This window comes from Dendrobium catenatum, unplaced genomic scaffold (genome assembly GCF_001605985.2).
Source record: "Dendrobium catenatum unplaced genomic scaffold, ASM160598v2 fragScaff_scaffold_933, whole genome shotgun sequence".
Taxonomy (NCBI): Eukaryota; Viridiplantae; Streptophyta; class Magnoliopsida; order Asparagales; family Orchidaceae; genus Dendrobium; species Dendrobium catenatum.
In genome coordinates, this window is record NW_021319395.1 from 218,222 (window position 1) to 290,310 (window position 72,089).

Here is a 72,089-nt window from a genome sequence, read left to right on the forward strand (position 1 = left end):
AAATTTTGAAATTTTCTTTTTTAGCAATAGGAAGTTGTTTTTTTTTATTTGAAAATAGTTTAAAATCTTCTTCTTTATTAACAACTTTGATTTGTCCATAGAAATTTATCACTTCAAAAGATACTTCCCTTTTTGTTGTTGTCAAAAGTGGGAGCCATTAGTTATTGTATGATGTTATTATTTGGTGTCTGTGACTATTTGTAATTTTTTTGTTGTATATATATGTTTTGTTGTGTTAGTGTGTGTATGTTTTTTGTTATTGTGTGTGTATTTTTGTTCTTGGTTTCATTGTTTTAATAGTTTTTATTTGATTTATGGTTTTGATTTTCAAGGGTACCCCTTATTTTAACTTGGTCATTCATTTAGGGGGAGCTTAGGCGAAAAATTTTCTTTAAATGTTAACTAAAATAATAATTTTTTTCCATCATCAAAAAGGGGAAGAATGTTGTGACCTAGTTTTTAAATATATACTTTTATATCATGTGAGTTTTTGATGAAACTATAAAATTATTGTGTTCATTATTGTTTTCTTCTAGCACATATTGGAAAAGTGTTGTTTGTACTATTTGAGGGTACTAATGTTTCAGGAAAATCATACTCTAGACTATTGAAGACTTCAAGATAAATTAGATTAGGGTTTATTGTAATTGAAGTTTGTACTTTTTTTATTTTTCTTGATTCTGAGACCGTGTGATAGTAATTGGGTAACCGTGCACACACACATTAGGGGAGTGATAAAAGACTTGTTATTTTTAAAACTAATGATATTGTATAATTTTATAATCATACTGGACGATTTGAACAATGTGTTCTTCCATAAAACAGTTAGTTGAATCGTGCCTTAAAATTTTTTTATTGAACTGTTTGTACTAAACAAAGTTACATTTGAACAGATGATGTACAGAGTATGAAATAGCTATGTACTAATTCATCCCAAATGAACTCACTATTTTCTAAACTGATCACACTTAATAAAATGTGTTTCGTATATAAGACATCCAGAGTATAAAATGGATGTGTACCAGTTTGTCCACATTAATAGGTAATTTTTTGAACTATTCATAATGTATGAAATTGGGTTCATACATATGACATCCAGAGTACAAAATGGACTCATCCATTTCCTACCAAATGAAGCATTATTTGGTTAAATTGATTGTACTATAAAAAATTATTGTCGTACAGTATGCCAACCAGAGTACAAAATGCATTCGTATATAATCGTACATGACAAACTTGTTCATTTTTTAAAATGTTTAAATAGTATGATGTCAATTCGTATAGAATAATGTCAATTCGTACAGAGGAATAATAAAGTATGAAAATAGGTTCATATAGGTTCGTACCATGCTTTTTGGACTATTCATATGTATAAAGTATGATTATACTGTGTGATTAAGGATGGTCAAATTGAAATTTTTAGTTTTTGGGATGATTTTTCTAATCTTTTCAAAATTTGGTTCTAAAAATTGACTCCCAAAAACTCCTACTGTGAAATTCTTTTGAGAGTGCTATTGGAGAGTGTTTGGGAGAGTTTCTTGTGATTGGAGAGTGAGAGATTTCTTAAGAGTGAATTGTGAGGGAATTCACAAGGTTGCCCAATGGTGAGTATCTCTTACTTGTTCTTCAAAGTTCTCCGTACTTTCTTGAAGACTCTTAAAAGAAGATTTTCAAAGGAGCATTAATACTGTACCGACACTAGGAGGGTTTGAAAGAATGACGATACTCTACTGACACCAGGAGGGTGTGAAAGAATGGAGATACTCTACCAACACCAGGAGGGTGTGAAAGGATGACAATACTCTTCCTACACCAGGAGGGAGTGAAAGGACTAAAATACTCTTCTGACACCAAGAGGGTGTGAAAGGATGATGGTACTATGTTGACACCAGGAGGGTGTGAAAGGATGCCAGTACTTTACCATCACTATGAGGGTGAGAAAGGACAATAGATCTCTACTGAACTTGGGTTTGGTGGAAGAGAGGTTCTTGTGAGGGATTCAATACCTTACTGGGGGAGAAAAAGGAGAGTCACTTTGGTATAGTGCGATATTTGAAGAGGAAGTCTTAAGGGAGTGGACGTAGGTCTTATTGGATCGAACCAGTATAATTTTTTGTGTTTTTTATATATTTACTTTTTATTATTTTTATTTTATGCAATTTAATTTTATGGTTGAAAATTTTATTTTGATAAACTTTTATTGTGCTAAAAAATTATAAAATCTATTTTCTAAAATTTCTAAGATATTTTTAAGTTACCAGTTCACCCCTGACCCTTTCCCCCCCTCTTGGTTAGCCTCGGGACAATTGCTTTAGGTCTAATAACTTATTCAGACTTTAAGTTGTTAAGAGGAGGAGAAGGAAATCCATTACTCATATTATGGGTATCAAAAAAGTTAAAGAGTTTAGATATCTTGGAGTTAAGATAGCTGGCAAGTTTTTTCTTATAAAATCAATTATGCTATCTTATCCTACTTTTCATTGTACACATTCTCTTATTCCTAAAAGAATTCTTGATGAGCTTGACAAGATGTGTATATGTTTTATTTGGAATAAGAAGGGTGGAAGGCTTGGCCTTCATTATGTTAGTTGAAATGTGTTGTTCAAACATATTAAGTGGGGAGGTCGTGTTCTTCACTCTTGTGCAAGTAAGGTTGGACCATTGAGAGCTAAGTTGTCTTGGAAATTTATATAAGAAAAACATTCTTTGTTACATACAACTCTTGTACTGAAATAAGGTTCTCGGTTGGGTGATGTTAAAATAAATGAGGATCGACTGCTTGGAAAGTTATTTTAAGGTATAAAGTTCTTGAATTTTATTGTTATATGGAAAATTACTGCTAGTAGATCAGTAGATGTGTAGAACGATGTTTAAATTTGGGGTAAATATTACAATAAATGGCAAATGTTTAGGGAATCTATAGACATTGAGGGATTGATTATAGATAAGTTTATTAAATATGGTTTTTGCAATGTCAAGGAGTTATGCAATATCTTTAGGCTTGAGCTGGTGAAACGTATCTATCAAATTCAAATTATGCCAGACTTGGGTGATGATAGAATGAAAATTATACATCAATATTCTAGAAATCAATTTTTGCAATTGCTTTTGAGGATTCAATGAAAGATCAAGCTGGCATTCTTTATTAGAATTGCATAAAGAAGGCAAAAAATTTACCATGAATAGAGATGTTTTGGTGGCGTGTGTTTAACAATGTTATCCCAACATTTAAGTTCCTATCGTATAGGAGAATGTAGAATGGTTTTTTCTTTTCCTAGAAGGTGTAATGCAATTAAATATTTAGATCATGTGACTACAAAATGTGTGAAGCTGATTAAGATTGTTAAATATTTAAATAAATTGGCTTTTGTATCCCTTCTTTTAACTCTTTTTACAGGTGTTTTCATAGGTTGATCTGACTAAGTTCAAGTAATGTATTATTACTTAACTGGTATTGTAATGTGGTTTATCTTTCTTGGAAGTCTAGGAATAAGTATATTCATGAAGGTTTTAAAGAGAGTTCTTCTTTGATTGCTGCTCAATCTGTGGGCTTTGCTATGATTTCTTCATCGGGATATGGTTTCAATTTAGGTAACTAGGATGTTAATCAGTCAAATAGACTATTTTTGAATTATTGGCACTCTCCTCCACCCAGTTGGATTATGGTAAATGTTGATGCTTCTTTACTTCCTTCATATAAAGCCAGTATTGGTGGTGTTTTTTTGTGACAACAAAGGTAGATTTTTACTAGCTTTTGTGATGATTTGTGTTCATTAGGATATTGTTATGTTGGAACTTTTAGCTATTCAATCTCCAAGGGATTTTATTAAAGATTGGATGTCCAACTATAAGGGAATTATCATCAAAGGTGATAATTACAACATCATCAATTTTCATTTAAATTCAGCAAAGAAGGATGCTTAGTGGATGGAGGATTTTTCTTTTTTAAATGATTTCAATCATTTTATTTTCAATTCTGTTGATAGGAGCTGAAATACGTTAGTAGATCTTTGTGCTAACTATTCTATTTTTTGTAATTTTCTATGGAATGAATTAAGGTGTAATTAGGTTCCTCCTTTTCTTACTTTGTTAAAGGAGGAACTTTAAGCTATAGCTTTGTCGGTTCTAGTAGTTTTTTTAGTTAATGCAATTGTTTTTCTTCTTCAAAAAAAAAAAAAGATAATTATGGTCTAATTTTTGTATGGCCTGCATGTTGTTGTGCAAGAGTTAGACACTTACGATTGCAAGCCTTGTTGAACACTAAACAGTGTTTGGTTAATTAACTTAGACATAAGGTTTCTAAACATAAAAAATACAATGAATTTCATTTCAAGTCCAATTGGAATAAAACTCAAAACAACACAATTTAGTAACATCCTAAAACCTAGTAATTTGGTGGCAATGAGGCCTCATTAACCTATAAAATCCACAAACCCTAAATTTAGCCCAATTTAGCTGAATAACTTGTATATTACATAACTAAATTAGTATAAAGATTAAAAATATAAATTAACTTTTATTAAATCACAAATTCAGGGTATAATTGTGAAAAAAAGAGCAATTCGAATTTTTTTATAAAAAACTTTAATTGCAACTTAGGGCTCAATCAAATTTTAATTAAATTAAATCATAAAAACTCAATCATTAGTCCAAATGACCTTTAATTTTTAGTGTTTATACCTTGAGCTATACCTAGCTGACAATAAAAATCTCCTATTAATTTTAATTCATTTGATCAATAAATTTTAAAGGCCCAAGTTCCTTCTATGTGAAGGATTTAAATAATTTAGTTGAACTTGTAAATTAAATAACTATATGATTAAAAAACATAAAAATCTTTTTAAAATTTCATCTGATTCTAAATGAACATTAGAAATAATGAAAATAAAATTAATTTTAAATCACATTAAATGCTAAAATCAAACTTTCGTCAAACCCACCATTAAAGGTTCATAATTTATATACTTCAATAAATTCAATAAGCAATTTAAACTATAAAAAATCCAAATAAGCACATTTTCAAAAAGTAAAATAAAATAAATTATAATTAAATATTAATTAAATATAAATAAAATATATTAATTTAATTTAAATAATTAAAATAAATCATTTAAAAATCTGAACAAAAACTAAAATGATTTAAATTATGTATTATGTATTACATTTTAGTTTCAGTTAAGATACATTCTTTTAATTATTTTTACGTAAGAAATACTCTACGCCGGATGAAACAACGCCTCTGCACTGGTTAAAATAATGTCGCTGCGTTGTAATCAACTCCGCCGAGGCGCCATTTCTGGACACTACAATGCTATCCTCTTTGTTTGCGAGCATTTCAGTGTCATCACAAGCAACGTCGCTATGCTGAACATTTAGCTTGGCAGTGCTTGGTTATCGAAGAAATGAATGCCATAGTGCTACAATTCAAACGCCTCGCTACAATTCAAATGCCTAAGTGTTGAAAACTGCACATTGGTGCTGCAGCGCTCAGCTTTCCGGAGCACCACAGTATAGTAGTTACAACTTCTTAGAGCTATGATCGACGAAGCGAAAGGATACGTCTGTTCAATTAGTAACCATTCATATCATCAAGCACGACAGTGGAGCAAACATGTCAATATTGAAGCACTAGTTTAACTTTAAGTGCCGCAGTGCCACCTTGTTAAGCATCATGGAGGTTGAGGTAAAAAAATTAATTTTTACTTAAATAATTAATTAAACAAATCTTAGGACTTGTTAATTAAAGATTGCAAAGATTTGAAATATTTAATTACCATGGTTCCTTAAAATTATAATTAAAAAAAAACATAAATTAAAATTAAAGTTTTTATGCATTTGCTTTATCCCTTGAGTAAAATTTAATATATTTTTAGTGTAATTCTCTAGTACTCTCTTAGAGTAAAATCTAAGAGAGGCTAGGGAAATGCAAGATACAATATCTAATAGAGTTTAGCCTGTATTTTTGTAATCAACTCTATAACAGGAGGAAGGAGTATAGTTCTTGATGATAAATTTCATTACTCCTCTTATACTTAATTCTTCTATAAATATAATGAAAATGAGTTTGCATTTTATTTCATCTATGTTTGGTAAGATCTCTTAGTTTAGAATGATTATGTAAATAGCATATTAATTAATAACGACTACTCTTATACTTTAATGAATTTAAGGTTGTTCTAAACATATCCCATTCTTCATTTAATATAAATAATGGTCATGTGTAGTTAAAACTTAGTGTGACGTATAGCCTCGAATGAGGAATGAAAGAATAATCAAGAGTATATACATAGAATGTTGACATTCCTAGACTTAGGATGTTTGAATATTTTAGGTTTATGTAGATATTAAAATTGTAGGAGGTTAATAGATATCCATTTCACCTGCACAATCATGATAAAGATCTTGGGGTGCATCTGCTTAGATCCACATCTAAAATTAAGAATATTATAAGGAAAAATATGATATTTACATGCATTAATCCAAAATATTTTATTGAAATTATATCAATTTTTTACTTATTTTTATTCAGTGGGAGGAACTCAAAAACATCATTTTTATTTTAGTTGCATAACTTGTACAATTAGAGTAAACATTAAAAATTTTATTGCAAGTAAGCATAACTCTTTCTTGTGGGTTTGATATAGTCTACTTCATCACTTTATTACTTGATTTGGAATGTATCCTTATGTGTATTTAAGTGGTATTTAATTATTGATATATTAGATAAAACCTAATCTTATTTAACTCTTGTATGTCATATCTAGCAACGTACCAAAGCCAAAGAATTCTACTAAGTTCAATGCCATCAAGTTCTTAGTGATGTTGCAAGGGAAGTAATTTGTATATTATAATTTTAACTATATTGTTAAAATAAGTGCATATTTTGACCTACTTATATTTTGTATCTTATGTTTCTCTTTTTTATGTATTATAGTTGTCTATTCATTATTGTATACTTTATAGGTTTAGAAAGTAGCCTTTGTTATTTAAATTTCAGATAGAAAGGACCCTTTCAAAAAGTTAAAAAACTAAAAAAGAATTTAGAGATGTTTAACCAGTGTAAAATCAAGATTATTTTAGATCTCTTAAGGAGTATGATAACCATGTAGCAGATGGAATCTATCAGAGTAGTAATAGACCTACTATCCAGACTAATAATTTTAAATTAAACCCTATCATAATTTAAATGGTTCAAATTTCTCAGATTGTGGGAACTCATGTTGAAGATCCAAATTTACACTTAGCTAGTTTCTTAAAACATTATACAACATTTAAGTATAATGGTGTTTATGATGATGTTAAGTTGTTGTTAAATTCCTTATCCCCATACTTTATAACCACTTGGAATGAGTTGACCAATAAATTGCAGCTATGTATTTCCCTCTTCAAAAACTATCAAACCTAGAAATGATATCACATATTTTTCCTAGTTTGAAGAAGACTCAATTTATGAAAGATGGGAGATATTTAAGGAAATGCTTAGGAAATGCTCTCCCCATAGAAAATAGTCTATGAATCTAATGCTTTATCAATTCTGACTGCACAAGTTATTGCAATTTCTAAGAAATTGAACACGATAGGATTAGGTTTTAGATCATATATATAATTAGAAGATCAATATTTGAAATACAATAAATATAATAAAGTGTAAGGGATTGAAAATGTGAATTTAAACAAAATAAAAACTAATCTCTACTCCAATACCTATATTCTAGGTTAGAGAAACCATCCTTATTTTAATTGGTCCAATAATAATATTGGTGGTAATAATCAACAGAATTTTGGTAAAAGTAATCAATGTGGAAATTGGAAGAATCCTTCGCAACTTATTATTAATCCTAGACCATCTTGTCCTTTTGGATTTATTCAAAATAAATAGTTTGGAAATAGAAAGTCAACTTTGGAAGAGGAAGTGATATATTTAGGAACTCAATTGCAAGTCAAGCAGCTTTTATTAAATATTTAAAAACTTAATTAGAATAGCTTGCAATCTTATTTAGTAGTAGACCTGTTGTATCATTGCATAGTAATACTAAAGTTATTCCTAAGTAGAAAGAAAAAGATATTGGTGTAACTCACTTGAGGAGTGGTAGCAATGTACCCAAGCCAAAGTGATAAATCTGGGCTATTTGGGAGGCAATCCATCTTTGTGATCATGTATACTTTGTAGATAGATATAGTTTTCAAATTTATGAATTGAATCATTAGTTTTCTAGTTAAAAAAAATGTAACCATCATCATTAGTTTATGGTGCTCGTACATTTTAAAACATCATTATAGGTTAGTGTTGTTATAGTTCTCATCCTTCTTGAGCTTCCAAGATAATGGCTGAAATGAAGATAAATCATTCTTCCTTAATAAGAAAAGAATTTATCTTTTAGGATGAAGATTCATTTTTTGTTCTAAACTTTTTGATCTCTCCAATTGCTAACAAACTAAAAGAACTAAAAAATGAAGTTTATAAAAATACAAAGACTTACAATGTAAAATTTTTTTAAAAAAAAAATTCATGGGTGTGAGGTTCTAAAATATGAATTTTCTCCTAGTCAAGATGTTTGGCTTTTTTATTTTAGAAAAAAAAAATTATCATGAAAAACTTAAGTCTGAATGGACCGACCCATTTATTATTATTAAAATGTATTCATATGATGTAGTAAAATTTTGGGATGAAAAGTCTTTTCACATTTTTAATGTTAATTGTCATAGATTGAAACCTTATAGATCATTATAATTAGGAAGATGAAGATCTTGATTCTTCTAGTCTAGAGACTTTGTAATTCATGCATAGAGAGAGAGAGTGATGAGAGTGCTTTGATAGTTTTTATTACTTTTTTTTTTAATTTCTTTTTCATTTTTTTATCTAATGATTGTAGTTTCTTATGATAGATTTGATGACTGTGAGAGTAATCTTGAATGTGAGGGTAGAGTGGTGCCTTAAGCAATAGTTTCCTTATTGTTACTATCTTACATATTATGTGACTTTTTATTATTTATTTAAGAAGCATTTGTTTTTAACTATAGTTACATTGTACTTGTATTTACATTTGATTTTATTCTCCTTTTGCTTAAAATTTTTTACATTATCTTGTTTTTTTTTTTAAAGCAATAAAAAAGTTTTATTGCAATAACTAAGAAAGAAAACACAAAAGCAACCTAGGTAATACACCCACTTAGTTCCTCCTTTAACAAATTAAAAAAAGGATGAGGAACCTTATTAGAGCTAATATCATCCCAAATGAAATAACTAAAGATAGCATAGTTAGCACAAAGATCCGCTAACTTATTGCTATTTCTATCTACAAAATTGAAAATAACATTATCTTCTATTCATATCTATACTTTTTGATTACTTATTTAGCCAAAATAAAAATGATAATTAAAAATTATATAAAATTAGGAGAGTAATAAAATCATAAATTATAACTTTAATGAACATGTATCATAATTCAGTTTCAAAATTTTAATAATTAATTAACTTAGATCATTTAATCTATTATCTTATCTTGAATTTATAATTTATTTATTATTACATTGATCTTTTAATTAAAAGATGAATAATTAAGGCTAAAGAATAGATATGTGTAGCTTAAAATTGGAAATCATTGTAACTTGAAATTGGAACTAGTTATCTTATCAAATCTTTACATTAAAATAATTAAATTGTAAGAGGATATAAGTAAAACTAATATTCAAATCATTAATTATGTACTCCATTTAAATGAGAAGAAAAAAAAGGAAAAGAGTTCTATAAAAAATATTTGAAGAAAGAAATAAAAGAAGAAGAGCACATTCAAAAATTGGTATCGAATAGAAGCTTACGGTCTAACATCATACTTAAAGTTACAAAGGATATTAAAAGAACTAGTACATGTGATGATGAACTAATAAAATTTTAATTTTAACTACAAGTATATATAAACTTTAAGCTACCTTATTCATTTTAGAACTCAATATTTAATTTTATATTAATAGCATACAAAAATTAAAATAAGCAATGGTGAGGGTGTTTGATTAGGATAATTGTTAAGGACTTTTTAAACTAAAATTATAACTTCATTTATTCAAAATTACTTCTAAAATAAAATGTGTTATAGTACCTTTTATTAATTTTAAATTATTAAGTTTTACTATGGTTATTAAATTAATCAAAAGTGTATATTTTTATTTTTATTGCTAGAGAAAAAGCAAGAGTTTAAGCTTGGAAGAATTTGTTATTTGTAAATTATGAACAGAGTACTATATTACTATATTTTAGTAATATTAAATTATTAATTTTAATATGGTTATTAAATTAATCAAAAGTGAAGATTTTTATTTTTGTTGCTTGAGGACAAGCAAGAGTTTAAGCTATGGAGAATTTGTTAAGTGTAAATTATGTACTATGTATTATATTTGAATTTCAAAGAAAATTTTTTATTTTAGTTATTTTGGTATAAACATACTCAAAAATAGTGAAAATACAAAGTATTAACTAGAATCGTAGTGCTAGATGAAATAACACCACTGTAAAGAAATCAACTTCGTTGAAGTGCCATTTTAGGACATTACAGTGCCATCTTCTCTCTTTGCAAGCGCTGTAGTGGCATCAAAAGAAATGATATTCTGTTTAGAGTATCGTTTTGTTAAAAAATTGAGCTTGGCAATACCTGGTTCTCAAGAATTAGAATGGCGTAGCCCTACACTTCAAAGAACCCCAATGTTGGAAACTCCATACAGGCGCCTTAATGCTTAGATTTTTTTAGCACAGTGGCATAAGGGCTACAACTTCCTAGAGCTATAACTCACATAAAGAAAAGAAGCATTTGTTCAATTAGAAACTAGGCAATGTCATCAAGCACTCCAGCAAAGCAAACATGTTAGCACCGAGGTGTAAATTCAACTATAAGTGCATTAGCACCACCTTGTCAAGTGCCACAGTACTTAAGGCTAATTTAGTGTTTTCCTAAAAATAGATGTTTAGTTTTTTTTTTTTTGTAAAAGAGTTCAATCACTTGAGTAAAATTTAATTTCTTTTCAACGTACTTCTCTAGTTTTCTCTTAGAGTAAAATCAAAGAGTGGTTAGAAAAGTGTATGATACAATCTCTAAAAGAGTTTAGCTTGAGTTTGTGTAAGTAACTTTGTGATTGAAAGAAAATTGAATAAAGAGAAGATATTTTGATTCATCATGGTGAAAAAATTTCATTTCTTCTATTTTCCTTAATTCTTCTATGAATATAATAAAAATGAGTTTGCTGGTTATTTCTTCTATGTCCGGTGAGATATCTTATTTTGGATTGATTATGTAAAGAGCATATTAATACTAATGTATGCTATTATACTCAAAAGAATATATGGACATTTTAAATATATCTCATTCTTCATTTAATGCATATAGTGGTCATGTGTATAGTTGAAATATAGTGTGATGTGTAGCCTCAATGGAGAAATGCAAGAATAATTAGGAGTATTAAGATAGAATGTTGGCATACCAAGGCATAAGATGCTTGAATATTCTAGGTTCTATGGATATATTAAAATTGTAGGAGCTCTGCAAATATCCTTTTCACCCCTACAAGCTCAATAAATATTTAGGGATGCATCAATCCAAAACATTTTATTAAAATTATATCAACAATTTTACTTATTTTTATTTAGTGGTATGAATGTAAAAATATCCTTTTTATTTTAATAGAAAAACTTATGAAATTAGATTAAATAGTAGTTTTTTTATTACGTGTAGGCATAACTTTTCCTCATGGGTTGACACACTAATTACTGATTTTATTATTTAATTAAGCATGTATACTTGTATATATTTAAGTGGGCTTTAATTATTAACATACCATAGAAAACCTAATCATATTTAACTCTTGCATGTCACATCTAGCTAAGCTCAGATAAAATCAATCTCAATAATCTACACAAGTCCCACCCCATCATGCATTCTTTATATTGAGTTTGATTTTGAAAAAAAAAATTATTTTTACTATTAAATTTATAGTCAAGCATCAATTATTCTTTCATGATAGTTTATTATTGACTTTATAGATTTTATTAGAGAAAATAATGTACAATTTTTTTGGTATAATTTATTTTTTCACCAGATTCTATCATCTAATCCAACCTTCATTATCCTATATGTTATATCCTCTGCTGCTTCATTAACTCCTTTAGCTTCTAGAACACTATTAGATTCAACAAATGTAACATGGGTGGACTCCTTAATAACTAGGGTTCTCTTATCGAATATACTATATGCATTGCCTACTAAAGAATATCCTACAAATACAACTTCATATTCCTTTGCATCAAACTTTCCTAGATGTGAGTTTCCATTATTTAGTACAAAGCATTTACACCATAACACAAACATATGATGAAGATTTTGTATTTTTCCCAACAAAGAGGAACATTTTGTGTTCTACACCTAAGTAACTCATACATTATTTTATTTACCTTAGACCATATATTTACTCTATTCAGAAAATAAGTAGTATTCACCACTTCTGCCTGTAAGTATTCATGAAAGATTGGATAGATGTTTGTTGATTTCCAAGGCATTTGAATTAATTTCCCAAGCTTCAATCAAGCACTTGGCAAGAATTGCTTCTGACCACTGTCCTATTATTTTGAAGGTTCTTATTCCAACTGAATGCAGAAGGAGTTTTCAAAAGTTTAAAGATGTTTGGTTATCCTACCCGGCTGCAGTTGCAGTTGTTAGAAGATCATGGACTCAACGGGCAGGAGGTGATCCAATGGAGATTTTAAATAAGAAGTTTTAAAGGGCTTTGAAATCTTTATATTTTTGGAGAAAATCAAAACATAAAAATTTAGAGGAGTTAAAGGTTAAACTGAAAAAGGAAATAGATGATCTTAAATTGGAGGAATCAAAAGACCTGAATTTTTCTCAGTATAAAATTTTTCTTCTCAGATCAAAGATAAATGAATTTAATTGTACTCTTGCTTGGTTGAGTACGTGGTGGAGGCAGAGGCAAAAACCAAGTGGATAGGAGAAGGTGATACAAAATCCAAACTTCTTTCATACATTTGCTAATTGTCATAGGAATGGGAATCATATCAAGCAAATAAGGGATGGCACGGTCAATCTGGTGGAGGACCTAAAAAAATTTAGAAATTTATTTTGGGAATTTATTAGTAACAAATGTAGGCTTAGAGGTTGTTGTTTATATGGTTAGCCTCCTAATCTGAATACATTAAGGCAAAGGGATTGTGATTTACTTGGTGATGATTTCTATTTAAAAAATTGGAGGTGGTAATTAGAGATCTTGGTAATAATGTCTCACCAAATGTGGATGACATTCCTTACTCATTCATTAAAGCTTATTGGAATACAATTGGTTTGGATGTTTGGAAGGCTATTTGTCTCTTCTTTTCTTTGGGTAAGATGTGTTCTGAATGGAAGGAGATAATGGTGGTTCTTATTCCTAAAATCAGTACTTCTTTAATTCCTTCTAATTTCTGACCTTTTAGTCTTTGCCATTCTATCTATAAGATTGTTTCCAAAATGCTTTTAAATAGATTATCAAAGGTTATTCATTATTTGGTTTCTAATGTCCAAGTGGCCTTTATTAAGGGAAGAACTTTATCTAATCATGTTCTTCTTGCTCAAGAAATTTTTCATAAATTCAGAATTTCTAAATCTAAGAAAGGATTGGTAGCAAATAAGGTGGATACATAACAAGCTTATGATAGCATAGCTTGGGATTCACTTAAACAATTTTTGGATTACTTTGGTTGTCCAAGAAGATTCTCTAATCTTTTATTGGATTTTGTGATTGATCCTTTGTTCTCTATTCAAATAAATGGGGTTGGATCGAAGTGGATTGAATCTAAAAGCGGGTTTAGGCAAGGGTGTCCACTATCACCCTATTTGTTCATAATGTGCTCTCAGCTTCTTACTATTGGTTTTTTGTCCAAAGGCAGTAAGTTGGGATTAAAAGTGACTCCTTTGGCTCCTAGAATTTCTCATCTTCTTTTTGCAGATGATATTCTTATGTTTTTAGATGCTAGAATTTAACAATTAAGGAAAATCAAAAAACTTATTTCAGACTATTGTAGTTGGACAGGTCAACATGTGAATGATCATAAATCTTTGATTCGTTTTGGCAAGTCAGTGGAGAGGAGAAGGAGAAGAGGTCTTTCTAGATTCATGGGATTCAAAGAAGTTAAAGAAATGCATTACTTGGGTGTCAAAATTTCCTTAAGAAGATTAATTGCCTCAGATTTTCTTAGTCTTCTAGAGAAGTAAGCTTCTAAATTAAAAGTGCGGGGTAATAAGTTTAGCTCACTTTCTAGAAAGATAGTTCTTGTTAAATCAATAATTTTATCCATTCCATTATTTTATGCTTCCATTTTGCTGGTTCTTTTAAGCATTTTGAGAAGTTTTGAGAAGATGTGTAGGGAGTTTTTGTGGAACAAGAAGGATGGGAGTCATGGTATGCATTTTATAGCTTGGGAGGAGATGTGTAAAACTATTGAAGATGGAGGCAGAGGTATTCACTCGGTTGTTTCTATGGTTAGTCCTTTATTAAGAATCTTGAATCTATTCTTAATAAATCACTGACTGCAAAATATGGCAATGATATTTGGTCCAATGTGCATAGGTCTATTACTTCTCCTTCTTGGAAGGCATTGTGTAGTGGTGCAAATTCATTGAAACATTGCATGAGATGAAAGATTCAATCTAGCTCTTTAGTGCATATTCCTAAGGATATCTGGATTTTAGATAGGAGTTTGGAGAAGTGGCCTACCTTCATAGCTATAAAGGATGCTGAATTTCCTCCATTGGAGAAATTTATTTCAAATGGGAGTTGGAATATGGGAGAGTTAGAAAAGTGCTTTGGGATTTCATTGATTGAAAGTATTACTTGTACAAAGATTTATTCAGATCTCTTGAAGGATGAGTTGGAATTGTTCAAGAAGTTTATTGGATCTTCAATTGCTGCAGTAACCTTTCGTGCGGCTGCAGAGTGCTCTATTTTTGTACATGAATGGAAGTGGTTGAAGAAGCTAAAATTGAATCCACACATTGATTGCTTTTGGTGGAGTCTTTTAAAACATGCAATTCCAACTATGAATTTTATAATGAAGAGGAGATTGCTAAATGTCATCCTTTATCTAAGAGGTTATGGGATGGTTGAGGATACAAAACATGTGGCTATTAGGTGTTGTAAACTAACACCAGCGTTGGCCTTACTTAATCAATGGGGATTTTGTATTCAAGGTTTTTTATCTATGCATGAGTGTGTGTAGAATCTAAAAAGGTTTGTTAGAACAAATCCTTTCATAGCCACTCTTTATTGTTCTTTGATGTTTTTTTCATGGAAAAGTAGAAATAAGTTGGTTCATGATGGACATGAATTTGGCTTGGTGGAAACTGTTTCTAATGCAGTTTGTTTTTAATCAATATCATCTAAATGCAATCTTTATTTGGATCACTAGGGTGCTAACCAGCTTTCTAAGCTGAATTCCTCTTTTTGGCATCCCCCTCCACCCAAATAAAGATTAATGTTAACATTGATGCAGCTTTACTTCATTCTAATGATGCTGGGGTCGATGGTATTGTTAATGACTCTAGAGGAGGATTTCTAATAGCTTTTGGGTTTAAGTGTTTGCATAGGGATAGTGGCTACTTGGAATTATTGGCTTTTCATCCTTTTAAGATCATAATAAAGGAGTGGATGCGGGATGCTAAAGGTATTATTATAGAAGGAGATAATTTGAACATTCTCAAGTATCTAAAGAATTCGGTTGCAAATCTTGCTTTGACACATACAGAAGATAAACTTGAAGACTTTTCTTTTCTTAAAGAATTTGGGAATTTTTTATTTCACTTTGCAAATAGAGATTGTAATAAGTTAGCTGATCTTTCTGCTAACTTGGGTTTAAAAGGTGATTTTTTTTCAAAGATTTAAATTGTAATAATGTTCCTCCTATTTTTTTTTCTCTTTGTTAAAGGAGGAAAGTGATAGGATTTCTATCACTTAGTAGTTTGTAAAAGGTTCTTTTATCTAATTGCATTTGCAGCTTCTAAAAAAAAAGTATTAGGGTAAACTATACTCACTAAGCAACGCCCTAGCAACCTGTATTAATTATTTATTTTTCCTTTCTTTTTTTTAAATAATATAAATAGTAATTTTATTAATAAATAAGAAAATACAAACTAAATGATATCTATTCTATCAAAATCTTCCTTTATCAAAGAGATAAAAGAGGAAGGAAGGTCATTATGAAAAAACTCCCAAAAGAAACTATCTCTCAAAGCATAGGTTGCACAAAAGTCCCAAAAGAAATACTATGAAAGATAATTCTCTTAAAATCATATTAAAAAGGAAAAATCTAAAGAGGTAGAAATTAAATTAAGTAATAAATGAGCATTCAACAGTTTATGCAAGAGCTTGTTAACATTAATGTTATCTCCTTCAATTCAAATTCCTCAAGAGTCTTTAATTTAGTCTTCTAAATTATCTTTTAGAGAAGGAATAGCTACAAATTCTAGTTGAGTAACTGTTGAAACTTGTTCACTATGAATTAGGTTGTTAAACCTAAGCTTATGTCCCAGCGGCTAACCAAGAGGGGGGGGGGGGGGTGAATTGGCATTTAAAAATTTTTACCCTCTTTTAAAATTTAAAATCGAGAATTTAACTTTAGTGAATTTTATAGAAAAAGTTTTTAAACCACAAGTTAGAAACAGTAAAAGAGAAATAAAAGCAGTAGAAAAATAAAAGACACGAGATTTATAGTTGTTCGGTCAAACATGACCTACATCCACTTCCGGAGACACCCTCTGAGTATTGCACTAATACCACTAGTGACACTCCTTTTTCACCCACAGTAAGGCGGAGAAGCCTTTACAAAACTCTCTTACACCACTACCCGGTGCGGTAGAGAACCGTCATCCTTTTACACTCTTCCTAGTGCTAGCAGAGAACCGATCGTCCTTTCACACTCTACCAGTGTAGGCAGAGAACCCTTCATCCTTTCACACTCTCCTAGTGTGGGCATAGAACCCTTCGGCTGTTCACACTCTCCTAGTGTGGGCAGAGAACCCTTTAGTTATTCACACTCTCCAAGTGTCTGCAGAGAACCAGATCTCCTTAACATATCTTCTTCACAAGAAATCTAGAAGGAAGAGAGAAAATAGTGAAGTAATCAAAAACCAAAAGTAGAGACTCTTACCTTTGCGTACCAAGTGAAACCTTCACGCTCTAGTAGTAAGAATTCTCCTTCAAACACTCTCTCACACTCTCTCCTTGACTCTCCTTTCAATTGGCACAAAGATCAGTAGGCAAAAAGATTAAGTGGAATTTTATATTGGACTTTATATAGGAAAGACACAAAAATTCATCCAAAAAACTGCTAAAATTCAAGTCTGTCAGTAGTGGATCGTTCCGTACGATCGTGGATTGTCCCGGATGATGTTACTTAATTCCATTGGAAACGAACCCAATGTATATTGGTACGAACTGACTTCGTACACATTAGTCATCTCGTACAAACCAGGTTCATCCGGTACGAACGGTTATACTATAGGTCAGTTTCGAAAACTACAGGAAGTTGCTAATTTTTTTAAGAGTCGGTTCGCTACGTCCTGGGACGAATATGTGTTCATTCGGTCAAAATTTTTACAGAGGACATTTTGTCCTGGCACGAATATGGATTTCGTCTGAACAATAATTTTCTAGAGGACATTTCGTCCTGAAATGAATTGGAGTTCATCTGGACGAAATTTTTCTAGAGAGCATTTTGTCCTGGCACAAATATAAATTTTGTATGAATGAAAATTTTCCATAGGAGATTTCATCCTTGGACGAATAAAAATGTGACCTGGACGATCAGGACTTAGAAAATTTTTTGTCGCATCCTGTTCGTTCCATTGCTCTTCCGAGGAGATAACTGACTTGATCGTCCCATACGAACTATGTTCGTCCCATAGGATCCGTATAAATCTTTAAAGATCTCCTCAAGTGCGTGTGTGTGTGTGTGTGTGTGTTTATTAACTCAATTCCAATCACTCCCTCTCAAACTTAATTCAAAGAAAAGTACAAGCTTCAATTTATAAAATATCTCATGCAGAATTTGATTTGAAGTCTTCAATAGTCTGGAGTTTGATTTTCCAGAAAGTGTTAGTTCACACAAGAGCAAAAATAAATCTTCCAAAAAGTGTTAGGAGATATCAACACATAAAACAATAATATTTGAAATCATCAAAAGTATACAAGATGTAAGAATGTAAAACTGCAAATAGCAACTCTCTTAACAATCTCCTTCTTTTTGATGATGGCAAAACAATTATAATTTGTATAATTTCAAATTCTAATAATCTCCTAAACTCCCTCGGAATTGATGATCATATAAAAAATAAGGTGGCTTTGCAAACAATTTTAACTTTTTCCCTTATTTTATTTAAAAAAAAAAATATGAAACAAATATAAAGCAACAAATATATAAACATACGAAAAGATTCGAACAATATTTTCTCTCCCTTTTTTATAACAGCAAAATGAGAAGAAGAAAAAGACCAGAAATGTAAGTAATCATATGATAATCCTTTAATAATTAATCCTTGAAAGTGATTGAAATAAATCTTACAAATAAAATCAAAACATTAGACAAATCTTAGTAATTCATAGAATTTAAGAAGAGATATAACATTGATAATAAAAAGTATATATCAAACATGAGTCAATGTAGACATTAAGATAGAGAAAATCATTGCAAAGAGGATGAATAAAAAAAATTGTATATTTCAAATTTCAATATGGAATATAAATATATATAAGATCAATTTGAATTAAGAGATTAAAAGATTATAAAGAATTAACTACCACATGTGGCGCTTTGCACATCTTTTTCAAATTTGTGGGACATTTTTGTGCATCTTTTCATTTGTGGGCTTATTTTGTGCTTCTTTTTTAAATTGTGAACCTTCGCGCATTCGTTTTGATTTTTGTACATTTGCACTTTTTTAAGAGTAATTTTAATCTTTCCAAAATCATTAATAAAAAATTTCAAATTTTTCTAAGTGCATAAATATTTATTGATAAGTGAAATACAAAATAACAAAACATCATAATTGCAATAATAATATTAGACATTAATGTAGTCTAAATAAGAGACATGAAATTGACAATCTTAATTACATCAAGTTATAAGAAAAACTTAAATTTAGAAAATTTTGATTTTCTAATGAATTTAATTTTAACTTGAATTTCAAAGTATAGCACTCTTAAGATCAAAAATTATAACGATTGTCATATGAGCCAACACACATTTCTAAAAACAAGATTAAATCCAAAATAGGATAACTTATATTAATATCAAAATAAATAATATTATAATCTCAGTAAATGATATCAATACGACATAAGATTCAAAAACAAAAAAAATCTAATGAAAATAAATTGAATCACTTCCTAAATCACAAAACTAACATATCAACTAAAGAAAATAACAAAAACAAGTACATGTGTCACTCAGATGGACCCTGATCTGGAGGAAGAGGAGGAGGTGCAGCACCGAAGAATTTGAAATAGCTATTAATTATAAGAATATTGGAATTTATATTGTTTATCTCTTCTTGCATAAATCCCATATCTTGAGTGTACTGTATATCCTGCTGCTGCATATGAGCTTCAATTTGATCAAACCTTTGATCAAAGTGAGTCTCTAAACGGTCAAATCTTTGAACCAAATCCTAATAATTTGGTTCAATAGTAGGTGCAGGTGCAGCTTCATGTTCTTCCTCAGTATCACTAATGACATGTCTTTTACTTAGTTCTTCTTTATTGAAGATTGCTCTAAATGATCCATGATTGTAGTAGAGCGGTTCTTCAAAATCTTGATCAGGATGAAATAAATTGTATTTTTTATCCAGAATGTAGGCAACAAGATGTCCTAAGGCAATGTTCTTCTTTATTTTATGTTCGACATAAGCAATTTCAGAGATTCCATAAAGATAGTCAATAATTAGTTAGGCTTTATCTATAGGTTATTTAGTCATGATCAAGAAGGTTACTATAGAAAAAAGATGAGTAATGTTTATTCTATCACCAGATTTAAGAATTATAGAAGTTCTAAGAACATGCTGGATGATACGAGCATTACGAATGAGACTGGAAACTATAGGCATATGCTCGTTAAAAATGATTCCTCTAATCACTGTATTAATTTCAGACCATGCATATTCAAAAGTGGTGGTCAAGGTATGTGCTCTAGCTCCCTCAGTCCTTAAGTTTAAAAAGATTCCTAGGTCAGCTTTGGTGATTTCAACTTTTTTCTTAAAGACATAGGAACGGATAATAGAATGGTCAGAGTTAAAAGACATGTTTGCCATGAAATAGTAAAAGGTTTCTTTGTTGTAGAGATAAACTAGTGTGAGGATGAAACCAAACTAAGTTGAAGCAAACAAGTTCATTACCTCAAAGGTCAGTTGATCCTGGATAAGAATTCTAGAGGGTGTGATCTTAGCGAACACGAATCTGGGGAATGACTCTTCATTGGCTTTGGAAAGAAAGTTATCAAAAGAGTTTTTAGGTGATCCCTTGGCTAGAATCTTTTGACACTTGCTTGAACTTTCCATTGGAAAGGTTCTAAATGATGAAAGTTTTTTAAAGTGATGTGTGAGTGTGACTATTGAGTTCAAAAGCCCGCCAATTTATTAAAAAATGATTATTCGTACAGATGAAATTACATTCGTCCCGTATGAAATTCGATTCGCCTCGTACGAAAAAAAAAATCGTATGGACGAATGAATGAGTCCAAAATAAAATGGCTTTTCGTAATCACACAACTTACGAAGAGTCCTTTCGTACGGACTTTTGACCAAAATGATCGTACAGATGAACAAGTGTTCGTCCTGGATGATCAGAACTTATGATCGTTTTAATGGCAGTTGAAATCGTCCCCTGCAATGAACTGACATGTGTTCATCCAGACGAACCAAAGGTTCATACGTACAAAATATAGCATTAAGAACTACCTTATCCGTTTAACTAACATTCAATCGTCCCGTCATTTGAACAAGTTCGTCCTGGACGATCGTGACGATCGTACAGACAAAGTGAAAATTAAAAACTGAAAAACCTTCATGCAAACGGTTCAAAATCTGATAGTTTGACACTTGACATAATTTGTACCGTACGAAAACATTTCATCCCGGATGATTGTCACACAAATTTTTCAAAACAAGCACTCAATCAAAACTAAAACACAAGCACACTAAAAATACAATGAAAACAAAAACAAAAACTCAAGATACAGAAAAAAATCATAAAACACAATGATATACAGAAAATTACTAACTAAAAACACGCATCTATGTTGCAAAAAAAATATTTTTATTAAGCATTCAAATCGATTACTCCAAGCCTTGTTCTTAATGCACTGAAAGTATCAAAGGCTAAAGGTTTTGTAAAAATGTCTGCAAGTTGATTTTCAATAGAAACATGAGTGAGTTCAATTTCTCCTTTGGATACATGATCCCTTATGAAATGATGCCTGATGTCTATATGTTTGGTTCTTGAATGTTGAATAGGATATTTAGAAATATAAATAGCACTAGTGTTATCACAATAAATTGGAATAGTGCCTATAGTTAATCCTAAATAAATTAACTATTGTTTCAACCAAAGTACCTGTGCTACACAACTTCCTAATGCAATGTATTAAGCTTCTGCAGTAGATAGGGCTATTGAATTTTGTTTTCTAATGCACCAAGAGACTAAAAAATTTCCAATAAACTGACATGTTTCTGAAGTGCTCTTTCAATCCATCCTATAATCTGCAAAGTCAGAATCTGAATAATCAATTATTTCAAATAAAGAGCTAAACTTAAGATACCAAATTCCTAAGTTCTGAGTTCCTAACAGATATCTTAGAATCCATTTACTGTTGTAAAATGTGATTCTTTTGGTTCTGATTGAAATCTAGCACACAAACAAACACTAATCATGATATCGGGTCGGCTAGAAGTCAAGTAAAGAAAAGATCCAATAATCCCTGTAAATTTCTTTTGATCAATAGATTTTCCCTTAGGGTCATTATCCAACTGAACTAAGGAACTCATAGGTTTACTAAAAGATTTAGCATTGTCCATTTCATACTTTTTGAGGATGTCCTTAACATATTTTGATTGACTAAGAAATGTACCATCCTCAATTTGCTTAATGCTAAATCCTAGAATATAACTTAAATCTCCCATTAGACTCATCTCAAATTCACTACTCATTATTTTAGAAAATTCATCACAAAGATTTTTATTTGAAGATCCAAAGATGATATCATCTATATAAATTTGTACAATGAGTATATCCTTTACAAATCTCTTCAAAAAGAGTGTTGTATCCACACTTCCTTTTTCAAATGATCTTTCAAGTAGGAAGGTGCTCAATCTCTCATACCAAGCACTAGGTGCCTGTGTCAATCCATATAATGCCTTTTTCAACTTGAAAATATGATTTGGGTATTTAAAATTTTCAAAACCTGGTGGTTGTTCTACAAATACATCTTCTTGAATTACCCCTTTTAAAAGATATTTTTTACATCCATTTGAAATAATTTAAATCCTCTAAAATAAGCAAAGACTAGTAAAACCATAATTGCTTCAAGTCTAGCTACAGGGGCAAAAGTCTCCTCAAAATTAATTCCTTCAATCTGATTATACCCCTTAGCAACTAATCTAGTCTTATTTCTAATGACTACTCCTAAGTCATTCATTTTATTTTTGAATACCCACTTAGTTCCAAATACACTTTGATCCTATGGCCTTGTAGTTAATTCCCAAACTTTATTTCTTACAAATTGATTTAACTCTTCTTGCATGGCCAAAATTCAAAATTCATTCGAAAGTGTTTGATTAATATTAGTGGGTTCTATTATTGAAATGAAGGCTGAATGATTGACTTCTTTGTTTAATCCACGCCTAGTCCTTACACCCTCACTAGGTTCACCAATTATCAACTCCTTTGGGTGGTTTTTAGAAAATTTCAAATCTCTAGAAAAAGGGGTTTTTATCTCCAAATTTTCTTCCAAATTTTCTTAGAAACTTATTTTATCAATCTTTTGGGAGTTATCCTCAATCTCATCTTCTACAACATTTGGCTCTTCCAAATTTCTATATTAATCAAATACAACATGTGTGGTCTCCTCAATTACCAAAGTTCTTCTATTAAATACTCTATAAGATTTTCCAACACTTGAATATCCAACAAAAATTCCTTCATCTGATTTTGGATCAAATTTTGTATTGTCCCAGACGATGTGGATCGTTCTGTATGATCGTGGATTGTCCCAGACAATGTTACTTAATTAAGTTGGAAACAAACCCAATGTATATTGGTACGAATTGACTTCGTACACATTAATCATCCCGTATGAACCAGGTTCATCTGGTATGAATAGTTATACCATGGGTAGGTTCCGAAAACTGCATGAAGTTGCCAATTTTTTTAAAGTCGGTTCGCTTCGTCCTGGGATGAATATGCGTTTGTCCGGACAATATTTTTACAGAGGACATTTCATCCTGGCACGAAATATGGATTTCATCTGAACAAAAATTTTCTAGAGGAAATTTCATCCTGGGACGAATTGGAGTTCGTCTGGATGAAAATTTTCAAGAGAGCATTTTGTCCTGGCACGAATATAAATTTTGTCTGAACGAAAATTTTCTAGAGGACATTTCATCCTGGGATGAATTGGAGTTTGTCTGGACTAAATTTTTCCAGGGAGCATTTCATCATTGCACGAATATAAATTTTGTATGAATAATAATTTTCATGAGGAGATTTCGTCCTGGGATGAATAAAAATTTTTCCTGGACTATCAGGACTTAGAAAAATTTTTGTCACTTCCTGTTCGTTCCATTGCTCTTTCGAAGAGATAACTGACTTGATCATCTCGTACGAATTATATTTGTCTCATACGATCTGTATAAATTTTTAAAGATCTTCTCAAGTATGTGTGTGTGTTTATTAACTCAATTACAATCACTCCCTCTCAAACTTAATTCAAAGAAAAGTACAAGCTTCAATTTACAAAATATCTCATTCTGAATTTGATTTGAAGTGTTCAGTAGTGTGGAGTTTGATTTTCCTGAAAATGTTAGTTCACACAAGAGCAAAAACAAATCTTCCAAAAAGTGTTAGGAGATATTAACACATAAAACAATAATATTTGAAATCATTAAAACTATACAAGTTGCAAGAATGTAAAAAATGCAAATATCAACTCTCTTAATAGTAACATCCAAATATATAATTATTTTCTAAAGGCTAATAAAAATCTTCCTTTGTCATGATGAATAAATCCACCAATTAAAGCACAGTTTGTGCTAATAAATGAAAGCATCTAAATTTGCTTTAATCCATTTTGTAGGAGGGGTGCCAAAAAATTGCAATTCAATTCATTGAACTGATTAACAGCCTAGTTATCCAAAATAGAATGAAAAAATGGCTTGATTAATATAGATAAAACATTAGTAGATTTAAATGTGGAAGATAATGATGGTTTACCATGCTTGATAGTAATTCTATCCTTCCAATAATAATAAAATAAAGAATAATAAATTATGGCTAAAACCATACTTTTGATAGAAAGAGATTTAAGCTTCTTAGAAAAATCTAAAATATATTGAAATATTGGGATTGGAACTCCGAAAAATTTAAAACAAAGAAGACTTCTTTTAATTTCTTACAAGAAACGAAAATGTGAAGAAATTTTCATCAAAGAGACATCCTTTCGAACATAGATCTGAATCTTGTAATCTCCTATGCTTGTGCCAAGTATTCGTAGGAAGAGCATCTTTTTAAGCCTATACCAAAAGAAGAAAATTCTAGGATGCAAATTTAATTGCTTCAACCATTTGATATCATTTGTAGCTAACAACTTGTATTTTTTCTCAAAGGCTAATGCAAAAATTGATTTTCTTGAAAATTTGTGAATTAACTCAATTTCAGCTTCAAATTGATTAGTACATAATTGAATTTCCTTCATAATTTCAATCAAATCTTCTCCAAAAAATTCATCTAAAGCTATTGAATTCCAATTTCTCCTTTCTAATTATATGTTGTCAACTAAAAATTCTTCACAGATGTTGATATTAACAAACGTTGGCCACTTACAAATAGATCTATCTCTAATCCAAATATCATTTAAGATGCTTATGCAATTTCCTTCTCCAATTCTCCATCTAACAATAGGCTTAACAAATTTGCCTATTTTAAAATTAAGAGTGAGAAACTACTGCTTTTTTAAATTTTCTGTTATCTGCTATTTTGGTGGCACTTTCGGGATGACAGTTACGGTTGTGGCCACCACTTATGGTCGCCGAAACTCTACAGGAGAATCATCAGAATACTCCAGGCTTCTTGATGATCATCAATCTACACATCCTGGTATTTCTTTGTTTCGTTCAAATGGTCCATTTGTGATTAGAGAGCCTTCGTCTCCTTATTTGAAGATTTTTCCAGTCGTTCCTGGCAAGGGAAAAAATACAACAGTGAATATTGAGGTTATCCTCAAAAATCCTCATTCGGGAGCCTCATCTTTATCTGGTATAAATATTCTAGCGAATATATTTGGTGGTCCGAATTCCAAAAATGATGTTGCTGTGAATAAAAATTCTCCTTTGAAAATTGGTTTAACATCAACTATTCATCGAATTGATTCTGAAGACAATATTATGCTGGTTCCACCTAATATGGGGGAAGTTATGAAGAAAAATGTAATGGAAGAGAAGACTTCAACTAACTCTTGGGTGAAGAAATAGAACATCAAGGTTAGTTATTTTGGAGATAATTCATTTGTTATAATGGATAGGAAAGGAGTGAAACTTCATGATCCTAGTTTTCTTATGAATTTAGAAAAATTAAAGTTTTCTATTGTGGTTAAAGTATTTGGAAAATAAATTCTGTTTCATGTGGTCGCAATGGAACTTTGTCGTGAGTGGGCACAATTTGGAAAATTCCACATTACTACTATTCGTTTAGGGTGGGTGTTATGCTCATTCTTCTCGGTTGAAGCTATGGACAACGTTCTATTTGGTGGCCCATGGTATGTGAATGGTCATATTGTAGGGATTGATAAATGGAATCCCAACTTCTCTCCTTCTTCATTAAAAGGCTTATCATCTCCTATTTTTATTAGAATGCCTCACCTTCCATTAATTTGTTGGGATGAGATTAATGTTACAAGGATTGCTTCTTTAATCGATACTCCTCTTTTCATTGATGGAAACATGTTTAAATGGGGGAAGAGAGAGTTTGCAAGGGCTTGTGTGCAGGTATCCTTAGACAGTCTGCTGCCAAATGGTGTTTGGGTTAAAAGCTCTTTTGGAAGATTCTTCCAAAAAATCCAATATGAGAATATCTCTAATTTTTGTTTTAAATGTTATAAAATTTTTCACCTAGCTAATGAATGTTTGAGGGAGGTTAGTTTGATGATGGGCCAAGCATAAGGAAAATCTGGAGCTACTGAGAAGCCTTAAAGTCTTCCTAAGGAAGTGGTGGAAGAATGTAATTATCGACCTTATGTCCATGTAAACTACAACAAGAGAAAGAAATTGCCAGCATCTTTGAACAAGTAGAGGATGAATAAAGTTAAGAATTATACTAAAAAGGAAACTATGGGGATATTTGTTCCTGTTAAACAGGGACAGACCGCTGAGAATTTGGGATCTTCCAAACTTCCTCTGTTTGATAACAATTTGGTGCTTGTAGAATTAGAAGAAGGTGAAGTGAAAATTGGTTCTAGCTGCTTGAATAAGAAAAACTATAATGTTGTAGAAGCTACAGTAAATACTTTAGAAATTTTTGTAAAGGATGTGGTAGATCCAATTTCGTCTTCTAGTAACAAATTCAATGTACTGAATGAATTATGCGAAGAGAAATAATGTTGATAAAGAGGAAAATGGTATATTTAATTCAGGAAATAAAGTTGCAGATTCGAATAAATGTTTCTTAGACATTGATAATGCTTCAATTAAGAGCAAAATCATTCCTTAAAGTGAATATACAGTTTCTATATGAGGAAATTCTACTATGACTGATGAAGAACTCATTAATTCCTCTAATGTAAAGGCTTTTCCTGAATTCAGCGCTGAAGCGGTGCTGCAAAAAAATTCTAAAGAAAAGATTCAAGTTGAAAATCAAAACTTCAAAGCTGGGGATGGATCATTAGTTGGAAGTAAGGTCAAGCTTTTGAAAGAAGTTAAATGTCTTGGCCATGTAAGTATTCATTTTCTATTGAGAAAGAATGAAGTGTTGGCTAAAAGTAGGAATGGGGGTCCTTCCCCCTTGGTTTCCCAATTAAGTTTATGATCTTTTGGAATTGTAGAGGGGCAAAAAAGATAGAAGCCTCTCTATACTTGGAGGAAGTGGTAAAGGAACATGTTGTATTTTTTGTTAGACTTGTGAAAACTAAAATATCATTGTTTAATAGATTGGAGGTCAATAAGTTTTTGGGTGTGGAATGGAGTTTCTTTTATGTTCTTGCAACGGGTTTTTCAGGTGTTATTATTGCTTTATGAAAGATAATCTAGTTTCTTTTGTGGTGAAAGATTCTTCTTCCCAATTTATTATGGGAGAATTGGATATCTTTGGAAAAGGTATTTGGTTGATTTCAACGGTATATGCTAGCAAGGAAATTCATAAAAGAAGGGAGTTATGGAGCTCATTGGAAGTTCAATCTTCTAAAAACTTTCCTTATATCATTGGTGGAGACTTCAACTGTATCTTATCTCAAGATGATAAAAGTGGAGGGAAAATTTTTGTTTTTTCCTAAGGTCCTAAGAAATGAAGGAATTTATGAACAATAATGACCTTCATGATGTGAATTTCATAGGTCCTAAAATTACTTGGTGTAATAACAAATGTGGAATTGCACGTATATTGTAAAGGTTTGATTGGTGTCTTCTTAATTCCAAAGAATTGAGCCTTGTTTATTTTGCAGATGTTAGACATCTTCCAAGGGTTGCATCGGATAATTGTCCTATTAAATTAGAAGTTATTAAACCATTTGTTCAGCTTAAAAGAAGAGTGATGTATGAGAATGTTTGGTCATCCATTCATGCTTCTTATGGAGTAGTTTCTAAATATTTGAACAAACAGGCTCATGGTGATCCCTTCCAATTTCTGAACCACAAGTTTAGAAAAACATTAAGAGTCATATCGTTTTGGAGCAGGGCTAAACTTTGGAATCTTGCTGATTTGAATGATTCCATGAAGAAAGAAATTTCTTTAATGCAAATGGATGAAGCTGAAGGAAAACTTTCAAAGGAGAATCTATGGGTACTGAGGTTGAAAATTCATGATTTAAACACCACCCTTGCTCGATTAAACTCTTGGTAGAAGCAAAGGGCCAAAGCTAAATGGGTGGGGGAAGGAGATACTAACACGAAATTGTTCCATTCATTTGCTAATTCTAGAAGGAAAGCCAATTGGATTAAACAAGTAAAGGATGGGAATGACTTGCTGGTTGAAGATCCTAATCTAATAGAGAAAAATTTTCTTTAAATGTTTTAATGATAAATGGAATGGGAAAACTTGTTTTCAGAATGGGTGGCTGAACCCAATCCAAACTCTTAATGATAATGATTGGTTGTTGTTAAATAAAGACTTCTCCAAAGAAGAACTCAATTCAGTGGTTGAGCATCTTGGAAACAATGTCTCTACGGGTATAGATGGTATTTCTTATTCTTTTATTAAAAATTATTGGAATATAATTTGTGAAGATGTTAGGAAGGCAATATTTCATTTTTTCGCTCATGGCAAGTTGTTTCCTTCTTGGAAAGAAACTCTCATTGTGTAAATTCCTAAAGTTAGAAATTCTTTAGCTCCAACTAACTTTTGGAAAATAAGTCTATGCTTATCTATTTATAAAATAGTGGCTAAATTGTTGCTAAATCGGCTAGAGAAAGTTATACACAAGATTATTTTTGAGGAATAAGGGGCCTTCATCAAAGGTCGATCCTTATCAGATCATGTACTATTGGCTTAGGAGGTTTTCTACAAATTCAAATTCTCTAAAGCAAAGAAAGGATTGGTGGCGTTCAAGATTGAAATGGAGCAAGCCTATGATAATTTGGGTGGACATTTCTTATGCAAGCTCTGAGGTACTTCAATTTTCCTACTAAGTTTTCATATTTTATTTTGGAATGTGCAGAGAATCTACACTATTCATTTTTAGTTAATGGGAACAATTCTAATTGGATTGAAGCTAAGTGTACTTTTTCGACAAGGGTGTCCCTTGTCTCCGTGTCATTTTATTATTTGTTCTCTGCTTTTAATCGATGCTTTTAAATTTAAAGGAAGTAATCTCGGCATTAAGGTTTCTCCTTCTACTCCTAAGATATCTCATCCCCTTTATGCAGATGACATCCTAATTTTTTATGAAGCAAAGCTTAATTTTGTAAGAAAAGTTAAATCGATTCTCCACAACTACTATAATTAGACGGGACAAGCTATCAACATGCAAAAATCTACTGTTATTTTTGGAAAAACTATCAAGAACAAGAAGAAGAAAGCTATCTCTCGGATCTTGAATTTTAATACTTTTAAGGAAATGAAGTACCTAGGTGTAAGAATACCCTTGAGAAGACTTGTTTCTTCTAATTTTCAAAACTTTTTAGGAAATGGTGCCATCAAAACCTAATGTTTGGAAGAATAAGTTCATCTCATTGGAAGGTCATATGGTGCTTATAAAATCGGTTTTTTTAGCCATACCAATTTTTTTAGCTACACATTCACTCATTCCCTTGGGTATTCTTTATGAAATTGATAAAGCTTGCATAAGTTTTATTTGGCATAAGAAGGATAGATAGTATGGGATTCACTATGTGGCATGGAATGTGCTTTGTAAATCAAGGAAATTTTGTGGTCGTGGACTTCACTCTTCAATATTTATAGTAGGACCTATTCGAGGAAATTTTGCATGGAATTTTATTAACAAACCAGGATATCTTTTTAATTAGAGCTTGAAGGCTAATTATGGAGAGGATCTTTGGGAGGGACAGATTAAAAAGGAATTTCCAGTACTTGGAGGATTATTCTGGATGGAGCAAACTCTTTGCATCTCGTTATCAGATGGGAAGTTGCTAATGGAAATTCTATCAAAACTCCTACATATATGTAGATTATGGACAGAATTTTGAATCGGTGGCCAACATTTATGATTGATTTGGATGAAATTAGCAATAAAGTTGAAAACTTCATCTCAAATGAAAAGTGGTACTCCTCTAAATTCAGTGTATGTTATGGTAAGCGACTTGTAGACTTGATTTGTCAAGTTCCAATTAAATCTGATTTGAAGTAAGTCCGTTTGGAGATAAAAGTTAAGTTAGCTGGTAAAATAATTTCTAGGATAATTTCAGATAATATGGCTAAACAAATGGGTGAAGAGGTACATTGGGATTGGATTCAAAAGTTAAAACTACAAGCACGTGTGGATCTTTTCTGGTGGAGACTATTCTCAGATGTTTTACATACATTTGCTTTTTTAAATTATATAATAATATCCAATGTAACCAACTATCCAAGAGGATGTGGGGTGATTGAAGATAAAGAACATGTAGTGGTTGATTGCTCGATTCTTCTTCTTGTAATTAAGCTTCTTAATAAACGGGGCTTTTAAGTTCCTTCTTTTTTTCATTATTTGAATTGATTAATAAGTTGGAAGTATTGGAAATCAATAATCCTTTTTTGGGAAATCTTTATTGTTCAAGCATTTTTCTTTATTGGAAGAGTAGAAACAAACTTGTGTATGGAAATAAAGAAGATGGTGTGACGGTGATTGCAGTTAATGCTCTATACCTATCTTCAGTTTCTTCCGTCAATTATATTCATTTGGATAATTGGGATGCTAATCAGCTCATGCAGCTGCCGTCTTATTCTTGGTATCCCCCTCCACCCTAGTGGATTAAAGTTAACATTGATGCTTCCCTCTTAAAGTCAAATATTGTTGGTATTGGTGGAGTCTTTCTAAATTATAAAGGGAGGTTTTTATTGGCTTTTGGTGTTAAAGGGATTCATTGGGATATAACTAAAGTGGAACACATGGAAATTCATTCATTGGAAGAGTATATTCAAACTTGGATGCATTAAACTAAAGGTATAATCATTAAAAGTAACAACTTGAATGTTATTAACTCTATTCAAAGATGCTTCAAAGATGTGAAGGCTTCTCCAAAGCAATTTTTGGATTGTCATCTTTCTTTTCTAAAGGATTTTGATCAAGTCATTTTTTATTTTTACTAATAGAAAATGTAATAAGTTAGGGGATCTTTGCGCTAACATTGCTTTATTTAGCCATTTTCTTTGGAATGATTTTTCTAGTTGTGACATTCCTCCTTCATTTGCAACTTTGCCAAAGGAGGAATGTGTTGGTCTTGATAAGTTCCATTAGGTTGTAATTTCTTTTATTTTATCTAATTCTTTCAGCATTTTCTCAAAAATAATAATCATAATAATAAAAAATAAAATAATATGCTTCAAATGATTTGCTCCATCTAAAAGGATCTTCACAGTAGCTGAATTTCCCTTTTGAAATGAAGTCCAAATATTGCTCCCATATTTGGATTAATTGTTGTTCTTAGAAAGTAATCATGCTTTCGAATAAACTTCCAAGCAAATTTTTCTCTTAGGGGTCATTCCAAAATATAAGCTGAATGAAAACCAAGGCCACCATTTCTGCTTGTAAGACAAAGTAAATTCCAATTAATGTAATGCATTCCTTGTTTTCCATTATCTTTATGCCACAAGAAGTTTTTGCAAAGCATATCAAGATTATGAAGTATTTATTTAAGAACTAAAGAACGAGAAATAACATATGATGGGCGAGAAAGAATAGAAGAATTGATTTAAGTAACTCTTCCAATAAGTGAAAAAATTTTGCTTCCTCATGAATTGAGTTTATCAAGTGAGTGCTTTATTAGATTCTAAAATTCTGATACTGTTTTCCTTCTCAAAACAAAATGAATTCCAAGATAATTTAATTCTTGAACACATCTGAAACCTCTTTGATTTGAAATCTGTCTTTTCTTCCTACTATACATCTTCTTCGAACAAATTATCATGGATTTCCTAAAGTTAACTTTTTGACCAGTCCCTGTATAGTACTTTGATAAAATGCTTTTAATAAGCTCCAAAGAATGAGAGTTAGCTTCAGTAAATATCAAGACATCATTTTCTTAAAGTAGATGAGAAATCCATTCTACATTTGGAGATATTTTAATAATGAGACTCATTGAATTTTGCTGAAAAGATTTGGATAGATATTCTGAGTAGAGAATGAAAAGAAAAGGAAACAAGGGACAACCTTGTCTAAAACCACAATCAGCCAAAATCCAATCAGTAAGCTATCCATTAATATAAATAGTGAATCTCGTGAAACAAATACATTGCATTACCCAATTTATTAATTTGTTTAGAAAAGTCATAGTAAGCATAACATGATTCAAAGTTTGCTAATTCATACTATCATATGCTTGCTCGTGTCTGCTTTTAAAGCAATAAAACTTTTCTTGGAAGTAGAGAATCAAAACTTATGAAATATTTCATGGGATAAAGGATAATGGCCTGAAATTAATATATTTAGGACATAAGAAACCTGCTCTTCAGAATTAAATTAGTCAAAATGAGCTTGAATTTATTAAAAACCATCTTTTCAATAATCTATGTGGTTTGAATATTATTAGAAATAAGAATTGGATCTTCATATTTCAAACCATTAGGAAACTTTGCATGCACAATCTTCTTTGAATTCCTTCTTACTGAAGCATAAGTGTGGAAAAAATGAGAGTTGGAATCTCCAAGTTCTAACCAATGTTCTTTTGCTCTTTTTCTCCACCATTTCACCCATCTAGCTAGAGTAGAACTCAGTTACTTTAATTCTCAATTCTAGAAGTTCTTCGTTGGAAAGATTACTTTGAGCTTCTTCTGATTATAAAGAAATAACTCTTTCATTTAGTGACTGATTAAGCAAAGAAAGCTCTTTAAATTTGTTTTTACTCCAGAATTAAAGAGACTTGAGAGTTTTATCAAGCTATTTTTGAATATTAGATGAAGTCGCATAATCATTCTTATTCCAAGAATTAGAAACTACATGCCATGTATCTGGATATGAAATCCATAAGTTTTCAATTCTTATATATTTATGAACTTTATGAGTCTTGTTTGATAAGTTCAAAAGTAAAGGATAATGATCCGAGCAAGTACGAGTTAAGTGTTTGGTAACAGAAAAAGGAAATAGATGTAGAGCAGAAGAGTTTAACAAAATTATGTCAAGCCTATCCCATATTCTACTTAAACTCTATTTATTATTACACCAAGTAAAATGAGGTCCAGTGAAAAAGATGCCATGAAGATCATTAATACACATAAAGTCTTTTATTTATTGAGGACCTTGTGACATAGAGAATTTTTCTCCACCATTTTTTTTTTTGATTGGTTATAGTTGAAGTCTCCTTCAATAATACAAGGTTCTTTGATAGAAAAGAAGGTTCCAATATCTTTACATAAAATCCTCCCCACATAAACATCCTTATTAGCATAAACAATGCCAATTTTATAATAAGAAGATTTAGAAAAAATAAGATTTCCTAAAATTGGGTGGTAGAAATAAGAATTGAAAAGGTGGCTACCCAAGGTTTTAAAGAGCTAAAATCCCACCAAATTTTCCTATAGCTTGTAATTGAAAAAATTGTCATTCAAAACCAATAATTTTATGAATGTCAATTCTATCTAGTGTTTCAATCTTAGTTTCTAATAAACCAATAAAAAAGTAATCATGCTGATTAATTAAATTTTTTAAATTGAAACCAACTTGCTTCTTACGGCCTCCTCTATAATTCGAAAATACAATTGAATGCATTATTTAACTAAAGTGTATCCATCCCCAATAGTTAACCTCTTTCTAGGGACCTCTTTAATAGGACCTAATTATCTTAGTTCTCTACTCAGCTTGATATTATTTCTAGATGATTTAGAATTCACATAATTAGCTATTTGGAAAGTGTTAGAATTGAAAAGTTGAATATAATTTAAAATAGGTTCCTTGAATTTTTTTTTTATCTTGAGGATTACTTGCATGAATTTCATATGACATTCAAACATCATAACTATGAACAAATTCTTCAGAAGCTGGATTCTTCATTATTATTGATAGATCCTTAATTTTCCCTAAGCCATTATTAAATTGAACACTAAAAAATTTAGTAGTAGGAACTTCTATAGGAAAAACTTCAGAAACTTCTTTAACAAAAACTTCAATAGCAGATTTAACTATAAAAAATTTAGTGGTAGAAACATCAGTAGAAGAAAATTTAGAAGTACATTTCTCCTTAGTAGAAACTTCAAAAAACTTTAGCAAGAACTTATGTAACAGATTTAAAACCAAGAAAATTTAGTAGTAGAAACTAAATTGTTTGCGACTTAAATGGAATATGTATAATTCTTATTAGTAGAAACAACAGTATTGATCTTCATATCAAATGAACGAGGATCATTGATATCAGTAGATAAATTTTTATCCATCTAAAATTTTTCATTGTAAATATTATCTTGAAGAGCATTAAATTTGGACCCAAATACATAATTACTTATTTTAAAATCATTTTTGACCGGAACATTTGATTTAACTTTCTTTGGTTTTTTGGTTTTGTTCTTCACTTGAATCCAACTACCATAAGACTTTTTATAAATAGGATATACATAAATATTTTTATTAATTTTATCTGGAGGAGGAAGATAAAATTTCATGTAATTCACAATAGACAGTTGAGATGAGATTTATGCTCTAACATCAATTTCTTTTTCTCCATGAGATGGTTTATCTAATTGCTTACAAGAAAATTTCTTATGTCCTAATTTTCCATAATAAAAATAAATATTAGAGATTTTTTCATATTTAACTGATAGGAAAAATTTACCATTAAAACCTTCTATTCAAACACGTGTAGAAAAGTTTTTTTTCAAGGTTGAGTCTAACAAAAACTTTAGCAAATTATCTTCTATTCCAACTAAACGTTTGAGAGTTCAAAAGAAAAGGATGTCTAATTCATGAGGCAATTCTAGAAATGGTTATTGGATCCCAGCAATGAAGTAGTAAATAAGGAAATCGAATCCAAATAGGTGAAAAAATGCCATTCATAGAGAAGGAAGAAAATGATGTTGTCGATTTATCAGTACCTACAATGTGATCTCAAATAAACCATGGACCTCCATTTAACACTCTACCTCTAGCTTCTCTAGTTTGAAAGTTATAAATGACCCAATCAATACAAATACTTGTCATTTTAAAAGAACCAAATTTAAATAGTTAGAGGAAGTCTCTTACAGAGAACTTTAAGAACTAATGCATTTTTCAATTGCAATAAATTCTTTTGTTCTAATTGTATAAATTAATTAACTATTTTACCATCTTTATAAAAAGATGTGAGATCTTCTTGAAAGTCCAAAAGGAATGTGATCAGGATTCCTCCAAGCATTTTGAAGATTGGAATTATATTAAAATGAAGAACTAATCTCCCCTTAATCCTTAACTTAATCTTTATTTCATATTGATTATAAAGAACATTCAAAGAGTCTTCAAATCTTTGATTTGAATGTCTACAAAAGAATTATTTTCTTTAGCAATTGGAGATTTTGATACTTTTATAGATTTTAAATGGTGGTCTTGATGTAGAACTAAATTTTGCAGAAATAGAATTATACATACTAGAAGATGAATTGTCAAAATGAAATGGATATAGAGGAACAAGCTTTAGGATTTTTTATGAATATCATGCTTACTTCCATTGAAATTTTGATTCATGAGATAAAGTTAATTTATCTTTACCTTTTGAAATACTAGGAAAATCAAAATAATACAAATTCAATAGAAAATTTGAATTTTTTGAAAAACCTACATTGGCACCATCATTGATTTGAATACCATTATAGCATTTCCTTGGAGTTTTAATACTTGATAGACTTCTAGTGAAAGTTCCAACTTTAAACTTTGAATCATCATCTCCATTGGCAGGATATCGATGGCCACACTTTGCCATTAAGCAAAAAAATGCAACGGAAGAACAAAACAATTCAAAATCTCACAGTTTCTCTATCTAAAAACTCTAAAATCTCTAAAATTCTATTTTTTCCTTTTAGCTACACTATTTTGACAAGATTTTCTAGAGGCTAAAAAAATATGTTTAATACTATATTCTTAACTTCATACTTCTCATTCTTAAATTCTCCTTCATGATCACTATAAATTATAGAGATAAATAACTTAATTTACACTAAATCTAAAATAATTTTTTTTTAAATTCCTCAAATAAATTACTTTTGTTTGTAAAAAAAATAACTCAAATAAACCTTGAATAATCATCAACTATCTTAGAACTAAAGGATTTTTGTCCTAGGCTTGTATACTTATATGTCTAATTAAATCCATATGGAACACTTCTAATATCCTAATGGTGGAAACATCCTTAATAGACTAAAGTGAAGATTTCACTTGCTTTCCTAGTTGACATACATCATAAAGATGTTCTTTTTTTATTTCTAGCAAAGGAATAACTTTAACTAGTTCTAACTATGTAATCTTTCTAAGAGTCCTCATGCTTTTTTGGCATAGTCACCTATGCCACAACAAGATTCATCTATCACGGTTCTCAAGTAGCAAATTCACTAGTTCTATCAATCTAATTCAAATCAATCATGTAAACATTGTTAATTCTTAATCTTTCTAGCTCTTTTTTACCATTCAACATCAATAAGCATTTTCAAAAAAAAAAAAAATCAAAACCTTTATCATAAATTTGGCTTATATTTAATAAGTTATGCTTCAAGCCTTCCACAAGTAAAATATTTTTTTTTGTCAAATGTTATTTTACCTATTGTGCATGTCCTACTAAAAGTTCGTTAGGGTGGTTAAAGGCTAAAGAATTAATCCTGAGGCTAACCAAGAAGGGGGGGGGAATTGGTAGTTTTAAAATTTCTTTAAACAAAAAAGAAAATAATTTTATCCTTTTTTAATATTTTAAAAACAAAATAATGTAATAACCCTTGATATAGAAGAAAATTATTTTTTAAGACAACAACACAATCAAATTTTTCAATCATAGAACAAAACACAAAAAAAGTGCTGAAATAAAAGTGCGATAAAATTAATAATAAAGAACACCAATATTTTATAGTGGTTTGGTCAAATTTGACCTACGTACACTCCTTGGAAACTCCCTCTCCAAGTATTGCACTAAACTCTCATAACTCTACTTTTGTTTCCACAGTAAGGTGGAGAAGCCCTTACGAAATATTTACAATGACACAATGACGTCGAGAATTTTGAATCCTTTTACTCCCTCCTAGAATAAGAAGATAATATGGAAATCCTTTTTCACCCTCCTAGTAAAAGAAGAGAACCTAGGAATCCTTTTGCTCCCTCCAAGAGTAGGCAGAGAACCTTGGATTTGATGCTTATAAAGATCTCCCTCAGAGCTACCATGGAATAAGGATAACAACTTAAAGAAGATGATGAATACCATGCTTGGAGCAACCTTTGTGAATTCCTCACACTCCCCATGACAAGGATCTCTCTCTCTCTCAAGATCCCCCTTTTCCTTCTTTAAGCTCCCTATTAGATCAACTCCATAGCACATACTTGTCACCAAAGATTATTATAGAGTTTAAATAGAGAGCCTCCAAATGAAGCCCTAATTTTCAATTCTATAAAATGGAATATGCAGGATGATCGAAGGATCATCCTGTATAATTAGTACAAAATAGGCCTTCAAAGTAGGACAAATGGAAATGCTTTATATGATTAGTTAAAGAGAAGTTGGCTGATTGTCCTGGATGATACAAATACCATCTTGGATGATTAGTTTTAAAGTATTGAACTTCATCTAGTATGATGCATGGTGGTTCCTTATCGTCCCATGCACTTCTCTATCGTCCAGTATACTAAATTGTAATGAATGGTAAGTTGGAAAATATTGATATTCATCTAGTATCATAGTTGGTGATCCTTTATCATACCAAACAAGTTCTCTGTTGTCCAAGATAATCGCCATTGATCATCCTATATGATCGTATTGAATTATGTTTTATCATAATTATTCTCGTAATTATGGGATTAATTTTGGAATGATTGTCCAGAATCATCCAGGATAATCAACATCGCCTTGTAATATTAACATAAAATTTAAAAATTACAATATTTCCTAAAATATGAATTGCGGCTAATTTCAAGATATAAACTGATTATCCTTGATGAGAAGGATTGTCACGTATGATTAGTTTAACTATTCTCAGAACTAGGATGTCCTAATTAGTATTTTTATTTTTAACTCATAGTCCAGTATGATTTGAAATCATCCTGTATGATTATATCAAAAATAGAGAATCTTTAACACACCAATTTTGTTCCCCTGATTATGTGTGTGCAGGGATTCACCAATATATTACTTAACTCAAAAAAAGTAAAAGTGTTTGAATAGTTGTATTTCGGTTCAACTTTATTATTAAGAGGGTTTAAAATTTTAAAAACTACCAATTCACCCCCCTCTTGGTAGCCTTGGGACATTTACTTAGGCTTAACAACCTAATTACTGGACTCAACAAAAAGGTACATTGAATTTGAAGTTATAGACTGACTCAACCCTAGTCTACCTGATCTGAAGTTTATTTGCTTGTAAGTGATCTTATAGATCTAAAACATTAGTGAGTAGGGCAGGTAAAAAAGAATAATATGCAATAAGAGTAATGGTAAAGAACTAAGAATTTTTTTTTATCATCAATATCACAGTACTTAGATCTAGATTTGCAACACCCTCCACCTTTCTAGTAATATTCTCTCTAACTATGTCCTTGTCTCCACACCTATACTCCAATAAGAAGATCTTCTTTATGTATCAAGTCATATGCCTTGAATAACCATTATCTAGGTGCCACATACCCTCAATAGACCCCTTATGAGAGCATACCTATAAAATCAATCAAGTTGTAATTTTGGGAACCCAATAGAGTTTGGGTCCCACTGTATATTTAAATAAAGGTATATTATGTTGTGAAAAGGAGGCCTTAGGTCTCAAAACTAGATATGATCTACGATGGAGTCTATGTTTGTATATAAGTGTAATGTGATTAATCACGCCCTAAGAAAAACACTTAACTCTTAAAAAAATTTTTGAAAACCTATGTGAAAATGATTTTTAATATGATGAATATGCATGTGGTCCTTTCCTATGTGCTGTGTCTATAAATATAAATGCATTAGCCCCTAAATTTTTAACTTATTTTGTAAAATTTCGCTTGCACTCCCATGAATTCCTAATTGTAGAAGTTCTTTATACTCACTACTATCCAAATTTAAGGTTCATTCTTTTAACTCTTTAAATGTAATTTCCAAGTCAATATGGTCTTGAGTTTTTAATTTATATTATTTTTCAATTGTTTAATTCTTTTTTAAAACTATGATGCAACTCTTTTAATGTAATATATTTATTTATCAAGAAGGAAAATTTTTCTACCAGCTGCTCTTATATCAATAAAATATGATCATGTTATTGGGAATTTATTTTTCAGGGAATATAATTTTGATGATAACAAACACTTTTGTTTCTCTACAACTATCTTACCTACTAACATTTCAGGTCCACAAGATCAAACTGTAATTTGAATCAGCTCAAGATTAGGGTTTACTAGGTTTGAGTCAATTTGTAAAACTTTTTCCCTTTCTTGAGTATATTATAAACGATGTGGTTCCTAATGCTAAGTAACCTTGCACACACACACTTGGGGGAATTTTTTCTGTCAGATTTAAAGTTTTATAATTTTGCTCACATCGTCCAGAATGATCCAACAATTGTCTTGGTGGATTAGCTAAAAACACATCCTGTTAAGGCAGCTATTATTAAGCACATCGTCCTAGACGATATTTGTATCGACCGGGATGATATACTCAAATCAGAAAGAAATCAACTACCAGATCTATTTAGATATTATTTATTTTTGGACATTATCCAGGAAATCATCCTGGATGATGCAACATAATTATATCTAAATTAATTTAGTAATTAATAAATGCAATAAAGGTTTGATTATTTGATCATATCATCTTGAATGATTGCATGATCAGTCAGGACGATCGGTTAAAAAAATCTTAGTTATTCCAGGATGATCAACATGGGCCAGCTGCTATTCAGAGCGATACTCTGGATGATTTTCATAGATTTGCACTAATCATCTGGGATGATTGTAAGATCGGCCTGGACGATCAAGTCATTTTTCCATCATCTAGACATCCATTCAGTGTGATTATCTGGTTGATATTCAATAATTTGTACTACTTATACAGGATAATATTATATCAGCCTATATGATATAAACAAAAACCTTTGATCATCCTAAATTATCTTGGTTGATTAAGCTTAATTTACATTGGTCGTACATGACAAAATTTATATCGTCCTAGATAAAAAAAGTCATTTTGTTGAAATTTATGAGCTATTCTGAAGCTCTTCTATTTAAGAGCACTTGTTCTACCCAATAGAACATCTTTTATTGCTATTCTAACCTGAAAGAGCCAAGAGGAGAGGGAGAGCAAGGGAGAGAGAGAGAGGATCTTATGAGGGGGAGTTTGTGAGGGGGTTCACAAATGTTACTACAAGTAAGGATCTATCATCATCTTCTCTAGTCATCATCCTTAGTTCCTGGGGGTTCTAGAGAGGTCTACTTCAGCATCTGATCAAGGTTCACTTCTTACTTCAGCAGGAAGCAAAAGGAGTTGGATTTTCTGCCTGCTTCTGGAGGAAGCAAAAGGAGTTAGGTTCTCTGCCTCACTTGGGTTGGTGGAAAGGAGGTTTGTAAAGGCTTCTCCGCCTTACTATGGGGGCAAAAGGAGAGACTGAGTTTAGTGTAATCCTCGGAGGGCACCTCCGGGGAGTGGACGTAGGTCATGTTGACTGAACCAATATAAATTTATGTGTTCTTTATTACTGTTTCCACATTTAATTTCCGCACTTTGATTTCTATGGTGAATCTTGGGTTTTTTTTTAAAGATTGTGTTTTGATCGAAAGATTCAGCCCCCGCCCCCTCCCCCCACCCCTTGGTTAGCCTTGGGACTAGTTTATAAGGCGTTAATATCCCTGTCGAAAGTTCCATCAAAACACTTTCAAGTGGTATCAGAGCGGGATTTATAAAATCTAGTTTTTGAAACCTTTTGATTTTTTTATTGATGGATAACTTTGGTAATCGTAATACAACGAAAGGATATTATATTACACGACCACCTTTTTTTGATAATATTCCTTTTGATTTTTGAAAAACTTGCATGTCTATATTTTTACAATCGCTTGATTATCGTATATGGATGCTTGTTAAAGAAGGTTATGCACCTTCTCGTGAAATTAATGACATTAAAATTGAACTTCCTTTTACTAAATGGACTTTTGATGAAAGAGATTTAGCACAACTTAATATAAAATGCTTGAATTGTTCTTTCTCTGCTTTAAAATCTGAAGATTATATGCGTATTTCAACCTGTGTAACTGGTAAATAATTTTGAGATAGATTGTGTGTAACTTATGAAAGAACCAATGAAGTTAAACAAATTAGGTTGAATATTTTGTTGCATGACTATGAAATTTTTTGTATGAAATCTTCTGAATCAATTTCTGACATGTATACAAGGTTTACTTAAATTTTCACCTCATTGCATGTTTTATAAAGAGAGCTAACTAATTATGAAATGGTCAATAAAATTTTGAGAAGCTTGCCTTCTTCTTTTGATGCCAAGATCACTGCAATTACTGAATCTAAATATTTAAATATATATTCTTTTGATAATTTATTTGGATCACTCATTACTTACGAGCAAGGGGTGAATCAAAGAAATCTTGATGCAGGTGAAAAAAAAAGGAGAAAATTGTGGCACTAAAGGCCAACAACATGAACAATATTTCTTCGGAATTTGAAAATGATGATGATGCCTTAATCACTAGGTAATTTAAAAGCTTTTTAAGGAAGAACAACAAGTATCATCAGAAGTGGAAAAGAGATAAGGATAACAAAAATTATAAAAGTTTTTCTGATGTTGTTTGTTTTGAATGCAGGAAGCTTGGAAATGTTAAAGTTAATTTTCCTACACTTAAGGAGAACCCAAGCAAGGAGAAGGGTGAGGAAAAACCCAAATACAGGAAGGATTAGAAGTAGTACCAAAAAGCTTTCTAGGCAGATTCTGCATCTCACTCATCTGAGACTGAAGTTGAAGAGGAGATAACAAATTTGTGCTTAATGGGTGATCATCTTGGTAAATTTGATCAAGAAGAGGTATGTGAACCAACCTATGATTAATTACTTAAATTTTTGAGAAAATTCATGCATCATATAAGAAACTTAAGAAAAACGTATGCTAGTTTAAAATTTGAGTTTTTGAATTTTAAAAAACAGCAAGAAAGTTTAAGCAAATATCACACTCTACTTGATAGCAATCACATGTATTTACTTGATGAATTTGATAATTTAAATAAAAATCATTCTGATTTGATTGATGAGCATGATTTATTAAAATCAAATCTTAAGCTTTTGAAAATAAACTAACAATACATACATCACATAATGTTAAAAAGAGGCATCACAACCCAAGTAGATTAGTAAATCATTTTCCTAGAGTTAGATGTTTTTCATGTGGCATGTTAGAACACATTTCACACACTTGTACTATTCAACATAGTTCACATTAAGTATGGAGACCAAAATTACATGTTTCACGGCATAAAACAAATGCATTGCATTCTTCTTTTCACAAGAAGAGACCTAAACCTGTTTGGGTTTCTAATTCTAACATTTAATATTTTGTAGGAAAACTTTCATAAAAGGCCTCATGAGAGCATGTGATACCTAGACAGCAGAAGCTCATGACATATGACTGGAGATGCTAGTAAATTCATTTTGCTATAGACCAGGACAGAAGGCAAGGTTACTCTTGGAAATAACACCACTAAGAAAGTGGTGGGATAAGGTATAATAAGAAATTCCAAGAACCTTTTGATTGAGAATGTTTTTCTTATAGATGGATTGAAACACAACTTGCTCAGCATCAGTCAGCTTTGTGGTAAGGGCTTCATCATAAAATTCTTGACAAACACTTGTATTATAAGATTAAATAACAACAATATTTTATAGGGAAAGCGGATCAACAATGTTTACAAGCTTGATTTAAATAATATTAAATGTGCTGCTTCATTTTGCTTAAAACTGTTATTGATGATTCTTAGTTGTGGCATAGGTGATTATGTCATGCTAGTATTAAAACCCTTAGGAAAGTAACCAGAAAGATCTAGTTAGAGGTTTCCCCAAGCTTAATTTATCTAAAAACCTCCTTTGTGATGCTTGCTAACTAAGAAAGCAAGTCCAATCCTCTTTCCACTCCATTAAGGACATTAGCACCTCTAGACCTTTAGAAGTCCTTCACATGGATTTATTTGGACCCATTAGCACTGCCAGCTTAGGAGGGAAAGTCTATGATTTATTATTGTTGATGACTACTCGAGGTTCACTTCGATTAAATTTTAGTCACATAAGAGTGAGTCATTTGATGAGTTTAGATCCTTCTCCACTTGGGTTCAGAAAAAGTTAGGTTGTGAGATCTTGGCCATCTATAGTGATCCTAGGGGAGAAATTGAAAATGAAAGATTTGGAGACTTTTGTGAGGATAAAGGGATTAGTTACAACTTCTCAGCTCCTAGGACCCCTAAGAAAAACGGGGTAACTAAAAGGAAGAACAGGACCTTAGTTGAGTACGTTAGAGCCATGCTTGCTGTGTATTCACTTCCAAAATATTTTTTGCCTGAAGCGCTAAACATAGCTTGTTATGTTTTTGATAGGGTGAATGTTAGAGCCAAGATTGATAAGACACTCTATGAGATCTTTAAGGGTAGAACACCCAACATTTCCCACCTCCATGTCTTTGGTTGTAAGGTTTTCATTCATAATAATGGAAAGTCACACTTAGGAAAATTTAACCCAAAATTTGATGAAGGATTGTTCTTAGGTTACTCAGGTGGTGGGAAAAAATTGTGTCACCACACAGATTTTGATTTCTCCTATTTTGTAATCAAATACTATATTAAGAATAAAGTACAATCTCGGGAGACTGACACAATATTCTATAGTGGATTCAATATAAAAATAGGGTTTTGAAAATTATATTTCTATGATTAAACATAATTCAAAGAATAACATATTATTTCAAAAGATAAACCTGAAATTCTTAAGAATATATTTAAAAATAGAAATAAACTTTTTCAAAAATTTATTTATTCTTTTATTTAGATATAGCAAGAAAAATATTATATCATTTTGAAAGATGAACATAACATTTTTTAAGACATCCAAAAGCAAGAATGAGTTTTATAAAATTCATCATTTCTAAAATTGAATATAACAAATAAGAAATTATATTGCCTAAAAAAAGACAATAATAACTTCCTACAAGTATATTTAAGATTAAAAATGAAGTTTTTAAAGACATCTGCATTCCCAAAGATTCTTCCCTTGTTTCATATGAATAAAACAAGGTTTATTTTAGTTTTGGGTTCTCAAATCTCTATAGGAGCAAGCTCCTATAGTTAATTACAGCCTAGGAGGAATGCTCCTAAGAAAACTCTCGATTAAAGCAGTGATTTCATACCCTTTGACTACAAAGTAAAAGACAAGGAATGGAAGTAGAAATTTTCTAAGGTGAAAGCTCAATGTTGAACATTTATTAGCGAGTCAAAGAAGAAAAAGTAGGAGGTGTCGGATTCTAAGAAGCCCAGAGACAGCCTCAATCTATCCTATATTGGGCTTTATATTTTAGGAGAAAATTTTATGTTTGAGTTGACATTTTATTAGAAATTTGGGATTATATTTCCAGAGGGCGAGGACTTAAGATCTAAAAAAAGAATCTGCCTTAGAACCTAAATCTAATTTGGGTACTACAAAGTAGTGACCTGAACCTAACTAATGAAGTGCAAATCTGGATTTATCCCGGCCTGGATTAGTGAGCCAGCTAACCACCTAGGCGCTTTAAAACCATGTGTCCAGTCTCTTATGAAAGATGGGTAGGGACGTTGTTTAAGTTTTAATGAATTGGGGGCCGACATCTAAGACAGACCCTAATTGGCCCTTCAACTTATGTAGGGTGAAAAATGTTTAGAAATGCAATTAATATTTTAGACTCTTTTTTTTTGTATCTAATGCAATGCATGCTAATTGACTCAAATGCATAAAATGAATATAAAGCAGTTTTAAAATTAGGCTTATAAAATAGGTTTTTCCCTAGAGATTGCACAACTTTTCCTTGACAGAACTGCACCCTCATAGGTCAAGTGGTCTGCCAGAACCCACAAGCGGGGAGGTGCCTAATAAGGAAGAGAAAATAATATGCTTATGCTGACTCTCGGCGATCCCGAGCATACTTCTTAGATCGTTAGAGTTACTATGTGAGCCTAAAAATTTTTATTAAAATTACAAATAGAAGAATTTTAAGCGTACCCTTACGAAAAAAAGCACTCCGATTCGTATCCAGGCTGAAACAAAACACGACATGCAAGGGCCCTAAAAAAAGCTACTGCACAAATAATGTAAATAATCAAATTTAATAAATTCAAAATATAATATCCAATGTCCAATGTCCATATTACACCCAGAATTTACAAAGTAAGTGTCCGTGGCACACTAACAACAAACCCCGATTCTAATCCTAAGAATGACGCAAGTGAGTTTTTGAACTGGAGTTATACTGTTCTCTGTGGATCATTTATTTCTTTTCTTCTTTCTTCAATCTTCTCGTTCTGTTCTTTTCTTCTTCTACGGCTTCTCGGGTTCGCACGGGTTCTGGATATCAAATGAAAGAAACTCATCCTTAAGAGGGGGTATTTCCTTTTCTATTGGATTATTGAATCATCCCTAAATTTGGCTTTCCAAATAAAACAGAATAAATCCTCTTAAGGTATATTCTCCTTCTTTGGGATTCAAATTGGAGTAATATCCCACTTTCAAATCACTTTTCAACATTTATGACTTCTTGATAAATTAATTTATATTACATTTCATTCACAGAAAGGGAAGAAAATTAGTCACCTGCAGGCGTTATCCTAAGCAATTTATAATAAAAATTCATCCACGCAGTATATATTTACATTTTGAATTAATTCACCATCCACACTGGCCACACTCCTTTTTTGGTGGCGTAAGCAGCAATGAAGCACATGTAGCATTTTATAAAATTATTAATTAATTGTCCCCCTTTGACCTGACACGAGTGTGGACACCTGCAAGAAATCTTGTTAAACAACCCAGTCGCTCCTAACCAATGGGTTAATCTTCGTCAGTCATCACAACACACAGAGTCGCAATAAAATAATATAAATTAAACAACACCAAAATTATTACATCACAACATGCAATAAAAAAAATAAGAACGAAAAAGCCCGCCATAATGCAGTAAGGAAATAACACTCGGCACTAAACTAAAAACTAGAGTACGGATTGTCCAGAGAACAAATCTATAGAATGTGTATTAAGCTTTGAGGTTTTGATATTCCGTAGTCAATTATTGGCTAAAGTTTCTAATTGATTAAATTTTAATTTGAAAATATTCACTGATCCTAAGGTAAGGTGTCACTAAATTTTCTATGTTATATGTTTCTATTCTATAGTATGCATGCATCCTAAGTCTAAATTTTCTAAGAGTCGGTCCTTAATTATTGTCCTTAAGTGTCACTACTGTTGTATGGGATGAAAAATTTGTTATTACTAACCCTTAGAACATTTCGCACGTGTAAAAGGGTTTAGGCATCTAAAATCATATAAAAGTAAACTTAATAAAATTGAAGTTACTACAGGGATCTAAAGGGAGGAGTTCGCACAAATCACACTAAGGGACTCTAAAGGTTCTCTAAGTTTTAGAATACTCACAGTCACCGGGGGCTACGACTCGATGGTTCCACCCATGGCACCTCTACCCGGTTGGATAGAGGCGACTGACGTCATTAGCTCCTTATACTTTTGTCAACTCGATCAGTATCGTTCCTCGCATTTTATGCCAATAAAGAAAAGAAAACAGATATTAGAAAGCACATTTAATAAATAATAATGAAATAATTGAAATTTATTAAAAATAAAGATGTACCTTTATTCGGGCTTGAACACCAATTCTGCTAACTTGCCTTCCTCAGACCTCAAAATTTAGAAGTGTATTGACATATTTAAAATTCATTCATGTTTGAACTTCATTCATAGTTGTATAAATAGAAGGGTGGATAGAAGAAAGAAAATAAAGATTCGAGGTAATGAATATGAAATTGATTTGTTTACATATTATATTTGATAACTAAGATGTTAACGCACATGCTCAACAAACTTATTGTATAAAATATTTGATGAAAATTAACATGAAATTTGCACTTCACAACCAAAATGATGTATATGAATTCCAAATTGTAAAGATTATATCCACATATATTTATTATTTTACTTTTATAAAAGTTCGACAGAATAAAGAGAAGAGACAATTATGATACATCATTATTTTATCAACCAAATCCTAGCGAAACCCATACTGTATATCAACCAAATTTAAAGGAACGAGGTAAAAAATTTGGGACTTCGCAGATTTTAAACTCTATGGTTTAATGGGCTTTTAGTGAAGTGTAAGTAAAACTTTGACCAAGAGGTTGGTTAGAGAATATTGTCTTGTTTATCAGATTAGCCACAAAATAATCACATAGATTAAACCTTTTTTTTTTACATTTAATTCATAATAATAAAAAAAAATTTTATGACGACATGATAGAAGAGGCAACAAAGTAAATTATATACAAATTGTAATTGTTGAAATGCATAATAAAATATATAAAAAAAAATTTCTTATCATCATCTCGGCACAAGCTAATTAAATATAACATATATATAATTGTCAAAATGAAGATATAAAATTTAGAATATAAGAAGGAGTAATTCCTACAAGATATTTATCATAGATAGAGTTGAGAACAAGCATGATTGACAAAATTTCAAAAAGATTCTCTGCACTTTGTTCTCTTACCCAAGGCCATAAAAGACAAAACTAAATTATCATTTTTGTACTAAGTTGACACATGAAACAACTTTATTATCTTGCCATTGATTAAAGTTATTATTATTTAATATAAGAAAGATTTTATTTACCAATTGGATGAGAGAATTGCGTGAATGGAATTCAGACGAACTGGAATGCGATTGATGGAGGCGAGCCGTGCGGGATTCTAGCCGAAGTGACGACACCAAAGAAAATTTCGGTGATGGGTTCTGGGATTTTCCAAATTGGGGCCTCTTGCGAGCTCAGAGGAAACGGAGGGAGAGGGTTTTCGCGAACTGGAAGGAAGGAGAGGGACGACGGGCTGTGCGAACTGGGAGGAGACGGAGGTAGTTTCGTTCTCTGTATGTGAATGAGAGAGTCTCAAGCGGGGGAAGGCAGTTCATGAATGCAGAGAGCACGGGCCTTGGAGGTTTCGTGAATCAGTGGGAGAGTGGGGGAGGCAGTTCGGAACAGTAGAGATGGAGGCGACGGGGCTGGGCAGTTCACGAATCAAGAGATGGGGCTGGGTGGTTTTCCGAAATGAGAGGGAGAGGGTGATCGTGGGTGTGGAACCGGATTAGATCAGTTTTAACCGCATTTTAGGTTTAGACTAAACCGCCTCTTGATTTGAATTAAAGCCTAAGATTGATTCATGCTTTTTTTATAAAAAAAAAAATTAAAAGGCTGATTGAATTTGATTAAAATTAAAATATATTTTATTAGAAATAATTTGGTGTTTGATTGATGAATTGGTTAGAGCCCAATGATATATTAATTTGATCAAAATCGAATTAGATTATATTAAATTGAGTCGATCGATATCGACGAATCATAAATCGAGCTTTATTTGAGTTCGTTTTGAGTCAAATTGAAATTGGATTGAATTGATTTTGATTGGAATTGAATGGTAGGTTCGAGTCGACGCTACGTCAATGGGTATCCACCTAAGAGAAATCTTGTGGGCGATGTCTATTATAGGTTACGAAGACCTAGGCGCTGGAGTTGAATTCTAGAGAAATTAACCTCGAATAATGAGGTCAACAAATGGACCGCCAATAGGAATGATAAACTTGCCAAAGTTTATCGTGCGTATTGGCATTGACTGAAACGATCAACTAGATCCAGAGTTGAAGTTGAAAGTCTGAGTATACGAATTAATGGAATTTTGAGGTTTGATAGAAAATTTAGAATAAAGGTTGAAAGAGTTTCGAGTCGATGCAGTGATTTTGAAGTTGATGCTGGTATTGATGCTTTATCAAATAATAACTAATGAAATTAGTATCATTTAATAAAGCCAAGATATTGAAAAGTTGAATGTTTATAATTTGAATGTAGTTTGGAAGGAATGTAGAGTTGATGTAATTTTGATTTGAAATGATTTTGATAACTCTAGAGTCTTCTTTCTAGTCCAAGAGAAAGGATTCCACCAAGTGGACACTTACACCTAACTCAACCTACTAAAGGGCGTCTTCTAAAAAAAGAGAGTAACTTATGGAATAAATTATACCTAATCTTAGAAGGTTTAAATTTTAAGTTTTACGCTAGGATGGTGCCACGAGGGGCATTCTCCAACTCTAGCGGATGATCGTGAGGGAAGGATGCCAAAGTGTGGGGACTCACACCTAACCTCAGAGGATCGGATGATCATATAGAAAGGAAGCCTAAGTGTGGGGACTCACACCTAACCATAGAGGATCAATTTATGATTTGCAATTTAATGAGGAGAAGATGCCGCTAGGGATGCTTATACTTCTCTTTTGGATGAAGATTAGGATGCCACTAGGGATGCTTATACCTAACTTCAAGAATGTCAATAGGATGCCGTAGGAGGACTTATACCTAAAGACGAATTTAAGATTTAAGATTTAATGAAGAGAAGATGCCGCTGGGGATGCTTATACTTCTCCTCGGGATGAAGATTAGGATGCCATTAGGGATGCTTACTCCTAACTTCAAAGATGTCAATAGGATGTCGTAGGAGGACTTATACCTAGAGACGGATTTAAGATTTAAAATTTAATGAAGAGAAGATGCCGCTGGGGATGCTTATACTTTTCCTCGGGATGAAAATTAGGATGCCACTAGGGATGCTTACTCATAATTTCAAAGATGTCAATAGGATGCCGTAGGAGGACTTATACCTAAAGATAGATTTAAATTATTTTGGCTGTCGTAAGAGCGGACTTAAGCCAGAAGTCGATAGGATGCCGTAAAAGCAAACTTAGACCTAAAGACGGATTTAATCAGGTTTTGCTGCCGTAAGAGCGGACTTAAGCCAGAAGTTGATAGGATGCCGTAAAAGCGGACTTAGACCTAAATACGGATTTAAACTGGATTGGCTGCCGTAAGAGCGGACTTAAGCCAGAAAGTCAGTAGGAAGTCGTAAAAGCAGACTTAGACCTAAATACTGATTTAAACTGGATTAGCTGCCGTAAGAGCGGACTTAAGCCAGAAGTCAATAGGATGTCATAAAAGCAGACTTAGACCTAAAGATGGATTTAAACTGAATTGGCTGCCGTAAGAGCGGACTTAAGCCAGAAAGTCAGTAGGATGCCTTAAAAGTGTACTTAGACCTAAAGACAATTTTAAACGGATTGGCTGCCGTAAGAGCGAACTTAAGCCAGAAAGTCACTAGGATGGCGTAAAAGCAGACTTAGACCTAAAGACGAATTTAATCAGGTTGGCGCCGTAAAAGCGGACTTAGACCTAAAGACGGATTTAATCAGATTTGGCTGCAGTAACAGCGGACTTAAGCCAGAAAGTTGATAGGATGCCGTAAAAGCGGACTTAGACCTAAAGATGGATTTAAACTGGATTGGCTACCGTAAGAGCGGTCTTAAGCCAGAAAGTTAGTAGGATGCCGTAAAAGCGGACTTAAACCTAAAGGCAGATTTAAAATTTAGAATTTAGAAGTATAATTGATTTCTTTAAAGTTTTGGATCATTTTCCTTCATCACAAATGACATTGACAAATTGTAAATATTCTATTGAAGATCATAAGCTTTTGTTATGTCACTTTCTAGAAGGGAAAGAAAAACTTTTTGAAGATTGAAAGACTTGAAAATCTTTGGATTGCAAATTTGTTTTCTCCTTTATTATAAATGATCTTTATAACTTACAAATAATCCATTGGGGATTATATTTTTATACCGGATCATCATATGTGAGGAAAACAAAAGAGTAGTAGTTTGATCATCTTTGATAAGTAAAGACTTAACAAAGCATATCGACCATTAAAGGAGAAATGCAAGATTTTGTTTAAAGATTTATTCTATGATTGAATTTGTTTCGATTAACTCAAAGAAAATCATATGATTTTTCTAGAGTCCTCACTTGCATGTTCTAGGAGAACTAAATGCAACATGATAAAATTTTTCTTTAAAAAAAAAAATTAAACTTTTGCATGAGTTGTTGAAGAACAAGGAGAATATTTGAGCATCCTTTATAGTGAAAGCACTAAGGAATATCAAATACTCATAATGATTGAGAAAAGTTTGATTTTCATCAGAGAGTGAAAGCTTTATTTTTTTATTTGATAATTTTCTTATAATATTTAACTGTGATCGCTTAAGTTTTAATCATCTTCACCCAATCAAAATGACATTGGAAAAGATTCAAAAACTCAACAAAGGATGGGTTGACTTCCTCTAAATTAAATAGTTTGAATATGACCAACATGAGTTTAATAAAAATATCTAAAACTTAACAACTTTCTTTAAAGAAAATTGTAGTTTCAAATATTTTGAAATTCAATGCTATAGAAAGATTCTTTAATGGGGATAGAGTTGTTTAGACTTTAACATCCGATTCTAGTTTATGATAAAGATATATCTTGAATTGACTTTTATATCTATTTGACGAAGTTACCATGCACTTTATCGGGAATAGAATTCTTTTAATTCTAACATCCGAGATAAGTTAATCATGGACCAAGTCAAATTGTAGCTTGATTTTGTCTTGAGATTTCACAAAGATTCAAACAAAGGTATCATCGACATCACTAGGGATAGAACCCCTCATGTTCTAGCATCCTAGTTCAGTCAATAATAGATTTAAATTTGGTAGTTATAATTATTCAAAAGTGAATGAGAACATTAGACAATCATATTAGAACAAACTAAGGGATGTCCCTTAGTTTAGTTTCAAAAATTTGAATCTAAAGAAGGTGATTTTTATATCCATAAATATCACTATAGATCATTAAGCATCAGGACCCTGTCTAGAATCTCATTCAAATTAGAAGATGTTCAAAAGAGAGTTAAAGATATTTAGATAATAGTTTTTTTATGCATCTTAATTAGGTTAGATATGTGAAACCCAAATAATGCATAACCAACACCATTATAATTCCATTTAGATTGATCATTTATGTGATTTTTCTTGATAATGATTTGAAAATCTGAACTGACCTACTCAAGTTGCTAACTAGAGAGGTCTCGAGATGTAGATTTTGTTAACCCAGATCAAAGCTCCCTACAAGAAAAACTAGGGTTTCCTTCTTCATCTTTTTCTTCTTTTTAAACTAAGATCCAAAGAAATTAAATTGGAGGTATAAATTCGATCTTTTCAAATCTTGTATATGATATATATATATTTTACATCTAATAGAACATCAATGCTTGATGATGAACAAAAATTTTGAATTCTCAAAGTCAAGTGTTAAAAATACTAAAGGATAAATAGGTCCTTTGATATTCAAGATTTAGAATAGGATGCCTTTTTTTTTTGCTACACATTTAATGAATGTGTCTCTTTTTTATCTTTTCTCTCTTTTTTTTATTATTATTTTTTGTAGGCTTTCTTTATTCAAATCTTAAAATAATTATTCCAATTATAAAATCATCTTCCAAGTATAAGAGTAGAAAATTAACCCTCATATACAAGGATGATGGATCTACAAATCAGACCCAATTCTATAATAGGAATAAACAACTTAACTGAGATAATTATGAGACAAGCTCATCAACTTGCAAGGTTCCTATGAGATGAATAAGACTTCTACTTCCTCCAATTTCAATTTGATATAAATCTTAATTTAAAAGAAAGTATTTATGAATATCATAATGGGTGAACCCAAATATGATATATATTTTTTTTATCACTACTGAAGAAGAAAACTTTTAAAGATGTTATAAAATCACCTGACGCGGTAACAATTCAAGGTGTGTCAATTAATTTTAAAGAAAAGCCACATGACAAAGAAATGTTTATCATATCATGGGTTAGCCTTAATAAAGAACCTTGAATTATCCTAAGTCTTTGATTGAAAAAGGAATTTAAGATGATCAATCTTAACAAGAATTTCTCATGAGTTTTCTCAAATGGAGTAATAAAACCAAGAGTAAACTTAGCTAATATTTGATTTTAAAATATTACCATAAGAGAAAACTTCAGATGATAAAAGCTTTTATGTAATTGACTAGCCATTTATTTTCATCACATGCCATAAAATCCCTAATCTATCAGAGTTAAACCACACGGCAGAGGACAAATCATCGTATCCATGTAGTACCCTTAGGAAATAGGATTTATAGGCATCTTAAACTTTAACCTATAATAAGGTTAAAGATGAGGGAATTTAGAATATTTTCAAACTTCAATATATCAACCAATAATTACACATTCCTAAGATTAGAAAAACTATAACATAGTTGAATAGAAGATTTGAAAATACATTTGAATTTAACTCGGACGATTACTAGAAACCTAGCAAAACTAGCTGAATTTTTGTGCTTTGAGGTTTCAAAAGAAAATGAGATTAAATATATCTTCATCTAAAGCGTTAATCCACCCAAGTGGAGGGATGGAGGGAACACACTTTTCATTTCAGCTTTGATAACCATAGGTATTATTCTTTAAGTGTTTAGAGGAGTCAACCACGATGAAGTTTTAATTACAATTTAAGGAAGATAGAGGTAAAATTCTTTTTAAAAGAAATCAACCTGCTATTTTCTCTAGCAAAAATTATTTTTATAAGCTTTACTTGTATTTGAACCTTCAAACTTTTCTCAATTTAAATTTACTTTAATCTTGAAAATCTTGCATAGATCAGATTATGGACCCTGTCCTAGCAAACATATCAAGCTACAAAGAACATGTAACTACAATATGTTAATAGGACAAGCAAAAAGTTTTGATATGAAGATTTGAGCTTCTGAACCTTGTCCTACCACACATATTAAGCTATAAAAAAAATATAACTATAATATGTTGGTTTAGATAAGGAGAAAAATTTGATTTAAAAGCTCAAATTTTCTTGAGATTTGACCAGCCACATATCGAGTTATAAAATATATATATATATAACTGCAACATATTAGCTAGGAAACATAAGTTTAAAATTTTTGAAGACTTAAAGTTATTTGGACCCAATCCAAATAATACATTAAGTTACTAAAAGAAGTAACTATCTATATTACTAAAGATTGGGCAAAGGGATTTTGGACCCAGTGCTAAGTCAAACATCAAGCTACAAGAAAAATGTAACTGCAACATTCAAATTAGCACAGGAAATTTCTTTACAAAAAGGTCGTACAAAGGATCTTCCCCTTAGTTTTCTAACGGGGTCCAAAATAAGACCTCTAAAATTTTTTTAGATACCGGCCAAATTATTCAAGAATGAAATGAATAAAAGAACCGGCGGAAGAAAGGTAGTTACAACCTATGCCAAGCACAAGTATACTACCAATTAAAGGGTATAAAACACTACTAAAGATGGAGAGAAGATTGATCCCCAGCGGAGTCACCAGAAAATCCTTGGTGGGAAAAATTTGTGTCACCACACAGATTTTGATTTCTCCTATTTTGTAATCGAATACTGTATTAAGAATAAAGTATAATCTCGGGAGACTGACACAATATTCTATAATGGATTCAATATCAAATTAGGGTTTTAAAAATTATATTTCTATGATTAAACATAATTCAAAGAATAACATATTATTTCGAAAGATCAACCTAAAATTCTTAAGAATATATTTAAAATAGAAATAAACTTTTTGAAAAATTTATTTATTCTCTTATTTAGATATAGCAAGAAAAATATTATATCATCTTTAAAGATGAACATAACATTTTTTCAAGACATCCAAAAGCAAGAATGAGTTTTATAAAATTCATCATTTCTAAAATTGAATATAATAAATAAGAAATTATATTGCCTAAAAAAAGATAATAATAACATCCTACAAGTATATTTAAGATTAAAAATGAAGTTTTAAAGACATCTATATTCCCAAAGATTCTTCCCTTGTTTCATATGTATAAAACAAGGTTTATTTTAGTCTGGGGTTCTCAAATCCCTATAAGAGCAAGCTCCTATAGTTAATTACAGCCTAGGAGGAATGCTCCTAAGAAAACTCTCGATTAAAACAGTGATTTCATACCCTTTGACTACAAAGTAAAAGACAAGGAATAGCAGTAGAAATTTTCTAAGGTGAAAGCTCAATGTTGAACATTTATTAGCGAGTCAAAGGAGAAAAAGTAGGAGGTGTCGGATTCTGAGAAGCCTAGAGACAGTCTCAATCTACTCTATATTGAGCTTTACATTTTAGGAGAAAATTTTATGTTAGAGTTGACAATTTATTAGAAATTTAGGATTATATTCCCAGAGGGCGAGGACTTAAGATCTAAAAAAATAATCTGCATCAGAACCTAAATCTAATTTAGGTACTACAAAGTAGTGACCCGAACCTAACTAATGAAGTGCAAATCTGGGCTTATCCTGGCCTGGATTAGGGAGCCAGCTAACCACCTAGGCGCTTTAAAACCATGTGTCTAGTCTCTTATGAAAGATGGGTAGGGATGTTGTTTAAGTTTTAATAAATTGGGTGCTGACATCTAAGACATACCCTAATTGGCCCTTCAACTTATGTAGGGTGAAAAATGTCTAGAAATATAATTAATATTTTAGACTCTTTTTTTTGTATCTAATGCAATGCATGCTAATTGACTCAAATGCAAAAAATGAATATGAAGCAGTTTTAAAATTAGGCTTAGAAAATAGGTTTTTCCCTAGAGATTGCACAACTTTCCCTTGACAGAACTGCACCCTCATAGGTCAAGTGGCCTGCCAGAACCCGCAAGCGGGGAGGTGCCTAACAGGGAAGAGAAAGTAATAATATGCTTATGCTGACTCTCGGCGGTCCCAAGCTTACTTCTTAAATCATTAGAGTTACTATGTGAGCCTAAATTTTTTTATTAAAATTACAAATAGAATAATTTTAAGCGTACCCTTACGAAAAAAAGTACTCCGATTCGTATCCAGGCTAAAACAAAACACGACATGCAAGGATCCTAAAAAAAGCTACTGCACAAACAATGTAAACAATCAAATTTTATGAATCCAAAATATAATATCTAATGTCCAATGTCCATATTACACCCAAAATTTACAGAAAAGTAAAGTGGCCGGGCATCACTGACAATAAACTCGGATTCTAATCCTAAGAATGACGCAAGTGATTTTTGAACTGGGATATATTGTTCCTTGAATCTTTATTTTTTTGTCTTCTTTCTTCAATCTTCTCGTTCTGTCTTTTCTTCTTCTACGAGCTTCTCGGGTTCGCCGGGTTCTGGATATCCAAATGAAAAGAAACTCATCCCTAAGAAGGGTATTTTCTTTTCTATTTGGATATTGAATCATCCTAATTTGGCTTTCCAAATAAAAGAGAATCATCCTTTAAGGTACATTCTCCTTTCTTTGGATTCCAAATTGGATGTAATATCCCACTTTCAAAATCACTTTCACATTTATGACTCTTGATAAATTATATTTACATTACATTTCATTTCATAGAAAGGGAAGAAAAATCTAGTCCACCTGCAGGGTTATCCTAAGCAATTTATAATAAAAAATATCCCACGCAATTATATATTTACATTTTAAATTAAATCCACCAGCCACACTTGGCCACACTCCTTCTTATTTGGGGGCTAAGCAGCTGAAGCACATGTAGCATTTTATAAAATTATTGATTAATTAGCCCCCTTTGCCCTACACGAGTGTGGCCACCAGCAAGAAATCATGTTAACAACCCAGATCGCTCCTAACCTATGGGTAATCTAATCATCAATCAAATCACAACACAGAGTGCAGTAAAAATAAATAAACAAACACACCAATAATTTTACATCCAACATGCAATAAAAGCCGAGAAAGCCCGTCACAATGCAGTAAGGAAATAAACACCATCCTAACCTAAAACTAGAGTCGGTTGTCCTAGCAAACAAATCTAAGTGTGTGTAGTAAGCTGTGAGGTTTTGATATGTCCTAGGTCAGTTATTATCCTTAAGTATCACTACTGTTGTATGGGATGAAAAATTTGTTATTACTAATCCTTAGGACATTTCGCATGTGTAAAAGGGTTTAGGGATCTAAAATCATATAAAAGTAAACTTAATAAAATTGAAGTTACTACAGGGATCTAAAGGGAGGAGTTCGCACAAATCACACTAAGGGCCCCTAAAGGTTATCTAAGTTTTAGAATACTCACAGTCACCGGGGGCTACGACTCGATGGTTCCACCCATGGCACCTCTACCCGGTTGGATAGAGGCGACTGACGTCATTAGCTCCTTATACTTTTGTCAACTCAATTAGTACCGTTCCTCGCAGTTTATGCCAATAAAGAAAAGAAAATAGATATTAGAAAGCACATTTAATAAATAATAATGAAATAATTGAAATTTATTAAAAATAAAGATGTACCTTTCTTCGGGCTTGAACACTGATTCTGCTAACTTGCCTTCCTCAGATCTCAAAATTTAGAGCTGTATTGAAATATTTAAAATTCATTCATGTTTGAACTTCATTCATAGCTGTATAAATAAAAGGGTGGATAGAAGAAAGAAAATAAAGATTCGAGGTAATGAATATGAAATTGATTTGTTTACATATTATATTTGATAACTAAGATGTTAACGCACATGCTCAACAAACTTATTGTATAAAATATTTGATGAAAATTAACATGAAATTTGCACTTCACAACCAAAATGATGTATATGAATTCCAAATTGTAAAGAATATATCCACATATATTTATTATTTTACTTCTATAAAAGTTCGACAGAATAAAGAGAAGAGACAATTATGATACATCATTATTTTATCAACCAAATCCTAGCGAAACCCATACTGTATTGCAACCAAATTTAAAGGAATGAGGTAAGGAATTTGGGACTTCGCAGATTTTAAACTCTATGGTTTAATGGGCTTTTAGTAAAGTGTGATTTTTGAAATGCATAATAATATATATATATATATATATATATATATATAAATTCTTATCATCATCTCGGCACAAGCTAATTAAATATAACATATATATAATTGTCAAAATGAAGATATAAAATTTAGAATATAAGAAGGAGTAATTCCTACAAGATATTTATCATAGATAGAGCTGAGAACAGGCATGATTGACAAAATTTCAAAAAGATTCTCTGCACTTTGTTCTCTTACCCAAGGCCATAAAAGACAAAACAAATTATGATTTTGTACTAAGTTGACACATGAAACAACTTTATTATCTTGTCATTCATTAAAGTTATTATTATTTAATATAAGAGAGATTTTATTTACCAATTGGATGAGAGAATTGCGTGAATGGAATTCAGACAAACTGGAATGCGATTGATGGAGGCGAGCCATGCGGGATTCCGGCGAAGTGACGACACCAAAGAAAATTTCGATGATGGGTTCTGGGATTTTTCGAATTGGGGCCTCTTGCGAGCTCAGAGGAAACGAAGGGAGAGGGTTTTCGTGAACTGGAAGAAAGGAGAGGGACGACGGACTGTGCGAACTGGGAGGAGACGGAGGTAGTTTTGTTCTCTGTATGTGAATGAGAGAGTCTCGAGCGGGGGAAGGCAGTTCACGAATGCAGAGAGCACGGGCCTTGGAGGTTTCGTGAAACAGTGAGAGAGTGGGGGAGGCAGTTCAGAACTGCAGAGATGGAGGCGACGGGGCTAGGCAGTTCGCGAATCAAGAGATGGGGCTGGGTGGTTTTCCGAAATGAGGGGAGAGGGTGATCGTGGGTGTTGAACCGGATTAGATCAGTTTTAACCGCATTTTAGGTTTAGACTAAACCGCCTCTTGATTTGAATTAAAGGCTAAGATTGATTCATGCTTTTTTTATAAAAAAAAAAAAATTAAAAGGCTGATTGAATTTGATTAAAATTAAAATATATTTTATTAGAAAGAATTGTGTGTTTGATTGATGAATTGGTTAGAGCCCAATGATATATTAATTTGATCGAAATCGAATTAGATTATATTAAATTGAGACGATCGATATCGACGAATCATAAATCGAGCTTGATTTGAGTTCGTTTGGAGTCAAATTGAAATTGGATTGAATTAATTTTTATTGGAATTGAATGGTAGGTTCGAGTCGACGCTACGTCAATGGGTATCCACCTAAGAGAAATCCTGTGGGCGACGTCTATTCTAGGTTACGAAGACCTAGGCGCTAGAGTTGAATTCTAGAGAAATTAACCTCGAATAATGAGGTCAACATCAGGTGTTGAGAAATCTTTTAGGGTGTTTAATAAAAGGGAATTGGTAGTGGAGGAGACTACTCATATAGTATTTGATGAATTTGATCCTAAGGAGTCTAGAATTGAGGATGAAGTTGGTGTTAGAGAGATTTCCAAAGGAGTTGAAATTTTGGAGAAGAGATTAGAATCCCAAAACACTGAAGGAGTTGGAGAGATTACCCAAGGAGTAGAAAATTCAAATATATAGGAATGGGTTGATCCTACACACACATTGCCTAGGGATTAGAGATATTTTTTGAATCATCCTAAAGAACTAATCTTAGGAGACCCCCTGAAGGTGTTAGGACTAAGCATGGACTTAGGAAGGAAGTGAACCACTCTACCTTTATCGCAATGACTGAACCCACCAACATTAATCAAGACTTATCAGATGAGTTTTGGATCTTAGCCATACAAGAGGAATTAAACTGATTTTTTAGGAATGATGTTTGGGAGCTTGTAGAAAGACCAAAGGTACAAAGTGTAGTTGCAACCAAATGGGTTTTTATGAAAAAGATGAATGATTCTGGTGTGGTGATTAGGAATAAGGTAAGATTGGTAGCTAAGGGGTAGAATAAAATAGAAGGGATTGATTTTGAGGAGATCTTTTCCCCTGAAGCAAGATTGGAAGCCATTAGAGTGCTACTATCCTTTGCCTGGTGTAAGGGATTTAAGCTTTACCAAATGGATGTGAAGAGTGCCTTTTTAAATGTGGTAATAAAAGAGGATGTGTTTGTAGAGAAACCCCCAGGTTTTGAGAGTTCCCAATTTCCAAATCATGTTTTCAAATTAAAAAAGGCCTTATATGGATTAAAGCATGCACCAAGAGCTTGGTATGAGAGGCTTAGCATATTTTTACTGAAGAGGGATTTTGTTAAGGGAAGTGTAAATACCACCCTTTTTCTAAGGAAAGTAGGAGATGAGTTTCTCATTGTTCAGATATATGTTGATGATATACTTTTCGGATCTTCTGATAAAAAGCTATATGATGATTTTTAAAAAACAATGAGTAAGGAGTTTGAGATGAGTATGATGGGAGAGTTGTCCTAATTTTTGGGATTTAGCATAAGAAAATTGGATGATGGAACCTTTATAAGTCAATCAAAGTATATTAAGGACATCTTGAGGAAATATGAAATGGATAAAGCCAAGCCAATAAATACTCCCATGATTTTTAATATTCAATTGGATTAGGATACAAGTGGAAAATATGTTAATCAAAAGAAGTATAGAGGGATGATTGAATCTTTACTTTACCTGACTGCTAGTTTACCTAATATAATGTTTAATGCTTATTTATGTGCTAGATTTCAAGCTGATTCTAAAGAATCCCAACTGACTGCAGTTAAGAGAATTCTTAGATATCTTTTGAGGACCCAAAACTTAGAAATCTAGTATCCTAGGCACAATACTTCTTTTGAGATTATTGAATATTCTGATTCTAATTTTGTAGCATGTATGGTGGATAGAAAAAGCACGTCTAGAAGTTGCCAATTCATAGGACAGTCTTTAGTCTCTTGGTCTAGTAAAAAACAAAACTCTATTACACTTTCCACAGCTGAAGCTGAGTATATTTTCTTAGGAAGTTGTGTGGCCCAAGTCCTTTGGTTGAAGCAAAAAATTCTGGATTTAGGATTATCCATAGGCACAATTTTAATCCTTTATGACAAAACTAGTAGCATCTATATCTCTAAGAATCCTATCCAATATTCAAGGACCAAACATATTAACATAATTCATCAATTTATTAGAGATCATGTGACCAAAGGAAATATTGAGTTACATCATATGACAACTGATAATTAATTAGCTGACATCTTTATGAAACCACTAGCTTTTGATACTTTCAGCACCTTAAGGACCAGATTGGGTGTGATTGACATAAATGCATGAACTTGTTGTTTTTTGATTTCTGAATCTTCAATTTTATTGCCTTTTTTTATTTTATTTCTCTTTGCTTAATATTTTTTGTTTCCTTTTTTTTTTTTCTTTTATGGTCAGTACTGAAATGATATTTTATACCATGTTTTTACTTTTCAAAAATTTTGTAATAAATCTTTTACATCTCTTAATCAATTAAAGGGAGAAAATACCATTGATTGTGTCTCTTTCTCTAACCTCTTTTAGACAAAAGTCTATCTCAAATTAACAACTATACTTTACGATTAAGATCTTTTTTACCTAGCTTATATTTATAAGGTTCAAAGTTTTTATATTACTTCAAGATTTCTCGTTATCCTGCCATTGCATTTATCATATGATTTTTATTCTATTTTGTGGTTAATTCTTCTTTATATTAGAGAATGAGTTTTTTTCTCTAATATCTAGAAGATATACTCACAACTGAGAATCTTTAAGAGTTTTGAAAAGGAATATAGCTTGTAAAAATAATAATAATAAGTGGTTAATGACGACAAAACAAAAGATGCGCAATGATGCTAAATTGAAAAGTATACACAAAGTGCATCAAAAATTAAAAGATGCATAAAGTGCGCCATTCAAATTGATAAGAAGCATAAAATGAGCCCACCAAAAGTAAGTTCTCTTCTCTTTTCAAGCTTTTAAATCTTAAAAGAATTCATGTATCACTTGAGATTTTCAAAGGCTTGATTTTGAATTTTTTGATTGTGATAAATTACTTTGATACATTTCTCTATAAGATATTTTTCTTTGAAACCATTTCTTGAACGAATCTCTTTTTCTTATCTAATTAGTTTTTCTGAGTTAGGTCTTCTGATTTCAAAAGATGGTTTTTCCCTGAGAGAAGTCTGACAAGAGTTAACAGGATTGCATATTTTACCATTTTTTAGATTTTGACGTTGTTAACACATTGGTCATATAATTCTTTAAAATTGATCAAATGGAGACTATGTCATATTCATGCTTTTATTAAAAAAAAGCTGCTTTCATTCTTTTTTTCTTTCTAATTTTTTCCTCCTCCTTTTTTGTGATGTCAAAAGGGGGAGTAGTGTTTCTAGTTATTTTCATTTTATTTATTTTTTTATTTTATTTAGTTTTGATTATTTAAATATTTTCCATCATTAAAAAGGAGGAGATTACTATGAATCTATTTTTTGGGAATATAATTTTGATGATAGTAAACACTTTTGTTTCTCTACGATTTTCTTGCCTACTAATATTTAAGGTTAACAAGATCAAACTACAATTTGAACCAGCTCAAGATTAGGGTAGACTAGGTCTGAGTCAGTTTTTAAAACTTTTCCCTTTCTTGAGTCTATTAGAAATGATGTGGTTCATGATGCTAAGTAACCTTGCAAAGATACACTTGGGCGGATTTTTTATCCGATTTAGAGTTTTTTTATTTGTCACATCATCCAGGATGATCCAACAATCAACCTAGACGATCAGCTAAAAATAAAAACACTAATTAGGGTATCCTGTTTAAGGCAGCTGCCATTAAGCACATCGTCCTTGATGATATTTGTATTGGCTAGGATGATAGGCTTAAATTAGAAAAAATCAGCTGTTAGATCTATTTAGGTATTTTTTATTTTTGTACATCGTCTGGATGATGCAACACAATTATGTCTATATTAATCTGGTAATTAAGAAAAGTAATTAAGGTTTGATTTCTTGATCATATCGCCATGGACGATCGAAGGATCAGCAAGGATAATTGGTTTAAAAAACCTTAGTCATTCCTAGATGATCAATATCGGCCAGCTGCTATTTAGGGTGATGCTCTGGATGATTTTTATGGATTTGAACTAATCATCCGGGACGATCATGAGATCAGCCTGGATGATTAAGCTATTTTTTTATCATCCAGACATCCATTCAGTACGATTTTTTGGATGTTATTCAATGATTTGTACTAATTATTCAAAACAATATTATATTGGCCTAGATGATATGAACAAAAACCTTCTAATCATCCCAAATCATCTTGGATGATTGAGCTTAATTTGCACTAATCATACAGGATGATATTTATATTATCCTGGATGATAAAGTTAGTTTGTTGCAATTAATGAGCTATTCTGAAGCTCTTTTATTTAAGAGCACTTGTTCTATCAAATAGAACATCTTTTGCTACTATTCTTACCTGAGAGAGCCAAGAGGAGAGGGAGAGCTAGGGAGAGAGAGAGAGGATCTTATGAGGGGGAGTTTATGAGGGGGTTCACAAAGATTGCTCCAAGTAAGATCCATCATCATCTTCTCCTATCATCATCCTTAGTTCCTTAGGGGTTCTAGATAGGTCTACTTTAGAATCTGATCAAGGTTCTTTGTCTGCTTTAGGAGGAAGCAAAATGAGTTGAGTTCTCTACCTACTTCTGGTGGAAGCAAAAGGAGTTGGGTTCTCTGCCTCACCTAGGTTGGTGGAAAGGAGGTTTGCAAAGCTTCTCCACCTTATTACTTTGGTATTTTTACTTAAGGTTTAAGCGATTGAATCTTGATGTTATTCAAAAAAAATTTCTTAACATAAGGCTTTCCAGTTCATTTCATATAGGCTTATTGGATTAAAGGCATGTTGATATCCAACTTGCTAATGATCTAGATTTCAGTCGTATATTTGCTAGAAGATCGTATTATATATAAGCTTCCCAAATGCCTTTGCTTAAATGGACTCCAGATTTTTGATGTTAGGGAATAATCTCTGATTGCACCGATTTGGATTTCATTCCCTAATTTGAGATTTCATTTTTTTAACCATCAAATGCTATTTGGTTTGACTTCAATTTTTGGAAAGCCATTACAAATGGACCAAGCCACTACTTCTGTTTCTCGTCCTTCCGTGGCAATGGTTTTGGTGGAATTAGATGTTTCAAAGAAACGTCCTACTGAAATTTGGATTGGCTCAGAGTTGAAGGGTTACATTCAAAAAGTAGATTTTGATAATTTATAAATCTTTTGTTCTTACTGTAAGATGCATGTTCATGGTATTAATGTCTATTTTTGGAAACACCCCCATCTTCATAAAGAGGAGTCATAAAAAAATGCATGGGGTGGAAGCCATTATGATTTCTCATGATGTTACTACTCCTAACCCTTTTATTTTAGAGGATAATACCTCTAATCCATCTGACATTATTGAGGAGCCATTGATTGTTACTGGAGATGATATTAAACCAATTATTTCCAATGTTATTGTTATGAGTCATGATCAGGGAGTTAATGCTATAACTTCTTCTAATACTCTCGTTGGCTGTGAGAATAATGTGAAGCAAACTTTGCCTAATATTCATACTCAAAATGATGCTAATGTTGATCTCATTTGTTCTTGTAAAATTAACAAAGATTCATTAGATTTGAATGGTAATATGTTTTCTCATAATCCCTTGAATGAACAGGACAATGAGATTGAAGATAATGAAATTCTGTTGGAGGAAGGTGACTTCTTTCTATAGAGAATAACTCTTCTCTCAGAAGAAGCATTATGATGAGGGATAAAGTTAATATGGAGGATGACAATATGTTTATGGAGGATGAATGTCCTCATCATAATACTCAAGTGTCCCAACATAATGATAGTAAGATTACTTCAACTTCTCATTATAATAATGATGCCTTTACTAATACTGAGGATATGAGAATTGTTTCTAAATATCTTGGTAAGGATGATAATGATATTAGTTTCATTAAGGTTCATAGTAAAAGAGGTAGGAAGAAACATCATGTTATATTGCAATCTCCTAGAACCACTCGCTTGCATACTCCTCATTAATAGTATTTTTATGTTTAAGTCTGTTTTTTGGAATGTAAGGGGTATTAGTTGTCCCTATTCTAGAATTTGAATTAAGAATCTTTGTTGAGTTCATAATATTTCTATCCTTGTGCTTCTTGAACCCCTTATTTATTCTTCTAGGTTTTTAAGTACCACTCATTTTTTGGGTTTTAATTATGCTTTTTCGAATGTGGCTAATACGATTTTGCTTTTTTGGAAAGACCTAGTTAAAATTGATGTTATTGGAGATTTTACTCAAGTGTTTCATTGTTGAGTTAAAGTTTTCAATTTTCTTTATTGTGCCTCCTTTGTGTATGTTTCTTCCTCGCATTATATCAGGAATGTGCTTTGGGAACAAATCATTAATTTTCATAATATTTATAATTTGTCGTGGCTTGTTGGTGGAGATTTCAATGCTATTACTAACCCTTATGAGAGGATAGGAGGTTCTTCTCCTACTTTTCAGTCTATGGAGGAATTTAGTAATATGATTTTGGATTGTAATTTAATTGATGTTAGTTTTTCTCGTAATAATTTCACTTGGAATAGGGGTCATTTGTGGCAATGTTTGGATTGTGTGCTCTTTAATGACTTTTGGCTTAATGCTTTTAATTCCATTAATGTGCAACATCTTAGTATAACTTTATCTGATCACTCTCCTTTGCTTATTAGCCTAAATTTTAGACAATTTAATGGTTCTTCTCTTTTTAGATTTTAAAACATGTGGTTACATCATGATTCTTTTTTAGATGTTGTTCAAAATAATTGGCAAGCTCCTTTACATCCGAATAATTCTAGTTTTGGTTTGAGGAGACTTTGGTTTAAGCTGAAAAGGCTTAAGAATGCTTTAAATTAGTGGAATCTTAATGTTTTTAAAAACATTTTTTCTAATATTTTGAAAGTTGAGCAACTTATTGATAATATTGAGCTTTCTTGACAAATTGATCCTACTGATGCTAACTTCTCCCTTTTAAAATATGATAAAGAGGAGCTTTTTAAATTCCAAGATCAACAAGAGGTTTTTTGGAAGCAAAAAGTGATTGCTAAGTACTTGGTCGAAGGTGATAATAATACTAAGTATTTTCATGCGTTGGTCAAAAGGAATAGGACTAAAATTTGTATCAATAAAATTCAACGAGAAGATGGTTTTGTTACTGAGAATAATGAAGATATTGCTAATTTAGTTGTTTAACATTTTCAAACTCATCTTAATAAGAACTTAAACTCGGCTCAGATTATTTATCATTCTTTATTTCTAGCCTTATTTCCCAAGAGGAGAATGCGAATCTCTCTTTGCCTCCTTCTTTTGAAGAAGTGAAAGATACTCTTTTTGATATGAATAGTGATTCTGTGGCTGGGCCAGATGAATTTACTATTCAGTTTTTTCAAAAAGCTTCGCACATTACTAATAATGATATTTTTACATTTATTTTGGATTTCTTTGTTAGCAATTCTATCCCTATGTTTTTCACTTTTACCTTTATAGTGCTTATTCCCAAAAATAACTCTTTCAACACTTGGAATGATTTTAGTCCTATTAGTCTGTGTACCTATTTTTAAAAATTGATTTCTAAAATACTCACAAATTATCTTTCCTATCTTTTACCTAAAATTATTTCTCCTTCTCAGATGGGTTTTGTGAAAGGTAGGCTCTTTACGGATAATATTTTGCTAGCTCAAGAATTCTATCATGATTTAGATGTTAAAGTGAGATGGGGCAATCTTATTCTTAAGCTTGATATTATTAAGGCTTACGATAATATTGATTGGAATTTTATTTATCATAATTTTTGAGTTTTTTTGTTTCAATTCCATTTTTATTAAGCTTATTAAAAATTGTATTGAAGATGTCAATTTCTCTATTATTGTCAATGGTTTTAGTAATGATTTTTTCAAATCTTCTCATGGGTTAAGGCAAGATGACCCTATTTCTCACGCTCTTTTTATTATTGTTGCTGATTTTTATCTAGGGGCAATACCAATCTTTTTGAAAAAAAAATGATAGTCTCTATTTTAGAACTTTGGGTTGTCTTCCCATATCTCACTTAAGTTTTACGGATGATTTTATTATATTTACCGATGTTTCTATTAATAGAATTCATAAACTTATAGATTTTTTTAATCAATTTTAGATGGTTAGTGGCTTATCTCTTAGCAAGAATAAAAGTTGTTTTGTTTCTTTTAAGAGGATTTCTATTGATCGAATTTTAGCCATTAAAGATTTAATTGGCATTATGCATGCTCAATTACACATTAAGTACCTTGGTGTACCCCTTTTCAAAGGTAGAAAGAAAACTTTTCTTTTTGATGATTTTATTACTTCTATCCATATTAAGATTGTATCTTGGGACTCTAATCTTCTTAGCTTTGGTGGTAGAATTACTCTTATCAAAAGTATTCTCTGCTCTTTACCAGTTTATAGTTTTCATACTATTCTTCCAACTCAAGCTGTTTGCAATAGAATCCATAAGATTATAAATAAATTTTTTTGGAAAGGGACTTCTACTAATTCCAAAATTACTTGAGTTGCTTGGGATAAATGTTGTGGTGTTTTAGCTAAAAGTTATTTAGGTTGTAAGAATATGAATGATTTTTCTATGGCTAATGCCTTTGAGCTAATTTTATGTTTTCCAAATATTATTTTGGCAAGCACCCTACTAATTGTTTCTTTAAGCAAGGTGATTCTAGAGTGTGGCTAAGGCTCTGCAAGGTTAAATGGGATGTTGAACCCATCAATGCTTGGGGGCTTGGTGAAGGAAATGCTTTCTTTTGGCAAGATTGGTGGCTAGGTAATCATTCTATTGATTCTATTTTGAATTCTTCATCTATTTCTTCAATTAAGTTTAATTAATTTTTTAAAGACAATAGTTGGGACTATGAGAAATTGTCCAATGTTGTTCCTAACTGCATTATTCATAGAATTCTAAAGTTGCCAATTAATCCTGCCAATAAGGATACTATCTTGTGTGATTTCTCCAAATATGGTGCTTTTCACTTAAAAAGTACTTGGCATGTTTTTAGATCTAGGAGAAATATCAATAATATTTTTTTCCTTTTTTGGCATCAGATCCTTTCTACAACTGTGTCCATCTTTTTTTGGAGAATGATTTACATAAATTTATTCCCTCGGATGATAATCTTTCAAAAAAAGGGTTTTTGTTGCCTTCTAAGTGCCAATGTTGTTACCATTCAGAGAATATGCATCATATTTTTATTTCTTGCCCTGCTGCTATTAAAACTTTGGTTTATTTTGATGATTTGTTTAAGTTAAATTATTTTAATGCTCATTTATCCCTCAAATCTATTATTAATGCCTAATTCTTAAATTCTAAAGGACAGATTCGTAATGTTATTCCTTCTCTCATTTTATGGTTCTTATGATTGGAAATAAATAATTCTCTCTTTAATGATATTCAGATGAACATCATAGGGTTATTTAGAAGGTGAAGGAAAAAGTTTTGTCTCTTATGTTTGTTAAACTTCTCTCTGTGAAGAATTTTAAAAACTATTACTTTATTGGTAATGCTTTAGGCCTTAACTTGGAGGGGGTCCTACAGCTTTAAAGACTAATATTATCTATTGGAACAAACCCCCTACTATTTTCCTTAAGTTAAATATGGATAGTGCTACTATTGGCTCTTCTGTGGGATGTGGTGGTGCTATAAGGGATAGTAATGGTACCATTATTATGGATTTTGCTAATCCTATTTAGGTTCGTAATAACTTTGTTGCTATCACTATGGCGATTCATTACGGTATTAAGTTATGTATTTTCCTTAACTTAACTAACTTGTTTATAGAAGTTAATTTGGATTACAATTTACACTTCCTTTATGCTGATGATGACATGTATTGCTCCTTGGTTCTCTTTTATCAAGTTAGGGAAATAAAAAATTTGTTGATCTTTATGAACTATTCATTTCATAATATTAGTAAAGAGGGCAATGTGTGTGCCTCTTGGCTTGCTCATTGGTGGTGTAATCTTGATTGTTTTTCTGATGTTATTTGGTCCACTATTCCAGTGGCTTTTTATGTTATGCTTAATCTTGACGCTCTTAGTCTTCCCTATGTTAAAACTTTTTTTTTTTTTTTTTTTGCGACTTCCTTTGCTTTCTCTATTTACGGGCCTCTTTTGGGTTTCCTAGATGGTGAGCTGGGGCTTTTTGTGACATTTTTATTGTTGGGTTGTGTTTAGGTGTCACCATTCTGTGCTGGCTCCTGGGTATTATCTGCTTCTTAGTGGTCTTTTTGATATTTATGATGTTGGTGGCTATTTTCATTACAGTTGCTACTTTATCCGTGATTTCTCTATCTGGGTTTTCTAGGGCTGGATGGTTTCGAGCATTTCCTCACTTCTTTCTAGAGGTGTGTTGTGATCTCTTTAGTTTTGTTTGTTTCTCTGGATGACTAAAAGGGTAACTCATTGTGATGGCACCTGATTTTGCTTTATTTTTGGGGTTCTATGTGTTGTTCTGGTCTTCTCTTAATTTTCTAGTTGCCTTTTTGGCTTGCTGGGGCTTTGGGGCTGTGTTGGCTCTATTTTAGGTTTGGATGTTGCCATTATCTATGATTTTGTTGTCTGGGTTTTTCTCAAGCTGGGTGGTTTTCTACATTTCTTCACTTCTTCCTGGAAGTATGTTGTGTTTTCTTTAGTTTGGTTCATTTCTCTAGATGGCTGGATTGGTGTTCCACCATGTTGGCTCCTACTTTTACTCTTTTTTTGGGTTCTATCTGCAACTCAGGTCTTCTCTAAATTTTTTAGTATTTTGCTATCCTGATGCTTGTGTATTATGGATGGCATCTCTTTGTGTCCTTCAGTTTTTTTGATGTCTATGTGGATCTAAACTTCAATTGTGATTACACAAGTTATATGGCTGATGGTTTTTCCCATTGTTGCTCTCCTGCCATCAGGTTATTTTTTTGGCTTGTTGGGGGTATCTGTGAGAAGATGACTGGGCTTTGGGGCTGTGTCGGCTCTATTTTTGGTTTGGATGTTGTCTGCAGGTGTTTAGTTGTCCTCATTTATTTCTTTTCATCTGTCAATCGTTTTCTAGTTCATTAACTTGGGGCTTTATTTTAGGCTGGGTATTGCTGATAAGCTGGGTTTTTTGTGATGTTCTTTTGGGGGCTTTAAGCTTTGCTATTTATGGCCGATTAATTTGTCTTTGATTGCTCCTGAGGGTAGGATTGAGTGGCTTGTGTGTGGATTTTCATAAATGAGGCTTTTTATATTAATTATACTCTGAGCTCTATATGTCTTCATCCCTGTTTTGGCTTAAGGTGGTGGCATGACTTGGATTACTTCTTATTATGCAAATTTTGCTTTTCTCATTTTGGTACTGGCTTAAATTTAGTTTACTTTTTTTTGGTTAACCTATAATTTTTTGTGGTCTAGCTTGTGCTTTTGCTTCCACTTTGTTTTGCAGGTTGAGTTGCTTATGGCTGTCTTCAAGCTTTTTTGCAGAAAGATTGGACTTCATCTCCTTACTTCTATTTTTCTTTTATGGATGCTTGTCTATGGCATCTTTATAATGTTACTATGTTTCCTTTTACTTTTTCTTAGTGGAGACTATCAGCTCTTACGTTTCATTTTGCTTTGTTTTGTAGATCATTCGAGCATTAGTGAGCTGATGATCCCCTTTAAGGACCCTGTAATTATTTTTATTAATTAATGCGTAGGCCCCTTCGTGGGTTTTAACCAAAAAAAAGAAAAATAAAATACTAGACCCTTAATAAAGTTGAATGTCTTTGATTTCATTCAGTTTAGATTTTTTTTGAATTAATTATGAATTTCAAAATTTTATATAATTAATTGAATTTTTAATTCATTTAATAAAGTAGTGTTTAGTGGTTTTGATACAAATTGATTCCAAAATTCTTGAAATCAAGCTGAAAGGTTAGGGATGACCTGAGAGAGTGTTTCCAAGTGTTTAAGAATTTTTTTGGAACTTTTAAATACTTTTAATTAATTAAATTAATAAATTGTTGATTTTACTTTAAAAATTACATTAAGCTTCAAACTAAGATCCAGTTAGAGGGGTTTTATTTTTCTAGGTAGAGAATTAAATTTGGTCAATTTGATATATCATTTGTATTTTTTTTAGTTCATTTTTATTTATTTTAATTTTTTGAAGATTCTAGCTTAATAGAGGTGTAAATTAAGAGTTAATTAAATTTTTGATTTAATGGCTTTTAAAATCATTGAATTTCTATCCTAGGGCAGATACTGTCACTATGTTTGAAGTTCCAAAGTCTTGTCCTTATTGGATGCGTGTTTGAAATTTCATTATTTTTCCAAAAATTGCTCAAATTTGTCCTTAATTTTTAGCCCTAAGTGCGCCTAAGTTATATGGGTATATAATCAAAAGTCTCTAACCCTTAACACATGTACATCCAGCAATTTATGAAAATAAACAGAAGGCACGTGACCTAAATCTAAGTGGAGAAGGAGAGGTGACCTTCCAAGTATTTGGGTTAACCCATAACCCAAACACTTGAAACAATCCAGTAAAAGAAACACTTCCCCATAGCATTGCTCTTGACACGCTATGGTAAAAGGAGGATTTTCCATAGGAATGATCAATCAAATCCAAATCCAATTGAATCTGCCTAAAAAATGAATTATGCTAATTAAGATAATGGGATTGATGCATATGACCATGTGCTTGCATTTGGTTTAATTCATTCAAGTTATGGAAGACTAAGCTCTATTTAAAACTTCATAAGGATCTATTAAAAGAGACAAAATCATAACAAAATTATTAGAAATTTTAAAAATTAAATTAA